Raw genomic sequence first — 72,089 nt, 5'->3', positions numbered from 1 at the left:
AATGCCTCTTTGTCAATTTGAGCATAGTTACGCTCAGCAGAAGACAGTGTCCTTGAATAAAATGCAATGGGGGCTTGGGTTCCATCTTTCTCTAAGTGACTCAAGACTGCACACGAAATTAAATATGTCCAGAGAAATAATGGAGACAGCGGAGCCTGTGTCCAGCTCCATCTTACAGGGAATCCCTTGCAGCTCCACCTGGAGACTACATTTGGGTTTAAGGGGGCGTCGGGCCCCAGTATGGCAGACACTTCTACGGCTTGAGCCATGCTGAACGGCCCTGGGGCCCTGGTACCTCTCCTGGTCGGATCTTCCGACTGGCAATTCCATGGCTGGTCCCTCTGGCGACCTCTGCAAATGGATGCAATGTGGCCGGTTTTTCCACAGGCCCGGCACGTGGCTGTCCAGAACCTGCAGTCCGAGCATTGGTGGTGGCTGCCACAACCTGGACATCTAGGCAAGAGATCTGCCTTGTAAGAAGTCTCTTGCCGCTTGCTGCAGGGCTGTTGTTTGGGTTGTCTGTGCAACTTGTTGACTTTGGTGTCTTCTTTGGAGTCCTCGGTGAGTTCTGCATCCTCGTGGTGGACGGATTCTTCGTGTAGCGTCATTCTGGCAGGCCGGATCATTCGGATGGCTCCACCGGCAGCTTCGTCCTCCATGACTTCATTCTGGGCATCAGCGAATGACAGGACTTCTCTTGCAAAAAGTTTTTGTTGCAGCTCTATGTTGCGGAGGCTGCAGATGAGCTGGTCTCAAAGTCACTCTTTGACGTCTGAAAATCGACACAGGCGTGCAGCCTGCCTCAAGGCCACAATGTACTCGGATGTGGTCTCTCCCGGCTGCTGTATTCGTTGTTCGAAGGTTTAGTGCCATGCAATTACCGACATCTTTGGTTGGAAGTGTTCCCTGAGCTTCTTCTTTAGTTTGGTGTAGGAGACAAATTCCAACGGCGTGGGCGCAAACAGGTTTTTGGCCAGATTGAACATTACTGGGCCACACACACAAAGCAGCATGGTGGCCTTCAGTCCGTCCTCTGCGATCTGGTTTGCCCGAAGGTAGTTCTCTACCTGGGACAGGTACGAGGGCCATCCTTCTGGTTGCTTGATGTCGAATTCTCGCAGCCTTCCGACCTTGGGCATTCTGCTGGTCTTCGTGGCTGGATCTCAGCATCTTTGACTCCTGCCTCTCCGTTGCCCAGGGACTGGTCCTCTGAGCGTGTGGCCGCTAGCGTGGCTTAGCTAGCCGACTGTAGGGGGGGGGGAGAAATTTGCTTTTCCCACCAGGTGTGTGCTGCCTCTCCCCTAGTGACTTTCAGCTTCGACAGAGAAGCAGGATCCCACCTTCGTCACCAGTGTTGTGTACTGGGTTCATTGCGCAGGAATGAAGACGAGGCGAGTGAATTCAGCAAAGAGCATGGTTTATTGCTTGCAGAAACTGAACTAGAGAACAGGGCTGCAGCTGCAGCAATTTATACCTTGGCCCCTAGGCGGCAGCCAATAGGTTTGAAGCAACCTTTTGCCACCTAGGGGCAACCAATAGCAGCACTGGAGATGGGTTGTCTGAGATGCTGGGAGCCGTTAGCTAGCTCCCTGCTCTAGCAACCTACCAGCTGTTACCACGTGGTGTTAACAAGCTAGCCCAATACATTACATCAACAGTTATAAATTTACTGCAAAATATTTTCTGTAGAATTTTGCATCTCCAACTTCCAATAATCACTAGCTAGGATGAGAGGTTGTAATGACTGATGGGAGTTATATTCCAAAAGGTAACATTTGGAGAAACCCACAATAGTATACATTTGTCTTCTCCTAAAATAAAAATGAAACACACAATGCAATTTATTATTCCTCACAGTTTCTAGAGTATGCCCAATTGCAACCATTCTTTCTATTTATATTTGTTAGCCCAACCCATCTCACAGGGTTATTGTTTTGGGGAAACAGGAAGAGGAATTTGTGTTGCATGTGTTTGTTACTTTGAATTATTTGTAAAAACAATGTAGATAGATAGATAGATGAAAGAAAGAAAGAAAAGAAAGAAAAAGAAAGAAAGAAAGTTTGTAGGCTCCTTGCATCTCATTCCTTCTACCATTGCCTTCCTGTGGCATATCTTTTCCTTGTATGTTCTATTTATCTTTCTTTAACCCAAATTCATTGTACTTATAAACTATGTTAGGGATCCAATTCCTCCCATTCCTTTCATTTTGCCACACAAACCTTTTCCTAACCTGAAAAGTTATCCATGCCTTGTGCATTTCACCTAGCTTATGTGGTCGCCATCAGATGAAGTACCTCAAGCAGTCAGTCTGCGGCTGATGTGAAAACAGGCGAGTCTCAACAACAAGCTTAGAGAAAGGTGTCAGGTATAAATCAAGTCTTCAAACAAGCAGGGTGCATTCCAAACTTCAGAGAGATTTCTTTGTACAAAGTGATCTCTCTCTCTCTCTCTCTCTCTCTCTCTCTCTCTCTCTCTCTCTCTCTCTCTCTCTCTCTCTCTCTCTCTCTCTCTCTCTCTCTCTCTCTCTCTCTCTCTCTCTCTCTCTCTCTCTCTCTGCTTTTCCTTGTGCCTGGAAGAGGATGAAAGCACAAGGGTGGGGGGTATTCATTTAGTCTAATAATGAGGGTGAAGCTCACAGGCATAGTAATTTGGCAGCTGTTCTGCTTCCTGTAACAGTTCAACTTAGTCTCTCTCACACACACTCTTTTTAATCCAGGGACTTCTCAAGAAAAACATCTTTTGTTGTTACCGGCTGGTGGTTCATTTTATGTAGGAACCATGCAATTAATCTTGTTTGTATTTAAAAAGACCGGGTTGCCTCAGTAAGCTTTCTTGACCTATAATTAAGGAATATTAAAACTGTTACAAAGATGTAATGTTGAATATTGTAGGAAAGGTGAGCTACCTTTTTACCATGGGAAAAATTTCCCACTTCTGTTTCACTTGAGAAAATGCCTTATATTCTTTGCTATATTGTTCTCTTTGTTTAAAGGATAGAAATGCCTAAAGCTTTAGTCCTTGTTACAGAAGGGTAGAGTTTCTATATGTTCAAAATACCTTCTGGTATTTTATATTAAAGCCAGTTTTTAATTATAATGTTTCTTAATTTCTTCTCAATTTACCCATGTTTGCTTGAGAAAGCTTCATCACACACTGACACATTTGAGTTGTATGTGAATGTTGAGTAATTAAATGGAAAAATTAAGCATATCCCAGTTTTGAATATGGCAAAGACAAGTAGCATGTACATCCAAAACTCAATATGTGGGTTTTAAAGCTGAGTTACACAATGATATAAGCACAATCCAAATTATTCAGGAGATGAAGAAAGTAATCGTATCATATTTCTTACAAGTCTTTGAACATAAAAAGACTTGGACAGATATTTCTGCATGGTTTTGCCTTAATTCAGCAGCATGAAAACATTTAAAAACAGCCCCTTATTATTAGTTCTTTTCATATTCCTTGAGAAGTTATTCTAATACATTTACATATTTGGTAAGAAAATATTCAGAGAAGTAAATATCAATACTAAAAATGTGAACCTGCAAATCAGGGCAAAGAGAAATTTAAGATTAAAATTTATTTTAGCAGGAATTATTCTTTACACCAGACATGTCAAACTCGCAACATCACGTGACATCACGCAACGTATTGGGAAGGTTTTGCCATTGCCGGCAATGGGGTGGGCACAGCTACCGGATGATGCATCCGACCCGTGGGCTAGCAGTTTGACACTCCTGCTTTACACCAAGGTCTAGTCACAACAATTTCCTTTGGTGCAGGCAGTCCTTGACTTACAACCACAATTGAGCCCAAAATTTCTGTTAACTTTGACCATTGTAACTTTGACCAGTCACTAAATGAACTGTTATAAGTTGAGGACTCCCTGTAGTCTGGCCATAACATTTGAAGGACCAGAATGGAGAAGTTACTTTGCTACCTCAAAGTTTCCTTCTAAATAGAAAAGAGTGAAGTGCTGTTATAGGTAGTTCTTGAGTTACGGCCACAATTGAGCCCAAAATTTCTGCTGCTGAGATCGTTGTTAAGTGAGTTTTGCTCATTTTACGATCTTTCTTGCCACAGTTGTTAAGCGAATCACTGCAGTTCTTAAGTTAGTAACATGATCATTAAGCAAATCTGGCTTCCCTATTGACTCTGCTTGTCGCAAAAGATGATCACATGAACCTGGGACATAGCAACGGTCGTAAACGTGTGTCTGTTGCCAAGCATCTGAATTTTGATCCTGAGACCATGGGGATTCTGCAAAGGTCATAAGTGTGAAAAACAGTCATAAGTCCCTTTTTTCAGTGTTGTTGTAACTTTGAATGGTCACTAAATGAACTGTTATAAGTTGAGAATTAGCTGTATTTCTCTTTCCAATAGTTTTCACAGTCCTAACTCCTTTCGCTTTAAGTAGTCTCTCTTAGTTCTCTATACTTCAAAATCCAAAGCTTTACCTAAACAGGACTTTTGTAGGAAAACTTCAGTTATTTTATTTCCATTTAAACGACCCATTTCACTATTGTAGTTTTAAAAAGTTAGTATTTGCTTTGCTGTATGGTAACTGATCTCTTAATACACAAACTGAAAACACTCATCATTTTGCAGGTTTGGACCCATAAAAAGGTTTTATACTAATGTAACCATCATTCTAAACTAAGCATCAAATAATTTCATGAGTTTATGTACATATCATTTTTAAACCTGAATGCTTTTGCCACTTAATAGAGTACATTCCCTTTTGCTTTGCTGCTTCATGAAGTTATTAAGTTGGTATTATTAATATGATACTTGATTATATATAACAGTAGATGAAAAATGATTTTGTAACTACTAAACCAAAACACAGCTTTTTTTGGTAGTATGTATCAATCCAAGTTCTCCCATTAAAAAAAAATAACAAAAACATTAGTAACCTCTTGGTGGGTGTGAAATGAATAATCTGAGGTGATTTGATTGATAATATCTGTCAGCTCAAAGAACTGCAGAAATATGTTGATTCTTTTGAAAATCGTTGTAGTCACTGAATTAAGTGCTTCTGAATTTAGAACATAAGAACTTTGCAAATGTAAGAGATCCATTTTTTTCATTCCTTTCTATCATGGGCCAAAGTTGGAAGCATAAAATGATTTCTTTTAACCTTTAATTTTTACATTAATGGTACAAGTTAAAAAAGTCATTCTCATGTATTTCCATAGATTTCAATGAGATTATTCAGATGTTATTGATTCCATGAATTTGCTTTGGTTTCATTTGGTCAAATCTTTTCTTGTTTTGCCATTTTTAAGCAACATTTTGTATTTTTCTTATTGTCTATGAAAGAGCTCATTGATATTGAATTTTGGGACTAAGGATATACTGAGGTTCTTCTTACTATGTCACTGTCAAATTGTAGAGCTGAAAATAGTCTCAGAGCTGGTGTTGCAGTCCTCCCAGTAACATGGCATAAGACCTGGTTCTTCCTCAGGACTTGGGCTAGAAAGGGTGACACATTTTTGTTGGGTGATTTATTTATCTCCCCCCATCCTTTAATATTGTTTGCATTATATTGCATCATTTTTGTATTTGTTTATATTGCACCCTGCCGAGAATCATGGTGGACTCATGATGGATTCAGTAAATAAATAAATATTTGGGGCTGGGCAACTTCAAAATCCAATTTGAGGCAGCCTTCTTTGGTGTAGCTCAGGGGTTTATCCCACCCAGAAGAACTATAGGCATGTCCCAATTGGTTTCCATGCCAACAAATGATGTGGATTATATACTCAGTTTGATCTACTTTGATCAACTGTTCTGTGGTAAGGATGTCCCAGGCTTTCTCACTGTCATGGAATGACTACAGTTAATCAATATAGTGGCCACATCTCACTTTAGTGGTATTTGAATGAGCTTCACAGCTTCATATAAAATATTTATATCCAAGTCAACAGTCTTCTTAAAGTGGCTTACAAGCAATAGAATTTAAACAAACACAGTAAATATAACTTCAAAACAACCATGTTCTGTTTTAAAGGCAGTTGATGGTAATCACCAACAGTATAAGGAGAGAAGAGAATTCAGTGAAACAGATATTTGTGATGGTTGTAACATAACATCATGAAATCAATGCAGGCAAATGCAAAATGTTTCAGCACAGAGTTTCTTCACTCTTTTTTTCCTGCACAAAGCACCTAAACGAAGGGAAGTGCTCAGCTGCCTATGATTATGATCACCTCTTGACTTTTTACATTTTAGAGAGATTGTAGACAAATCTAAGACAGATGCAAAGGAAGCCAATGAGACTAAGCAAAGAATTGGAAAATACTGTATATCCTATGAGGAGAGATTGAAGGAAGTGGCTTCCCCATAGAAAAAAAGACCCTGATTTTTTTTAATCATCTCAAAATGCAAGGTAGTAATTAAATTACGTTCATGAATATTCTATTTAAATGTTAGGAAAGAAACCATCATAAATGAAATCAGTTTCTTAGTTCCCTTTTACTCAGCTACAGTATCTGTTGAGGATGCTTTAATATGGATACCTACAATGAACAGGATGTTGGACTTCATGAACTAAATGGTCAAACTTTAAGATTTTATGACTTTTTGTATTATCCCTAATTTAGCAACTCTCCTGGTATTGTGGGAAGTTGAAACAGAGGAAGGAACGCTACATTTTATAGTATTTCATCAAGTGTTCCTTTCAGTCTGAAGCCAACCTTGGCATTAATGTTGTGTTGAATCAAGTTATACAGTATAAGCAATTAAAATCAGCATCAAACTCATGTAACTGGAAGCAAGGAAACGAATGCTACTATGTTACCTAAATTAAAGTTTAATTAAACTTCAATTAAAACAGACAAACACTGCTGTCAGCATTTTTCCTAAAGATGTTACATATGGAAAAAAAAATGTTGGAATCTATAGAATGTGAACTCATAACGTTTATGAACTCATATTTATTTTGAAAAGGAAAAGGAAAGGAATACATCAGCCTTTGCCATTCCACACAGTTTTACGTATTTCCATTACTTTGAACTTGTGTTAGAATGATTACTTCCAATAAAATATCAAATCAGCAGGCAAACAGCATGTTCCTTACTAATGCACTTTTCAAATGATGTGCAGTACTTATCTCAGTTTTTTGTTTAAAGAAGAAGGCATTCATAGCTGAAAAGTTGGGAAATTGTTGGCAAACTTTGTTCAGCAAAGACATAGTGATTATGACAGAATGCAAATGTTATTATTTTAACAGTGTGGTAGGCTCTGTTTTTCTGAAATGCTAGAATTCTAGCCGAAGTCTCAGACCTAAATGACAGGTAAAATTGCACTTAGGGCAAATTCATTGTGTGACTTCTTATAGCTTACATATAATAAGGCAATCATCTGAGAAAGTTTTACATCTTGTTTTGCTGCATGGTGAATAAAGATGTATATTTTGAACTGGCACAAGGTGTTTTTCCCCCCAAGTGTTGCTTCCTACAGATATTGTTTCATAAAAAAATGAAAGTATGATTTACAGGTATTTCTCATTTAGTGACCACAGTTGGCAATTCAGTTGTTAAACAAAGCGCTCACTAAGTGAAACTATGTCTGTGCTTATGATCTTAAGGTCATAAATGTGGGGATTGGTCTCAATGTTATTTATTTGTTTGTTTGAATCCTGGCCTTTATTATTTTTATAAACAATACAACATGGCAGACTTATTCAACACTTATTTCCTCCTCCTGTTTTCCCCACAACAAAAGTCCTGTGAGGTGAGCTGAGCTGAGAGAGACTGATTGGCCCAAAGTCACCCAACCAGCTTCCAGGGCTAAGGCGGGACTTGAACTCCAGGTCTCCTGCTTTCTAGCCTGGTGCCTTAACCACTAAAACAAACAGGCACATTGACTGTGTAACTGTGAACAGTCACTAAATAAAGCAGTAGCAAATGAGGACTGCCTATATTTATATTTCCTATGATAGATTCATGAATAGAAACTAAGCCATTGTTTCTTGATCAAGTCAGAGTTAGTTGGGTTTACATAATATATTAACTGCAGCTCATAACTTACAAAAAGTTGTTTATTCTTGTGTGACCATAAATTTTGAGTAGAATAGATAGAAAGTACAATAGCTTTGCTCACACCACATGTTAAACCAAAATCAATACGTGAGAATGCAGCTCTGAATAATGAAACCATTGATCAAGGTAGCACCATTCCAATTGGAATTTGTACCATACACTGAACTGGCCTGCTTTGTGACTTAGTTGATTGTGTGAACCCGCAAGTGTTGTTTACAAGCATGATATGTAAAATTCTTTCAATAAGGTATCTTTTTCTGAGCTTAAATATAGGTAGCTTGCTTGCAAGTGGGGAAATGAAACCCTTTTTGCTATATGGTGAGCAAACTAATTGCCAAGATCTTAACAGAAATAAATAATAGCTTTTCAATAAAGCCCCTAAAGAATGATATACAGTTAAATTCTCAGCCCATATATACATAGATTATAAAATAAATGTCCAATGATATATTTGAAATTCTGGTAAATTAATATATCTTTTGTTAAAAGATAACCTTATTTTAGCTAATGAAATTCTTGGTGGTCTATCTTCCTATTTACAATTCCTCAGTAATGTATTGATCTGAATAAAATATCTGTTTGGAACTAACAGTAGGATGCATTTTAACATATAAATCAATTGAGAGTAATATTCATGTTAATAACAATTCCACAATGGAATTATAATCCATCTATGAACATGCATTGCAATCTTATTTGAAAGATAATAATTTCCACATTTTTGAGATGCTTTTGTTTTATATAATTGTAAGTATTCGATATGTTCTGTACAGATGCCTACATCTTACATTTACCTATTTGATTGATTAGATCTAAAGGAAGTAAATTAGATTTTTCCCAATGAATCTTATAAAGTAAAAAATTACCAAATTGTTAAATTGCCCATTTTAAGTTAAACAGGAAAACAGAATAATTATTCAACATTGCCAAAATATCACCCATCCATAATTTATATTCAGAATCCATGAGAATAATAGAGGTAATACCATAAGATTGCCTAATGCTAAAAGTCATCTACCACAGATGACCAACTGGATCCAAACATTTGGGTTAAGTATCTGGGAAAGACCTTGGAAGATGAGAGGAAGAAAATATCTACACAAAATAACTACAGACCTCTCACATCCTGGACATAAACTGTTTCAACTCCTCCCCTCAGGATGCCACTATAGGGCACTGTATGCCAAAACATCTAGACACAGAGACAGTTCCCCCCCCCATGCCATCTAAACCGCTAATTCCCATTACATCATCTTATGCCTAAGGATATTTACCTGTGTTGTGTGGCTGTAGTATTATTATTATCCTTCTTATTTTGCCTATTACCTTTTCCTATTGATATCTTATGATTATATTACTTTCTTGTTTGTATGTACACTGAGAGCTTGTGCACCGGAGACAAATTCCTTCTGAATGAATGAACCTTTATTGTCAAAGTACAACCATGTATACATTGAGATTGGCTGAGCCTCCCTTCATGCCCCCTCCCAACTCACAGTTACAACAAACCAACCAAATTGTTACACCATGTGAGCTAATTGCACAATACACCGGCCTCGCAAGTCAAACATACATAAAGTTATTTCCCATTCAAGAGCCTGACAGCCCATGGATAGAAGCTGTTCTTCAGCCTGTTGGTACGGTTGGCTATACTCCTGTATCTCCTACCCAATGGTAGGAGAGTAAAGAGGTACAAACCAGGGTGTCAGTTGTCCCTGAGAATTTTCCTCACTCTTCCAAGGCAGCGAGCCCTGGCAATGTCATCCATTGGTGTCAGGGGACAGCCCATGATGTTTTGTACTGTGCTCACCACCCTCTGTAATACTTTCCTATCGGTGGCTGTCAGGTCAGCGTACTAAACCACAATACAGTGCAAGAGGATGCTCTCTATAGTAGACCAGTAAAAGAAGGTCATTAGCCATTGTTCTACCCTGTTCTTCCACAAGACCCGGAGGAATTGGAGTCTCTGGTGGGCCTTTCTGGCCACCTGGGTTGTATTGACTTTCCAGGTAAGATCTTCACAGAGGTAGACTCCCAGGAATTTAAAGGAAGAAACTCTCTTCAAACAGCCCCCCCCCCCCGATGTAAAGTGGGGGAGGTTCCTCTCTTTTCCTCCAGACATCTAGCACCATCTCCTTTGTTTTGCCAATGTTTAGTTGCAAGTTGTTCTCTAAATACCATATAGATAGTTTTTGTACCTCCCCCCTGAACACTGTTTCATCTCCACCTGTAATAAGACCCACTATGGTGGCATCATCTGTGAATTTAATTATTGCAGTAGATAGGTTGGATGATACACAATCGAATGTGTACAATGCGTACAGGTAGGGGCTAAGCACGCAGCCCTGTGGCGAGCCCATGCAAAGCTTCAGGGGGGTGGATAAAACAGACCCGACCCTCACTGTTTGTAGCCAGTCCCTTAGAAAGTCTTTAATTCAATCGCAGATGGAGGGGGGAAAATTCAAGCCAGTCAGCTTTTCAATAAGGATGCTCGGCAGAATGCTGTTGAAAGCCGAGCTATAATCAATGAAAAGCATCCTGACATAGCTTCCAGGTTTCTCTAGATGGCTGCTACAGAGTGTAGAGCAGTAGCTATGGCATTGTCTGTTGACCTGTTCCCCCTGTAGGCAAATTGATGTTTGTTGAAGTCCAGTGGGAGGCATGTCCTAAGATGTTGGAGAACCAGTCTTTCGAAGCATTTCATCACTACAGACGTTAATGCAACAGGTCTGTAGTCATTCAGGCACTCAACTGCTGATTTCTTCAGAACTGGGACAATGGTAGCTGCTTTCAAGCATGATGGTTCACAGCCATTTGCAAGGAGATGTTAAAGATCTTTGTCAGGACCCCTGCTAATTGATTACTACAGTTCTTAACCACTAATGCCTAAGGATATTTACCCATGTTGTATGGCTGTAGTATTATTATTATCTTTCTTATTTTTCCTATTACCTTTTCCTATTGGTATCTTATGATTATATTACTTTCTTGTTTGAATGTACACTGACAGCTTGTGCACCAGAGACAAATTCCTTGTGGGTGTCCAATCACACTTGGCCAATAAAGAATATTCTGTTCTATATTCTATTCTATATTCTATTCTAAAGAGATGTTGCCTAGGAAATGGTTAGATAAGAGACAGTGTAGCCTTCAGCTGGACAGTGGGCAGGGCAAGAATTTCAGAAGTGACCTTCCCTAGTTTCACAGGCTATAAAGGAGATGGCATGAAAATTATATTTTCAGATTTTCAATATTCAGGAAGCTTTTATAATCTGGAGTAGAGATGGCCCTCCTGTGAGTGGTGCTTGCTCTGTGTGAGATTGTTTTTGTAGTGCATCAAGCTGTTCATTATTAATATTTATTGTGTATTGTTTTAACCTTTGCTATAAGCAGTGTTTGCTGCTTAGATTCAGCAGTGATTGAGGAGGACCATGAGTTAAATAAATAAATAAATATTTGTAAGATAATGATAATGATAATAAAATTGGAAGGGACCTTGGAGTTCATCTAGTCCAACCCCCTGCTCAGGCAGGAAAGCCTATACCATTTCATACAAATGGCTGTCCAGTCTCTTCATAAAAACTTCCAGTGTTGGAGCATTCACAGCTTCTGAAGGCAGATTTTGCTTTCTTTTTCCATAAGAGTGTTTGGGATGTTTCAGTTATAGACATTTGATATATATATATATGTTTGTACAAGATATAAGATTGTGGCCAGAGCAACTGTTTACATTGCATGGCTTTGCACTGGTTCACCTCAGGGCTGAGTGCTCAGTCCCTGCCTTATTCACTATACACATATGATTGTGTATTGTCTGACCCATCCACTGCGATCATTAAGTTCGCAGATAATATCACCGCATTGGGTCTTATTACAGGTGGAGATGAAACAGCGTACAGGGGGGAGGTTCAAAAACTATCCTCATGGTGCCTAGAAAACAACCTGCACCTGAACATCGGCAAGACAAAGGAGATGGTGTTAGACTTCCAGAAGAAAAGAGAGGAACCTGCCCCACTTTACATTGAGGGGGGCTGTGTGGAGAGAGTTTCCTCCTTTAAATTCCTGGGAGTCTACCTCAGCAAAGATCTCACCTGGAAAACTCTTCTACCATTAGGTAGGAGATATAGAAGCATAGCCAGCTGCACCAACAGGCTGAAGAACAGTTTCTACCCATGGGCTGTCAGACTCCTGAATGGAAAATAATTCCATGTCAACACAGTATGATAGACTTGCGGGGCTGGCGCGCTGTGCAATAAGCTCACATGGTGCAATAAGATTGTGTGTTTGTTAGTAGGATTCACTGGATGCTTTTTTATTTTGTCTTCACTGTGAATTTTGTTGGGAGGGGGTGCACGAAGAGAGGCTCAGCCGACCTCATTGTACACATGTTGTACTTTGACAATAAAGGTTGATTTAATTTGATGGGTGAATATATTTATTTGTGGGTAATTTGCGCATTTCAAGTTTTCCACATAAAACATCAGTTGAAGACCCACTGAGGTACATATTAAAAAAGTAAACATGCTACAACTCTGTCAGAGTCCTTGGGAACCAAATTCAAAACTGATTCTGATGATGGGATGTTTGTTAGATCATCTCTTATACCAGCCAAACTGGCCTTTAAGGTTAAGGAATAAAATCTAAGACAGAACCAGGTGATAGAAGCTCCTGTTCTATGTTTCCTAAAGCTACTCAAAAGCATATGATTTCAATGGGAACTGGTTAATGTGGAACATGTGGGTAATAAATCCTAAAAGAGCCAAACATTTGTAAAGATGATAAAAAGGATAAAGGTTCAAAATTGAAAATCTAAGGATCCAAAAAAACTCAGAAAAATTGTCCCTTTTCCATCATTCATTCAATTGCTCTAAGAAACAACAACTATGTCTAAGATTGGACACATGAAATTGGTGGTTTCCCATGTAAATCAACTCCAAAATAAGCCCTATTGAAACCATTGGGACCTACATCTTGGTAAGCATGCATAGTATTACAACTTTGACAATTCTACGTTGGAGTTTTGAAAGCATTCAATTTTTGTTATATTTTAGTAAAAAAAAAGAAAATAATTCACTTTGATTTTGACTCTCTCTTATGTCAATAGAAGCATTTTTGTTCTTTTATCACACCTTTGCATTATTCAACACAGCAGTGGAAGAAAATTTGTATTATCAGAGTAAACGGGCCATTGTTAAGAAAGGAGTTATTCCTGCTTTCTGTGTTTGATTTCTCTGTGATTTCATTGATTGTAATTATCCTTCCAATGTGAATGTATTCTGAAAATCCAGGAAAACATTACTGATTATTGACCACAATCAACAAAAAATAATGGAGGAAAAAATGTATTTGCTGTAGCATGTAGCAAGAAGACAATGTAGATAGTGTTTAAATGAGCTGTATGCCTTATGAACATCTTAAAGTCTTTAAAAGGTCCTGGCAATACCTATAAACAATGTTAATATAATGATGATGATGATAACTTTATTGTCACTTTGAATGTACACCAATCGGCATACAGCAAAATGAAATTTCGTTGCATACAGCTCTCAAAGGGTCACCACCTCCGATATATACTCCTTGTTCGGGGCCCGCTCAAATTTCACATTGTCCATTTTAATAAACCAAAAGGAAGAAAAATCATACAAGATGGTAATCTCACCATACAGGATTATAGCATCAACAACTTTTAAAAGATTTATTCAACAGTTCTCAACAACAGTTTTATTCTAGAACTGAGCCTGCTATGATTTAATGGGAAGTAACCTGTGTAGAATTGCAATAGGATCCTCTACAGAAGTATAAATAATAACACACTTTCCTTTTTGTCCAAATGTAGGCTATATGCCCCACCAGGGCATACAAACAATGGTTTTAAGACTTTTCCTATATGCTATAACATTATTGTATGCTAATTATAGATCCTGCAGACTTAAAAAAATATCATTTTGTCTGATACTATATGGCCATAATACTCAATATGTTTGTAAAAACTCTGTAGCAGAACAAACTTCTCATTCATTGTGTATACTTAGGCTTTTTTTTGGTATTGCATTGCCTAAAGTGAGCAGAACAGGCAACCCTCAACTTATAACCATTTGTTTAGGACTGTTCAAAATTACAATGGCACTGAAAAGACTTACAACCAGTTCTCACATTTGCAACTGTCACAGTCAGTCATGTGATCAAAATTCAGTTGTTTGGCAACCAGCATGCACTTACGATGGTTGCAGCGTGTGATCACCATTTGCAACCTTCCCAGCTGGCTTGTGACAAGCAAAGTCAGTGGGGGAAACTGGATTTGCTTAACGACTGCATGATTCACTTAACAGCTGCAATGATTTGTTTAACAACTATGGCCAAAAAGATTACAAAAATGGGTGCAACTTGCTTAATAACCACCTTGCATATCAAGGGATATTCCGGTTCCAGTTTTGGTCATAAATTGAAGACTAGCTGTAGGGTAAGTCCCTAAGTTCATGAGATGCATGTTAATAACCCTGCTTTGGAGTAATGCTGAAAGTTATTCCCATAGCCACTGTCAAACCATTTCGTATATAGAGGAATCATACTACAAAAAAGATGTTGAGACCCTGGAAAAAGTTCAGAGAAGAGGAACTAAAATGATCAAAGGCCTGGAGACTAAAACATATGAAGAACAGCTGCAGGACTTGGGTTTGGCTAGTCTAAAGAAAAGAAGAAACAGGGGTGAGTATTCCAGTATTTGAGGGGCTGCCACAAAGAAGAGGGGTTCAAACAATTCTCCAAAGCAGGAGAGGGCATGATAAGAAAATGAGGGCATGGTTGGAAACTGATCAAAGAGAGAAACAACCTGGAATTAACAGTGAGGATAGTTAACCAGTGGAATAGCTTGCCTTCAGAAATCGTGGGTGCTCCATCACTGGAGGTTTTTAAGAAGAGACTGGACAGTCACTTGTCTGAAATGGTGTAGGTTCTCCTGCTCGAGCAGGGGGCTGGACTAGAAGACCTCCAAGATCCCTTCCAGCTCTATTCTATTCTAAGCATTCCTACATTTTTAGTCATGTAAAAAGAAGCATCCCACACTTTCAAAGACTCAAGTTTGAGCCAGGAAAGGAAGAATACAGAAATGGGGGGTGGGGTTTAAGTTACCTGGATTTTAGTTGTTTGAGGTCTTCTAAGTTGTTATGAGGAATGGAACAGTCCACAAAGAGCAGGATGAGTGACAGACTGAGACCTAAAGTAGATTTTGCAGAGATTTTGGATCATAAATTCCAGTTTATGTTAATTATGCAAAATAAGGGTAACTGTCTTTAAAAAAGTACTGTAAAGAAAGCATTTGGGTTCTGAAATCTTCCTTCAAACACACAATACACTTTGACAGTTGTCCTTCCCCATTCCATGAGTGGATTAGATTTAAAAAGCAAGCTCCATTGAGATCAGTTGATGGACAGATGTGCTGAAATGGAGAAAGTGGCTATGCTGAGGCTATATATTACTTGGAGGTAAACAAGCATCTTTCATTGTTAGCATGGAATTGGACTCTGACTCTGAAAAGAGATTCTGAGAACAAAAAGGGACATGAGGGAAAGTAATTACCAGGAAGAAAATGTGGAGAACTGAAGTAGCAATAGCAAGATTTTTCTCAGCCCAATGAACTGCAACATGTGCTTCATGTCCACTCTTTTGGTTTACAAACGCATTTTCCCCTCTGCAAGTTATTGTTTTATTTCATCTACTCATTTTCTTGATTAAAGATCCCATTGTTTGAAAGTGTTCATCTTACACATTTTATTCTTAAAATTCAATGAAACAATGTTTATTTGCATGCTACTCGCTGTCTTAATGCCTCAGGACAGCTGAGCTATTAAAGGAAGAACCATTAAAACTAGAGAAATACAATTAAAAGGAACCATAAAACATTATTGAAACAACCCATTTAAAGCAATGAAAACAGTAAAAATTATTAACAGAAAGTCTAGATAAATAAGTATGCTATGAGCCTTCTACTAAGGTAATCAGAGGTGATGTCGCTTGACCAGTGGCATTTTCTTCCACATCACGGTACTTGCAGAATTACTTGTAGATGTCAAATATATTTGGGGTGGGACCCAAAAACGTTATTTCATTAGACATCTAAGAATGTAGAGCAGAGTGAACAAGAGTACATAACGTGCTTCCTTCGTATCCTCCTTTAGCTGAAATGCATACAAATTATTGGCCAGCTAATTATTAGCCCATGGAATTCCTATCAGGGAGGAAATATCTCTACAATATTCCAATAATTGTAATTTTATCTGTATTTATAGGAATGAATGGTGATTATTCCATTATGTGGGAGCAAAATAGTTAAACAAAAACATGTTCAGTGTTCAATTTCAGGGATGTCCACACAGAATGATTTTTTAAAAAGGCAAGTTGATGACTATGACAGTACAATTAAAACTTTGCCTGTTGTTTATTCATGTGAATTCCCACCATTTTGGCCACCATCTTGATCTTGTTACAATCTGAGGTTACCACAGATTAATTTTAAGTTCTCAGATAAGCAGCTTTCCAAATTTCCAAATGTGGTTCTATCCACAGGTGTTGAACTCAGTTCCTGAAATTCTTATCCATTATGGATCCCAAATGGCAGTCATGAAATTTGTAATCTCTAATTGGCATTGCATTGGAAAAGCTACATTATATGCACAGCTGCACTCCATGATGGAGTAAGTCCATGCATCTGATGGAGTGAATTGTAGCTCATGAAAGCAAACTCCTTTTAATAAAATTTAGTAGATCCATAAGTGCTACCAGACTTCTTCTGTCTTCTAATAATGTATTGTTTTCTCAGTTAACAATTGTTCCATATTTCTGCCTCATTTGTAAATGTTTGGATTGAATCCATATAAAGCACTGCATTTGTGATGATACAAAAATTCCATATGCTGGATATATGATTGCTTCTTACCCACTTGTTCAAGCTACCACTTGATCCTGCAACCATATTGAACCTGCATGTGAAAACCAACCCTATCATTATTTCTTCCTGCTTTGTAAGTAGATTATTTTTAAAGTTGCTAAGAAATCTCTCTCCTTACATAGTGAAGAACTGTGGTGTTTAACAGTTAAACACCTGATGACAAACATTATTTTGTTCTACCAATTCTTCCAGAGTTCTTTATATTAATGCTGTCATGAAACCTGCTTACTTTAAAATGTTGCTCATTACTTTAAAAATACCCATATCATGGCCTTTAGCTCCATTTGTAATGCTCAGGGTAACTTGGAACAGTTTAAAAATCAATATAATCAGTAAAATAAAATCAACAGCAATAAGTGAACATGAGGAAAGTGAAAGACAGCTGCAGCAGACGAGAGAAGTCTAAAAACAAAGGGCCAAAGAGAGGCATGTTCACGAACATTACAAGACAGTGTTTCAATGAGAGAAAGATATTTTCTACTGGTTTGATATTATCTCTTTGGAGCTTAAAGGTTTTTAAAATAATAGTAATTATAATAATAGGCAAAAGAAAGCAAAGTAGTAATAGGAGCCTTGGATGCAATCCCAAAACAACTGGAGTACCACTTGTACATCACTGGCATTCACAAAGTCACTATCAATCAGTTGCAAAAGGCAGCTTTACTTGGAACAGCTTACATTCTTCACGATATCTTAAACACTATCATACAATAATATCTACCTATCTCTTGTCCTTGGAAAGAACTCGATAGATGGACCAACATGCCAAATGCAGTCTAAACATTTGGCTGACCATAATAATAATTTGTCCAATCAATCCTACTTCAATTATCCATGTTATGATAATATTTCTGAATGAAGGCAAAGCCTTTACTGCTATGGCTGATACCCTATGTAACACTTGCTTTATAGAATGGAGCAACATCATCATATTTGAGAGTTTTAGCTTATCATGAATGGCCATGCACATATGCATCCTGATTGATCCAATTTAATTTTTGCCAGTAGGAGAGGTAACCAAAGCAGGTTATTCAGTTTATGGTTTGTTGCAAGTTATGCGCAAAATGCATTTCCTATCTTGTTTCATTTCTAACAAACCAGAATCATAAGCCAAGAACAAGAGAAAAGCACGCCAAAGCTTCTTTGATGCATCAGAGTTCTAAATCATTGTGTTTATCTCAATGAGATGAATGTCAGCTTAGCAATTGCTTTTAGTCAGTTTTATTTTTTCTTGTTCCTGTGAGGCTTTAAAATGATATTGTACAGAGCAGTATATAAATCCTTTTTCAGGATTTAAATAGAATATTTTTTTGTTTCCAGTGCTCAGGGCCTCTGTGTTTTTGTACCTCCTATACACTAGAAGAGTACAACCCACTAAATTTTGAATCTCCAAATTAATATACAAACTGCATGAAATTATCTTTTTATATTTGCACTTCATGGACTACAATTCCCTGATCTAAAAAATGCAGATATTTCTGTGATTTGCATACAAAATAAATACATTGCATATAATGATACCTATATTTTAGAAGAAATTGCTGGTAAAAAAGGTTACAAAAATATATATTATAAGGAAAAGTTATGGATATCAAAATAGGCAGATTCATCCATTTTAATAGTTTAATAGAACTTGATGGGGAAGAGTTGGTGTGGTCCTGGACAATACACAAGACTAATTTCGTGTTGTTCCACTGGCCCAGTAACATTGCAAAGCAAGCTCTATGCTAAGAAGAATGGTGTTGTGAAATATTGATAGCAAGTTGAATAAGACATGGTGCCTTTGCTGTTGTGTGAGAATGGTGTGCACCTGAGTAGCAGTAGAACTGGCCATGTCCTCACTATCTAAAGATGGACCAATTCTTCCATTCTTCAGTGACCCAAGGCAGAATTTTTACAGTGCCATAGTTGCATCAGAATTGATAGGATGGGACACTGCAGAACATCTGCAGGTCTTAGCTACTGTATATGGTTGATTGAGCAGAAGAGACCTTACTTGGAGAGCTTATTGGAAGCAAACAGAATGTACACCATAGGGTGATTTTATCCACATTTTCTAACAGCTCTAGCAAAATACGAAAGAATGGATCCAAGGGGTCAAAATTTATCTTGTACAGCTCCTTTTTACATTAGTAGAAATAGAAAGGTAAGAACAGAATGCTGTTTTTAGGGAGTGATATTAAGACCACAAACACCAGAAATATTCCTCCAGTGCAATTTAATGCATAGGCTTTTAATTCTTGTTTAACTAGACATCTTGGCAGCATCTTTCCAAAATTCCTGAAATATTATTCTGAAAGTACTTTGAATCAATTAATACCTTTCTGTCTCTTCACAGACTTAGACAGTCTGATGGCTGTAAAAAAATTGACAACACATTTCTTTCTTAAATTTCAATAGCAGTACTTTTGAAATTAAGACATTAATAAAAGGATTAACTCTGAATCCCAATAATTCCTATGTGTTTCCTAGCTCCTGTTCTTCTGTAAACACGAAATGAAAGAGCTGGCAACCTATATTAATTACACAATAAAAGTTTCTACTCTTAATTGTGCTGCAAAAACCCCACATGTATTTTTATATTTTCCAGGGGGTTGGTGCAGGAAATAATTGATAACACAATTCCCTCTAGCTGCCTGCCACCATCCCAGAACCAGTTGCACAAGAAATCACATTTGACAGAAAAAATATATATCCAGATTTATGCCTTTCTTCATTCAAGCTGGACTGGGATTTTTAGTGCAGTTTCTTTAAGGAAGGCCACCACATGGTTATGTATAACTTCTGAACATCTCAGTCACCTCTGTGATCAAATAACATCTGTGACTAAGTCAGTTTAATGGTGTCTGTTTATGCAGAAAAGAGAAGTTTCCTTAATCCTCTGGGATGGAAAAGACAGCTTCAAAATTAATTTATGAACTGGATTTATAGCTTCCTTCTTCTTCAAAAGAATAAAAATCCCTCAAATTCTCATGTCTGTTTTAAATACAGAGGAGACCAATACCTATTGTCCATCAGCACAATAATTCCATTATTATTTATCATCCAAGCTTTCAATTTGCCTGGATTAATTATTCTATTGATCTTCACAGTAATATAGTCCAATGAATTTCTTCCCTCTCTTTTCCTCCAGTTATCAATTATTTTAGAATCTAATATTTAGACACTCAGTGATGTACTCTAACACAATTTCCCTTGGCACACCCTTACTTGGTTTCTTTCTGTCTTTTGAACTTTTTCTATCAGACAGCACAAAATTAAAACTATATATAAGCTCTTTTATACTTAAGAACCAAGTGTTAATTTTAAGACCAGGCCTGGTATCTTTACTGGAATAACAGTCTAAGTAGAAAATAAGTGCAGAGGATTTGGAATCAGCACAAGAAGCTAATCCTTCTTTTTAAAGTACATTTTAAAATCTGGGCACCGTGGCCAATAGCAAATATTCTGGGTGCTGGAAGGTGGTTCAGATGAAGCACCATTTGAGCAAAGTGGCATCCAGCAGTGTCTGCATCCTGCATCCTGCCATCACGACAAAAGTCTCACACATATAAATGGTTGCAGGAGGAGAGCCATGTTAGTGTATGGTGGCAAAAATACCAGAAGCAATCTGATTTAGCAGTCTGATATTTTTAGCACTTTTTCCATATAAATTTTTATTAAAAGGCATCAGCTTCTCTGAGCTGCAGCTCACTTCATCAGGTGCCATTAGCTTTTGCTTTTCAATAAAATTTGTTAGAAATGGTGCTATCAGACTCCTGTTTGTGTTTGTGTTTTTTGTTTTTTGCATAGAAAAGGTATGGACTTTGGGGTGCAATTTCATATGGCTGCTTTCCTTGTGATGACAAAAATGGTGGATCCTATACATGGCCAGGACCAAAAAACCTCCTTAACTGGTGACTGCAAACACAACAGTTTGCACAACTTTGTCACTTGGAGTAGTAGCATTTACAGCCTGCACTTGGTAGGTCTGGTGCATAAACATGGTCTTCTGAGCTTGAAACAGCAACCCAGCTTGCTCCAGTGAGATTCAGAAGCCCTATTCAGAACTGTAAAACTGAATTGAGAGAAGAAAATTATATGTAATGGCTCATAAATAGACTGGCATCATAAATGATGCAGTTGTGGTTTAAAACATTTTCATGGGTGTGTCTCAGATTTAAGATTAATAAATTTAGGGTCCTGGAACAGTAGTTTCCTTGTTAAGATACCCACCAAACTGGATGCATGTAAGCAGAACAGATGGGACTCTTCTTGCCTGATCATCCTCCATCAGATACTCTGGTCGTTTTGAGTCAACATGTACCTGGCCAGCTCCAAAATTAAACCACAAAGAAATCCTTTACAGGTAGTCCTTGTTTAGCAATTACTTGTTCAAAGTTAGCATGGTGCTGAACAAGGAGAGTTATGACCATCACTTGTAGGGGCTATTGTGTAGTGGGTCCGACGCAAGGAAGAGACGCCAGCCGGTGTGTGAGTTCAGCTCTTTATTGGAGGAGGGTAGCGAACTGGGGAATGAGGGTTACCTGGCCTCCTTAAATACCTAGCCAGGTAAGCGAACAGCCAATGGGGTTGGCCCTAGGTTTCCCGCCGAAACTGGGTTTCCCACCAAAACCGTTCAGGCCAACGCCCCCTGGTGGCTGTTGCTATGCAGGTGCCTGCATACATAACACCCCTCCCCCCTTAGAGAAGAACCACTTAACAATGAACAACTTGCAACTAACTATAACTATATACACTGTGTGTCAATGATAAAAAAAACAATGCAACTGTGTAAGGGTCATTTGCACACGTAGTCCGACAGGTAGGCAGGTGTCCTGTGGGGCCAGGTGGACCGTCTGGGTGTGGCCTGGCCCTGGGCTTGGACGGCTGGTTCCTGGGGCCTCTGTGCTGGGTTGAACAGAACTGGGTTCAGGAGGCCCTCCTCCTCTGGCTCCTGCCCTGTGTTGTTTCCGGTTGGGCTGGCCTCTCCTGGGGTGTGGCTCTCCGGTTGGGCTCAGGGACTCTTCCTCTGAGCTGGTCGATGTGTCGCCTTATGTGTCTGTCCCCCTCCACCCCCACAATGTAGGAGAGGGGTCCAGTTATTTCAACCACTGTTCCTGGAACCCATGGGTGCCCTGCCCCGTAGTTCCTTGCCCAGACCAGGTCCCCCACGTTGAGAACTCTGTGTGCTGGTGATGATGATGATGAAGAGGGTGATGCTGATGATGCTGATGGTGGTGGTGACCTAACCGTCTCGGCTGCTACCCGGTCTGGGTGTAAACGGTCCAGCTTGGTGATGAGGTGCCGTCCCCATCGCAGCTCTGCTGGGCTCTTCCCGGTAGCAACGCATGGTGTAGTGTGCTGGGCAAGTAGGAATTTGGCCAGTCTGTGGTGCCAGTCCCCGCTAATGATGCGCCAGAGTGCGTCTTTGGTCGTCCTTACCATCTGTTCGGCTTGCCCATTGGTCAATGGATGGAAAGGCGCGGAGGTGGCGTGCCTAATCCAGTTCGTCTTCAAGAACGCCTGGAAATCAGTAGCGGTAAACTGAGGCCCATTGTCAGACACAATTATGTCAGGGAGGCTGTGTGTGGCAAAGAGAGCTCTGAGCACCTGGATTGTCCTCCCCGAGGTCATGTTGGGCACTGGGACTACCTCCAACCACTTGGAGTGGCTGTCCACCACTACTAAGAATAGCTGGCCCTGGAATGGCCCTGCATAGTCAATGTGGATGCGGGACCAGGGTGTGTGTGTGGCCTCCCACCTGTGCACGGGTGCGTGTGGCATTTCCGGTCTGGATCTCTGGCACGTGTAACAGGCCTTGACCCGTTCCTCAATGTCCTTGTCCAGCCCTGGCCACCAGAGGTAGCTTCTGGCCAGGGCCTTCATCCTAACCACCCCCGGGTGTCCCTCGTGTAAGGAGTCCAATACCCTGCCCCGTACTGCGGTGGGAATGATGACTCTGCTTCCCCAGAGGAGGCAGCCCCTATGTGTGGAGATCTCATTGCGCCTGGTGAAATAGGCCTGGAACTCAGGTCCCGGGGACTTGTCCTGCCACCCTGTGCAAACCCAGGAATGTACCCTGCTCATGATGTTGTCTGTGGTTGTGTGGCTGGCAATGTCCTTGGCATGAACTGGGCACTCTGGCAGCTCCTTCAGTGCTAGGATCTGTGTGGCTGGGGCCGGGTCTGGATCAGGGGTGTCTATGGGTAGCCTACTTAGACCGTCTGCATGGCCCATCTCCTTCCCTGGCTTATGCACCAGCTTGCAATTGTAGGCTGCAAGGAAGATGGACCACCAGAGCATTCTGGGGGACAGGATTTGTGGGGTCTGCCTGTCTGTTGTGAACAGGCCCAGGAGTGGTTTGTGGTCCGTGTAGACAGTGAACTCCCTGCCATACAGATAATTGTGGAATTTTTTGATACCTGCCACGATTGCCAGGGCTTCTCTGTCGATTTGGGCATAGTTTCTTTCTGCTCCAGACAGCGTCCTGGAATAATAGGCTATGGGGATTTGTGCCCCATTGGGCTCAAGGTGGCTGAGTACTGCGCCCACACCATAAGGGGATGCATCGCATGCGATGCAAATGGGCTTGGACTCGATAAAATGGGTTATTGTGGACTTATCCGACAGTAGTGCTTTCAAGGCCTTGAAGCTATGGTCGTGGGCGGCAGTCCAGACCCATGCTGCCTGCTTGTCTAGTAGCCTGTGGAGTGGCTCTGCAATGGCTGCCTTGTGTGGGAGGAATGCATGGTAGAAATTCAACAGGCCCAGGAATGCCTATAGCTCTGTCTTGTTCTTGGGTGTGGGTGCTAGCTTGATGGCCCTCACCTTGGATTCTGTGGGGTGAATTCCCCTGGCATCTACTCTGAACCCCAGGAATTCAGTGGAGGGCACCCCTATGCTGCATTTCTCCCTTTTGAGTTTAAGTCCAGCTGTGTGTAGCCTGGACAGTACCTCCCTGAGCCTACCTGCTAGTTCTTCTGCTGACGCTCCTGCAATCAGGATGTCATCAAAATAGGGGCAGACTCCTGGGATGCCCTTGAGTGTCTTCTCCATGACTTCCTGCAAAATGCCAGGAGCCACGCTAACTCCGAACTGCAGCCTGTTCACCCGGAACGCCCCCCTGTGTGTTACTATAGTTTGAATGTCAGCTGTAGCCCGCGTGACCGTGAGTTGCTGGTACGCCTGCGCAAGATCGAGCCTTGCAAAGATGGCGCCGCCTTGGAGGGAAGTGAGAACGTGGCTGACCGTGGGGACCGGGTAAGCATGCGTGTTTAGGGCACGGTTCACCGAACACTTGTAGTCGGCGCAGATCCTAATTTCCCCGTTGGATTTGAGGGGGGTGACGATTGGGGTTTCCCACTCCCTCCCATCGACGGGCTCTAAGATTCCCTGGGCCACTAGCTTATCTAATTCCCGCTCTATTTTTTGTTTGAGCGCGAAGGTTATGGTCTTTAAGTCCTTACATGGCATGGGTCCGGAGTACCTCGGGGACCACCTGCTGCCGGCGTCAACTTCCCTCCACCCTGCGTGTTCCCACAGAGAGGGCCTCCTCAGGGTGCCTCCGGTCAGAGAATGCCGGCTGGTGGCCCCCAGGGGGAGGGCCTTCTCTGTGGGCGCTCTAGCTTTAAGGAACCAGCTGCCGGTTGAGCTCCGGATGGCACCGGACCTTCGCTCCTTCTGGCGCGGTCTGAAGACCCATTTATTTGAACAAGCTGGCCTGACCTGATTGGGGAATGTTAGGGTTTTTAATGGGTTTTATACTGTTACTGTTTTATCTGGGCAATTATTTAATTCTCTTTTAATTTTTGTATTTTCTATTTATATATGCCCTGTTCACCACCCTGAGTCCTTCGGGAGAAGGGCGGTATATAAATTTAATAAATGAAATGAAATGAAAATGAAGGGGACTCGCCGCGGCCGGACCCTAATTGGGGGAACGTTCGAGTTAAGCTTGAACGATATGGGGGGCCCTGTGTACCTGCCCAGTGTCCCATCGAAGACGTCTGCGAACTCCTTGCAGACGGTCTCGATGGGGTCCCCCTGGATCCGGTGGATCCCAGTGACCGCGATTCCCAGGGCCTCGAACTAGTCTAGGCCGACTAGGCTGGCTCTCCAGTCCTCCACTACTACAACCCCCAGGTGCTCTTTGCGACCCTTAAACCCCACCGAGATGGTGGCCTCCCCTCTTACCTTGACCGGAGAGTTCTGGAAATCAGTCAGGGTTAAATTTGTAGGCCGTAATTTAATCCGCTGCTTGCTCCGGCTATTTATGTAGTTAAGGGTCTCGTACGAAATGATCGAGACCGCTGATCCGGAGTCAAGCTCCATGCTGCAAGGGATGCCTTGCAAGCGAATTGTTAATCTAATTTTAGGCTTGAGTAGCCGGCGGCTACCCGTGTGATTAATGGCCAGCCGGCTCTCAACATAGCCAATTCGCGTTTTGGTCGGGGCCCCAGTACCTTCGAATGGCGATTCCTCCAGCTGCAGCTCGTGGATCTCCTCTCGGGGGCGGCGGCTACGGCAGACCATGGCTATGTGGCCTGTTTTCTTGCAGGCCCGGCACGTGGCTGACTGGAACTTGCAGAGGCTGTGCACATGGTTCCCACCACACCCTGTGCACTTCTGAGGGTTAGCGGCGTTGCTGGGAGTCCTGGGCTTGTCTGGCCATCTGGCTCGCTGGTCTGGGGTCGACTTCCGCTGGAGGAGGTCGATGCTCTGGTCGTCCTCCTCCAAGGCAAATTGCTGGTGAACGCTGGTCGCCTGGTTGCCGGACCAGGTTTCCTATCAGGCTTGGACGGCCCCGCAGGCTGCTTCGTGGGCGAGGATGGCGTCCTCAGCTTCCTGGAGCGAAACCTCCTCTCTCTCGAACAGGCGCTCTTGCAGCCGCCTGTCACGTAGGCCACAGATCAGCCGGTCCCGTAGCCGCTCCTCCAAGTTTGAGAACCTGCAGGTGACGGCGGCTTCTCGTAGGGCGGCGAGGAAATCGGCACCGGTCTCGTCGGGGCGCTGGTCCCTTTTTTTGAATTGTGACCGCGCGGCCACCTTGGAGCGCCGGGACTTGAAATGGGCATTGAGTCTGGCCACAAGGTCCTGGTACGCGGTGGTGTTGATGGCCTCCTGGGGGAACAGGTTCGTGGCGATCTCCAACAGCGCTGGCCCCCCGAGGCAAAGCAGTGCTGCCGCCTTCGCACCGTCCTCTGATATCTGGTTGAACCGCATGTACAGTTCAACGTGAGCCAGGTAACGGGCCCAGGTCTCGGGGTGGCGGGTGTCGAACTTGCGGGGTTGTCCGGCTCTTGCCATGGCGGTGCAGTTGCAGTCTCGGGTTCGGATGCGGTGAATGGCGTGGTCCGGTTGGCTGGTCGGCTGGCGGTCGTGGGGGAGAAGGAAGGAAAATGCCTTTCCCTTCAGCTCGCGGAGCGTTTCCCCAGTGACTTCAGCTCTTGTTCGGCAGCAATCCCACCTTCGTCGCCACTATTGTGTAGTGGGTCCGACGCAAGGAAGAGACGCCAGCTGGTGTGTGAGTTCAGCTCTTTATTGGAGGGGGGTAGCGAACTGGGGAATGAGGGTTACCTGGCCTCCTTAAATACCTAGCCAGGTAAGCGAACAGCCAATGGGGTTGGCCCTAGGTTTCCCGCCAAAACTGGGTTTCCCGCCAAAACCGTTCAGGCCTACGTCCCCTGGTGGCTGTTGCTATGCAGGTGCCTGCATACATAGCAGGGGTGATCATAGGACATCCAGAATGATCATGATTCAGGGTGATTGATAAGAATGGTTGCAGCGTCCTTGTGACATGATTGCCATTTGCAACCATCAGTGACAGCTTCCAGGAAGCAAAATGAATGGGAAACCCGGCAGGAGGTTGCAAATGGGGATCATGTGACAGCAGGATACTATGACCATGCGGGATTCATCTTAACAATGGCAACTGGGACTACTGCGGCTACTGTCCTAAATTGGCATGGTTATATGAGGTTGCACTTTATAACAGATTTGCTGAGCAGCAAAGTTGCTGGTCCCAATTACCATTTTTTAAGGAGGACTATATATCCTTCAAAGGAGACTAAGAATCCAATGCCATGTAAGTCAGTGGTACTTTTATTGTAACAGCAACAGAAACTTTGTAGTCTGAATCTGTTCCCCTTTTCAGGTGAACTAGGACTGGCCTGAGACATTTTCTCAAATTATCTTCTTGGCCTAATCTCAAACCTCTTCATCTGTCTGTGGCCTTGATAGTGACACCTGTCCTTCAAGGCCATTTCCCCAGCTCTGTACAATATCTATTCGGAAAGAAGCCATGCTGGGTTCAGCAATCAGTATGTATTTTATAGTTGAGAGAAAAGCCATATGAACTTGAGAAAGAAAACCAGAGCTAAATTGTACATTTGATCTGTTCTCTTTGCTTTGATGTACTTGGCTGTGCATCATCATTGCATATGTAACCATTGGTTCAATGGTGCAAGATCAATCTATTTATTTTTATTTACTATTGGATTTGTTAAGGCCACCCAACTCCAAGAAAACTCTGGTAGCACACAGTAGGTCCAAAAGTTATAATATAAATATATGATTGTATAAATAAAAGCCAGCTTCCTTTGATCCTATTTAAGGTGATCTGGCTAATTTACTAAAATGTTTCCAAAGGGAAGCATCTCAGGAGAGGTCATGGTTCTTTTTATGGCATTTGGATTCTATTTGTGCTTAAAAAAATACTTGCAAAACTAGTGCGATTTTTTAAAATATACTGGTTGTATATCAAACTGTAGATCAAATACATGAACATTGCTTTTTCTGGGAATACAAAATCTAGGTAATAAAAATCCAGAATTCAAAGTTATATCTATCTATTTAGAAATAACTCTCTTTAAATTCTGTGGGGCTTCCTTCCATATCAATAGGTACTTTAAGACTATGATCTTAAAATTTACACCCAGTGGATCTCCAAGAACAGGGGTCTTCAAACTCGGCAACTTTAAGACTTGTTGACTTCAGATCCCAGAATTCCCCAGCCATCATAGCATAGCTGGCTGAGTAATTCTGGGAGTTGAAGTCCACAAGTTGTAAAGTTGCCAAGTTTTGAGACCCCTGTCCAAGTCTTTAGATCAGTCTAACTACAGGTAGTCCTCAACTTACAACAGTTCATTTAGTGACCATTCAAAGTTACTTTGAAAAAAGTGACTTATGACCATTTTTCACACTTACAACTGCTGTAGCATTCCCATGGTCATGTAATCAAAATTCAGATGCTTGGCAGCTGACTCATATTTATGACGGTTGCAGTGTTCCAGGGTCATGTGATCACCTTTTGCAACCTTCTGAGAAGCAAAGTCAATGGGGAAGCCAGATTCACTTAACAACTGTGTTACTATCTTAACAACTGCAATGATTCACTTAACAACAGTGGGGAAAAAGGTCGTAAAAAAGGGGCAGAATTCACTTAACAAATGTTTCACTTAACAACATACATTTTGGGCTCAATTGTGATCATAAGTCAAGGACTACCTGTAATGAAGAAAAATCCTGTTAGAGACCAAAGTTCAAGCAGAAAAATGTGGATTCTGCTTCATCTCTCTCCCACCTGTATTACAGACAAGTCTGTGGCCTCCATGTTTCTTTTCAGCTAAAGAATGGCCAAAAGCTGGATAGGCAGACATCCTTCTGGCACCTTTGAATCTTCTCTATCATGTCCTTGTAGAATAAGCACAGCATTCTCATTAAAAAGCCCAGTTCTTGCCATTTACATTGCCCTAAATTAATTCGTCTGCAGTAGATTAACTACGATTAACCACAGCATGTAATCCATTTTAATATCCAGCAAGGGGATTGTGTTGAATTTTTAAAATGTATACCTGATATTTCAGCAATATTTTATGTTTCCCACTTTTTGTCTGGTTCTACATAGATTTGATTGATATACACTCTTAGTTATAGACCCCAAACCCCAAATTGCCACACTGGAATACCTCCAAGCAACAACCACCCATGTTGGCAGTCATTAAACTGCTGTAAAAATCTTGACAACTCTCCAGAGGAACATCAAACTTTTCCAGAGTTCCTCCAGGGCTGGGGAGAGATTAACCCCCTCAAACTTAATATTAAGGGGGGGGGGGGAAACCACCCCGAATACCTCATTACTCCCTGCAGCTTTTGCAACTAATTTGGAATCTCTACAACCTTGTGCCAATAGATCAGCTCTACTTAGCAGGGATGTTTTTGCTTTCAAATTAACATCTTTGACTATGAACATTGGCCTGGGGGATTGTTTTGTGTATATTTAGAAGTCTGTCTTACATGAAACTAAAAATGTCCTTCAAGATCAGTGGGGAAGGGGAAGGTTGGACTAGAAGGAGTATTATGATGTCTTTGTTGATTTACAGGCCGCAGTAGAAACAAGCTAGTAGAACAATTTTCCTCTAGAGAGGTTGAAAGGCAGGTGGTCTTCTGTAACACTGTCCCTGTGCTTAATGGTCCGCCCCTCCTCCCAAAGGCTGAAATTTTAATCATCTGGGAAGAATGAATTAAGTAGCTTTTGAGTTCATATTGAAGAATAATATCCATAAAGTTGCCATTGTAGAACCCAGATGATGTGTGGCTAATGTGTCAAAGAGTATTTAATGCTCTGCAAGGGTCCAGGTGCGCTTGCTCCCTACATTTCTTCTTTACTAAATCAGATTGATTTCCCCCACACACACACTTCCTGGTCTGTATCTCCAGCATTTGCCAGCCCTGATTTACAATCTCCTTGACAGCCAGCTTGCATGAAGTGATTTTTGCAATTAGCTGGGCACGTGATCAAGCTCAGTGCAGGGAACTGCCTCCAAAGCTCCCCACATATATGAATTCTGCCTGCAGCTTGTGTGGCTTCAGATTCCTGGAGAATCCTGCTCAGGCCTGCATGTTGGCACAGGAGCAGGATCACATGCTACAGTCCTTCCAAAGGCTGCTGCTTCTTCCCTTAACAGTGCACACCCAGCTTTTTTGCTGAGTTTGCAACATAACAAAAAAGCAAACCCCACTTATCATCCTTGTCCTCTCCCCTTTTGGACTGCCAGGTGGTGCAGGTTCAATGCATGGCATGGAATGGCACCATGACTGGGTGCCAAAGAACACTAGAAAAGCTTCACAGAGAAATGAATAGTATGAATCAGTACCAACTGTAGTTGCAATTTATTAAACACGTGAAGCATTCAGAATGACACTGAAATACCAGCCTAAAGTATTTTAAGGGTCATCATTCCCTATAATCACTGTGATGGCGCAGAACAGCCTTTACTTTGAAGAACATGGCATATTTGCAAGGGTACCACTGAGTCTCCTTACATAGCAGCGTATAGAAAGAATGAAAGTGGACCATATGTGCATAAAAAAGTCAAAATGACAGCAAGAATCAAGTGATCAAGGTTCTGCCTCTGTCAGATGCACACAACCATAGCCACATTTTGTTCTGCCATCAGTTTTTCATTCAGGAGGAAGAGGGATAGAAAAAATCAAATATAAATAATAATGCACAAGAAATTATTCAAGTAATGGGACATTTTCTGGCAGTCCCTTTGCATCAATAGTACATTTGTTGTGAAGGAAGTATCTTCAAGTCTGCAAATTTTATGCTGGGGAACACAAATGGGAGAGAGACTCTAGTGGATTTTTGAAGGCCATCTATTTGCAAAACTAGATACAAATGTTGTGATACAGCTATTTTTTTTCCTTTACAATCTAAATACAAAAGGCATTCCTGGATCAGAAAGTGGTATGTTTCAGCAAAGCCAGCATGCATCCTACACCGGGGCTTTGCAGGGAATTCAAATTACTGTCGTGTCAACATGTTTCTAATGTACAGCAAGCTTAGATCTCCAAAATAGACAGCATGGCTAAATGTAATGCTATGTGGGAATGACCTTAGGAGGGAGGAGAAAGAGCCACAATCTTGAAAAATGAAATTTCAGTCTAAAGGAGAAAAGTAACCAAAAATGCCTCAGAATGAACCTTTCCTAGTTTTCAGCAGAGTACAAGTGAAGGAAGGGACAGATTCCTGTAAGATTGATGTCGGTCTTGCAAGGTAGTCCAGACAAGAAACACACCCAGAATTATTTGGTCTAACTTTATTGTAAGGTTACATTAACAGTATTCAAACCATTTTTATCAGTCATAATTTTCTCAAAATTAATTACCTTTAAATATCCAAACTTTTCATTCACATACACCATCCCAATATTTTTATATCTCATATATTATAAAAAGTACTTTACTACTTATAGATTTTATCCCTCTTCCTGTAGAGCCCCTTTATATCCAAACTTTATCTATTCTTTTAACCATGTTCAAACAAGTGTTTAATCATGAAGTACTTCATCTGGTAAGTTGAATCAAATCTCTTGAACCTGACTCTAGCCTTTTTCTTTTGCCATGTAGCTTTCCATGTCAGTATGTTCTGTTTGCCAGGAGATTCTTCCTGCATTTTTAGGAGTATTGTTGGGAATAGAAAAGACAAGTTAAGTAGGATGTATGTGTTTTGTTTTCCAAATTCTAATGATTCTCCTGGCCGCTTTATAATCCATTTTTTTAGATCTTCTTTCTTATCCTTAAGTTTGTTTTGAAGTCCTGAAAGATAAAATATCTTTTCCATTTTCATTGTTGTGGCAAAATCTTGCAGATTTTCTTTTGTTTGTATTAAGCTGTGGTTCTCTTCATTTGTAGCTTCCCTATCTGAGTCATTTTCCTCTGGTTTATGTTCTGTTGTCTGATTTGTTTGTTCATTCTTTATTGTCATTTTCTGAGAGTTTTTTGATTGTAGGCCTAGGTTGAAGATATGCTCATTTATGTCATCAAAATTGTTTTTAATCTCCTCATGGTTTGAAACAATTGTCATCTGAATCTGTCACAGCATTGCATACATTTCCTCTTGTAAAGTATTTGCCTTGTCTTGGAGTGTTGCTCCTTCAGATTTTTGATGTTCCAGGCTGGGGTCTTCAGAAAGGAATATTAGGTGTGGTTTCCTGTCACTTTTAGATAGGTATGCAGCATCCATTTTGTCTCCCCCCTCTAGATAGACTTTCCCCAGAAACATAGTCTCTGTGATTAGCCTTGTCAAACCAGCCAATCTGAAAATCCAAACAACCAAATCTTGTATAGTTCTTACCTTTATATATGGCTTTTGTAATCTAATGTGTTTCCAATTGTCAAAGCACCATTGAAAGCTGTATTTAATAACAGTTCTTCTGTTCAGGGATCTTACAATTATCAAACAGCCATAATTGCCAATCCAGAATGTTTAGCCACCTAAGAGCTTTCCAGTAAATTCCCCCCTAGAAGATTAGCCAAAAGTCAAGGTTTTTCTTTCTCTGCAAACAGTTCTTGAGCTTAGAAATCACAGCTCAATAATTATTTATAATCCCAGGTCAGCAGTTTTTAAAACAAATATAATTCTCACTCTGTAGTAGATAGCCCAGTGTATTTTCTTTCCTCTGTTCCCATCTGTTCTTTATTTGGCTAAAAGTCACTGAGGTTCAAAGGAACAATTTTTTCTGTTTCTGGGCTTCTTGCCAATTTCCGAGTCAATGCAGCTGTAGTTTTATATCTAATCCACTAGATGTCAGTAGTTATTCATTTTCCAAATTTTAAGACAAAGAATTATTTTCTTATAATTTCATCAATATTCTTTCAGATGTGAGATCTTAACAGTTTTCATAATTTTCAGATTTATTCAGACTGTAGTATTATTAACTTCATTTCAATATATTTCTGTTCCCATAAACATTAATTTGCCACTTCCGACTATGGAAGGGTGGGGGTATGGTCCCCTCCCTTCTCATTTTTGGAGGATTTTTTGCTTCTTGGGGATCTTTTCCAGGAAATCAGTTACAAAATAGGAGAGAGAAGATTGATATTCTCACCCAGTTCCAAGCTCACTGTTCACAGTTGTTCTAGTTGGTGCTTTTGGACTTCAGCTGCTGGTAGCTTGGGCTAATCAACGAGGTGTGGCTAGCCTTTCTCCTGTCAGGTTGGAGGACTTCCCCAAGTTCAAATGGATTGACAGCTGTCATTCTGCGATCAGCGGTGTGTGTGTGTGTGTTCCTCCTTCGTTGTCTCTCTGGACTAACTTTAGACGCAATTTAGGGTCCCCTGGCAGGGTGAAACCAGCCATGGGGTGTGGAGCCCTGCAATCCTTTGGCTGTGTTGCTACAACGCAAGACTGGAAGTCTCCTAAATCATAAAGTTTCAAAAGACACTGAGTTTACATAATATACTGTTGAAATAAAAATCTTCAGGTCCAGTCCAAGCCGGGAATAAACAAGATGGAGACTGCTTTAGGAAAGAAGGTCCAGTTTATTGAGTTGCCAGAAACTTCAGTGACACAGCATGTGTTTCTGGGGTGGCTGACAAAATGGAGCTGGGAGTAGTGGATTTTTATACCTTATTGGGCTTTTTTGTTTGGAGTTGTTTCTGTTCCTGTGGCATTGTATTTGAGGCTCTTCCTGTTCCTGTGCAATGGACTTTGACCTGGGGTTCAGTGTGCCCTTTTGGTATTCTAATGGTGGTGGGTTATGTTAAGGTCATGTTCATTGGAGTCTTTGTTTTTCTAATCCCATCAACTCAAACCTTCTCTGGGGCTATGGTTGAAGGAATTTTGCTTATGAATAGGTGGCCCAGTATTTCTGAATAGGATTATCAAATCTGCATTTCTACAGAGCTGGCCTGCTGAGCTTCTGCCTGGGGGAGAGGGAGAAGTTTCTGCCCTTTAAGATTTTCTCCTATTATTGGCAAGGTTGTGTTTCAACAGGATCTTATTAAGGAAGCCTTTGTGGACTTTTATTCCAAATTATATGTTAAGGATAAGATTAATGAAACAGACATTGACGTATATTTGAAGAATGCTAACATCCCGGCTCTTATACAAGAACAAAAGGAAGAGATTAGTCAGTTGATAACAGAAGAAGAAATCCTCTTAGCAATTAAGCAACTGAAGCTGGACAAAGCGCCAGGTACGGATGGACTGACTGCGGTCTATTACAAAAACCTACAATTGGAGCTGATAAAGCCATTAAGGGAATTGTTTCAGACAATTCAAAGGGGAGGAAGGGTGCCTCCGTCTTGGAGAACTGCTTTTATTTCCTTGATTCCGAAGGAGGATCAGGATACTACTCAAGTAAGAAACTACAGGCCAATATCACTTTTAAATACGGACTACAAGATATTTGCCAAGGTTTTAGCTAATAGATTGATGAGGGTTTTGCAACAGATGATTCATGGGGATCAAACTGGGTTTATTAGTGGCAGACAAATGAAAAATAATGTGAGGCATATAGTTGACGTGGTGGAGTTTTTGGAAAGGAACAACCAGATCCCTGCGGCGTTAATCTTTTTAGATGCTGAAAAAGCTTTTGATCAACTGGATTGGCAATTTTTGATGAAAGTTCTAGATAAAATGAATTTTGGGGATAAATTTTTACAACCAATTAGGGCATTATATCAAAAGCAAACTGCCCGAATAATAGTAAATAATAGCTTGACTGAAGTATGCAATATTGAAAAGGGCACAAGACAAGGGTGTCCGTTATCACCTCTATTTTGTGTTAACATTGGAGATATTATTGATAAAAATACGGAATTCGGGAAAAATTAAGGGTATTCAAATTAGAGATCAGGATTATAGATTGAGGGCGTTTACAGACGATCTGGTTGTTACGGTGACCCAGCCAGAAAATTCTGTTGTGGACCTGATGGAGATAATAATGCAATATGGGAAGGTTTCTGGATTTAAGGTTAATGTACAAAAAACTAAAATACTAGCCAAAAATATGACAGTATCGCAAAAGGCCCTTTTAGAAGGACTAACTGGATTTGAGATTGTTAAAAGGGTCAAATATTTGGGGGTGGAAAGAAGACCAGAAAATTGGTTTCTCAATGACTGATGAAAATTTGGTAAAGCAAATTAGAAACCAGGGTCCAGCACATATCAAACGGATTTATCTTGCATTGATAGATATTGACTCAGAAACAGAACTTGTTAAAGACTGTATGATAAAATGGGCTCAGAATATTCAAGAAGTTATTACAATGGACACGTGGGAAAAGATCTGGGTGAGGAACGTAAAATTTACGCAAGCCCAAAACCTAAGAGAGAACTTTTATAAAATGTTTTATAGATGGCATTTAGATCCTAAAAAGCTCGCAAGTATGTATCCGAACTATCAACCTAAATGTTGGAGATGTGGTGGTGAAGATGCAATGTATTTTCATATATGGTGGACCTGCAAAAAGGTTAAGGCTTTTTGGATAAAAATTTGGTGGAATATGCAGAAGATCTTCAAGCAAAGGATAAAGTTTTGTCCGCAATTGTTTTTATTGGGTATAATTACAGATGCTACTGTTGTGGACATTAAGTTGATGTTGAATTTAATCACAGCAGCAAGACTCTTAATAGGTCAATATTGGAAGAAGGAGGAACTGCCGACTATAGAAGAATGGACTCTAAAAGTTTCTGATCTGGCGGAAATGGCAAAGATTTCGGCTTATTTGAAAGATCATTCGCAAGAACGTTATATTATGGAGTGGAAAAAGTGGATTGATTATATCCAGAACAAATATGGGACTAAAAAGTTTCACCTAGCATTTGAATAAGTTTTCTTTTCTTTTTTTCCCTTTTTTATGTAATATTAGTATTGCTTGTAGTCATTTCATATGAGCTAGAGTGCGATAGACTTAATAGCTTATTGTTGTTAGCATATGGTTGTTTATGATTGTTCTTTGTTTTTATACCTTGTACTTAGCTCTGGGAAGTCAGGGGGGGAGGGGGGAATGGGGGGGAGGGATAGGGAGTGTTAGGTAGGGGAGGGTGGAGGGAGGGGGGGATTGTTAAAGATAAAATGTATTGTAAAACTTTTCAATAAAAAAAAGATTTTCTCCTATTATTCTTTTGGGAAATATAATATTCTTCCTTTTTAATATCCCCCAAAATATTTCATTCTTTGGGGGAGGGTGACTTCCTACAATACTAAGCCAGAAAAAAATAATTAAGGATAACACAAAACTACCTTCAGGCAGCTGCTGGGTCTTTCTTGACTTATTTATTCAGATTTTGTGGATATGGCTAGAAAGATGTGGTGAAGGTATTCAAGAAAATGTATATACCTTGACTGCTTAGATCGTATTAGTGGTAAATATGATGAACACAAGAGTCCCTGCTTCTTTTTTATTGATAATATAGGAGGATGGTGGAAGGATTAGAGCTGAGTTGTTACTCTAGCTATATCTTGCTGCTAGAAGCAGGTTTGCTTCAGAACAATCTATCTTTGGTTATAATTAACACTGTGGTACAGTCTTCATCAAGTCTTACTTATTTCTAAGATAAATTAATGATATTTAAGGTAATAAAAGTTAATTTGCTTGCTTTCAGTCAGATAACTACAGTACATTTTTAATGAATGAGTCCAATGGTCTGCAGAGATAGAATCTAGAATCAAAATAGAGCTGGCAGGGACCTTGGAGGTCTTCTAGTCGAACCCCTGTTCAAGCAGGAGACCTTATACTATTTCAGACAGGTGGCTGTCTAGTCTTTTCTTAAAAGCCTCCAGTGATGAAGCACCTGTAACATCTGAAGGCAAGCTATTCCACTGGTTAACTGTTCTCACTGTTAGGAAGTTTCGCTTTAATTCCAGGTTACTTTTCTCCTTGATTAGTTTTCATCCATTGTTTCTTGTCTTGCCTTCTGGTGTTTTGGAAAATAAGCTGACACCCTCTTCTTTTATAAAGATAATGTATATCTAGTGTACTTTATATATTGTAGAATTAATCTTCATTACAATGTTTATGCACCAGCCAACATACCTGGGCTACAGCTAAGGAACAGATAAATATATCCTTGTTGGGAGTGGTCTCTCAGAATATGTCTGGTGGAATAATACATGGTTGTTAGAATATTAGCAAACTTCAACAAGGAGCAAGCTATATAAGACATGCAGGAGACTTTTTTCCTTCCACAGTTATGAAGACATGATTCTACTCTCAAGAGCATAAGAATACAAGGGAATAAGAAAAGATGTGATTGTGAAATGGTATTGCTAATACCTATATTTAGACTAAGTTTTTCTGCCTGCCTTTTGATAAAGCAATTTTTAGAGGCAACATCTAATCAAAGTTGTGAAGTTTTAACTGCATGGGGTTCAAATAAAAATGTAAAATGTATTTCATTCATTTCCGGAGAACTCAATAAGACTTTTTAAAAGGCTGACGGTTGTTTTGTGTTCTAAAGAAATTATGTATAGATAGATCAGGTTCTTTTCCTTCCTCTCCCCATCTATACAGTAACTTGTCTGAGCTAGTCTACTTTGCTAGAAGGAACATATGCGGGGAGTTTACTACTTAGTAGTTCAGTAGTATACTTATGACATCAGCAGTATTGATTTTAAAAATAACATCTGTATGTGTAAGAGAGAGTGCCATTATTTAACTGGACACTGTAATGTAAACCAAATCTACTGTACACTACCTTGAGTTTCAGAAAATAACTTAAAAGATATGTGTTCAAAATAGATCCATAGAAAAAGAGTTAATGCTTTCTGAAAAGACCACACTGTTACAGCCACACCTCAAATATCAGAGATATTTAATTTGTTAAAACCCTGCAGCATATACCTTTTATAGCAAAAGCTTGTTCTTTTTTTCCTCATCTGCTGAAGGGCAGGATTTTTACTCCCTTTTCCCCAACAATTTCACTGGAGAAAAAAAACAATTAATGAATCCAATCAGTTGCCTGTCATGCTTTTGGTAAAAAGAGCGTTTGTTTTTGTATTTTAAATCTGGGAGTTCTTTTTGTTTAATTTGGCAGTACTTTCAACCTAGAGTCTGCCTGTCTGTCTGTCATGTTATTTATTTAGCAATTCATACTTTGATTGATCAGCCCATGATCTCTCCAGAAAACTCCCCAAGACCCTCTGAAAATCCAAGAGATGCTTGGGACAGGCCCCTCTAACAGAACCTCCCCTCTGGAGAAAAGCATGCCACTTCAGTCAAGCATGGTCTATCCATAACAAGGGGAGAAGTTCAGTCTCCTCCATTTGCCCCAAACCCAAAATCAGATCTCATGTGTGCCCTCAGTAAACTGGATCAGATCCATGTTGCCATTGTTCCCACGAATTCCCGAGCTATTCCATACCTTTCACCAAGGAAGGCAAGTTGAGCACTATCAGATTGTGGAAATTTACTACCACCCCAGCATTAATGTTATACATCTCTGGCAAGGACAACACAATGTAACAAGAAGACTAATCCACAAAACACAATCCACAAGCAACCCATATGATCCTTCAAACCAGGAAGCATGAGCAACATCATGCTCTCGATGCCTGCAGAGTTTCATGGATGCAAACAGCCAGTGGCACATCCAAAATTTGGGTGGGCAGAACTTTTCTCTTCCACTCAGATTTTAATAATATAAACCAGGTCTGCCATCTCATTCTATGGTGGATTGTATGGATGACCTTTGGGATAAGAGAAAAGAGATGCTACCTAGAAAACAATCAGATAAGGCAGGGAAGAGCCTTCAGCAGCTTAATGGTCAGAGAAATAAACTTAGGAAGGACTTACCTTTGTGGATCAAGCAGTTAAAAGTGGTTGCTGGAAGTTTGTACCTTCAGACTTGCAAGATTCTGTTAATGTATCCTTACAATAAAGTAGGATTAGCACATCTAGTTGTGTTTCATGTCTGGTTTACCTGAGAGGGCTAACACATCCACAGTTAAATTGGGACCATGCCTCTTGGGATAAGGAGAGACACTTCCCAATCTATTGTGCTTTTAATTAAAAATGTCATCCTCTGGAAATAATAACTTCTTTTGTCTCTTAAGCTTCTTGTTCAGAACAACTTGGCTTTAACTGATGAATTGCTTTAACCATTCTTTTCATATAAAAGTAAGATATTTTTATAGCAGTTTCTTATTATGCAGTGACAATGATTTCCAAGTAATATGCATAAGAAAGCATTTTAAATATGATCTTTTTCCTGCAATAACAGTTAATCTTTCTTTTCTTTTCAGATAAATTATCAAGATAATATGGTGTATCTGGGAGAATGCAGATGGACTCATATTTTCCCTTTTCTCATAGTAGGTATTTTGAATGCATAAGCTGTAGATCCATCCATTAGCTGTAGCAAATTGACAGTAAAGAACCATTCATTAGTGCTTTATTAACCAGAACCAAAATTTTCCATGTAGCTACTTCAGAATATTTCATTTTAAAAATACCTGTTTATGTCTTTTAAAAAATCAAACCCATAAATGTCATTAATATTGTTGAATCTCAATAGGTTATGTTGATCTGATTGACAAAGCATATGTAATGTTTATTATTTTCACAAGTTCCAGGGTTTATGTTGGATAGAGATGGAGAGAGAAGAGAGCAGAATTTCCTAGCAGCTCCTATAGTTTTCATTCTTCCAGTCTGTGAAGTAGGAATGGAAGAGATTTGGTTTCTGGGACCATAGTTTGTATTACTGGGTGATAGACTTCTGTGACAAGATGATCTGCCTCTCACAAAGACTACTGAAAAAAAAACAGGTTTTAGAAGAACTAAGTCCAATATAGGGACTTACTAAGCTGGTCAATTAAAAATGAAGAACATGGATTCATAAAGTTCATGGCCTTCACTGTTCAGATAAATCAAGGATCACAGCATGGAAAATAAACAAGGGGGAGGCTGAACTCATTACAGGAAAGCAACCGTAAATTGATAGACAAGATTCTCACAATTACAATAGAGTGCTTAAAAAGCAATGAAAATGAAGGAGATGTTCTATGTTAACAATACGCATGTTTGCTCAGAAATTCAGATAGATGACCTTGGCTTACTATAGAAAACATCTGGATTGCATTAAGCTGGGGGGGGGGAAGCAAAAGTAATAGTGTTATTGGTTTACCTCACTGACTACTCAACCAAGGAGAATATCTTTCAAAGGACCAGAAGGTAATAGTAATGACAGACATATTGGACATGAATTCTGTCAAGTTTAGGAAGAAACCTACTGGAAATTTGTAATATGATCAGAAGTTTCCATTACTTCACCACGTGGTAAAAGAAACAAGACCGCAAGCAATAGAGAGCATATAGCAGATAAATATAGCAGATCAATCTTACACACTGCTAGAGAATGTAGTGATATGCAAACCTTTGTCTGTAAGAAAGCATAAACTTTGAATAAACTTGGGGCAATTTTAAGAGCAATTCTGTACTTCTATGATCCTCTGAACCTGGAGTAAGCTTAAAATCTCCAGCTTATAAACTTCAACTAACAGAAGGAAAAAGGTTTTGGGAATTATCATTCAGTGCTTCAGCTTCTTCACACTTACTTTGGGGATAACTGAAGTTTCTAAAAAAAAGAAACAAATGAAAATATGTTCTCAAAAGAAAATAATCTGTTTAATTTTGAAATGCTGAAATTGCTATATAGTCCAAACTATCTTATGTTCAATGTAATATTTGCTTCAGAAAAATTCTGAAAATAAGTGGAAATGGACTCCTTTGTTCTTGAGAACAATAGCTATAGATAGCTAATTTTAGAAAGCGTTACTAAGAAGGCATAGAATATTCAGTACTTTTATGTTAATAAAAGCATTTTTACTTCATTTTGCTTTTGGGACTAGCTTGGCAAATTTGAAATGCTGGGAGCATGAAATGGGTGATCTCTCAGAATGCAATGAGGCTTTGCCTCTACGCAGAATGACTGTCATACTATCTGACCATACTCTCATGGAGGATGTCCACAATGAAGCTGAAAATACTAATAACTCAATAAGAATAAAGCAAACTTAGATCTCATTAAAAGAACTGAGTGTGAAAAACAACAACAAAGTCCATGGTATTGACCCTAAGCTCTGACCTGAAAGGATAGAGGACTTATAAAAAACCTGCCTAAGGTTGCATGGGGAATTTGGAACTGGACATTGTAAAAAGTGTTATAAAACTGTTACAAATCCTTCGTAAACCACATAAAATAATTCTGCAATTTAAACATTACATCTATATCCTTTTCACCTCCTTTATTATGTCAAACAGATAATTTAACAAAATGGCATTTGTGAAAGGAGTTTCCTATTCTGCAGAAAAGGTGTTGGTCATTTTTGCACCTGTGTATTATGGTATTTTCATAGCATTAACCAGCCATTGTTGAAGTGATATGATAATGATGATGATGATGATGGCACAGTGATAAATGAATGACACTTATAAGATACTATAAGCCATTAATGTGGAAGTGACCTTAGGCATCTTCTTCAAACAATATTGCCCTTTATATCGCATTTACAGACAAATGAAATACAATATTTCTTTGTTAGATATTTTAGGCATAATTTATTCAAACAAACAGCAGTTTCTTATTTCAGATCCACAATTAGCTTACAATAAATATAAACTTATATGTCTTTGATTAATTCTATTTAAAAGGATGTAATTTTATAAATTCTATGCTTTTTCTTTTTGAAAAAGGGACTCAATTTTTATATTTTATATTTAATTTATTCTAATTAGCTATCTTTTCCATTGTTCTCAGCATATGCCTTCACATATGCCTTCAAGTGTAATGTCTCATATTTTAACAAAATAAGATGTGGACAATTTTTCGTGTCTGGAAAAAGTATTATTCTAAGTTAAATTATAAAATACCAATCTGGGGGATTCCTGGACACGTGATAGAGGGTGTATCTATGGGTGTGAATTTGGATAGGATTTCTTATAAGGAATTACTTAGATTGGTAGGGAATGATTGGCAATTAAAATTGTTAGCTGAGTTAAAGCAAGAAAATATTGTACAGTCTTGGTTTCAGTATACTCAATTGTTAGCTAGGTGGAAGTTAGATCAAAACGTTGGTATTACATTAATGGATGAGAATTTGGTAAAACAGATTAAAGATCAAAATCGAGCGCATATAAAGAGAATTTATAATGCTTTAATAGAATTGGATTCGGAAATGGAATTAGTTAAAGATTGCATGGTAAAGTGGGCCCAAAATATTCAAGAACCGATTGCATTGGATACATGGGAGGTAATTTGGGTTAGAAATGTAAAATTTACCCAGGCCCAAAATTTAAGAGAAAATTTTTACAAAATGTTTTATAGATGGCATCTGGATCCTAAAAAGTTGTCTTGTATGTATCCTAATTTACAGCCCAAATGTTGGAGATGTGGCAGTTTGGATGCTACTTATTTTCATATCTGGTGGACTTGTAGAAATATAAAAGCTTTTTGGATTAAGATTTGGTGGAACATTCAAAAGATTTTCAAGAGAAAGATAAAGTTTACTCCACAATTATTTTTATTGGGTGTTATTACAGATTGTGATACTAAAGAAACTAACTTGATGTTGAATTTGATAACAGCTGCAAGGTTATTGGTAGGGCAATATTGGAAGAAGGAGAGCTTGTCTACTATAGAAGACTGGATGCTTAAAGTGTCAAATTTAGCAGAAATGGCTAAGATTTCTGCTTATTTGAAGGATCATTCACAAGAAAGATACATTTCGGTCTGGAGAAGATGGATAGATTATATTCAGAATAAATATGGGACTAAAAAGTTCCATTTAGCTTATGAGTAAATTTTAGAGTATTATTATTATTAATAGTTTAGTATAGTGGAATTTTTATTAGTTTTAATTATATGATATTATTTTTAGTATTAGTATTGTTTAACAACTTGGATATTGTATTGTTTAATAATTAGGATATTAATTTGTTTATGTTTTTATTATTATTATGTTTACTTTTAATCTGTTTATATTTATGTTAAAGGGGAGTTAAAGCGCATTATGGACTTGCTTATTTATATAGTTGGTTATTGTTAGTTAGATTATGATTATTATATTTGTAACCCTGTACTCAGCTCTGGGAAGTGGGGGAGGGAGAGGGGGGGTTAGGGTGGGTTGGTTTTGGGGTTTATATTGTAACTTTTATAAAACTTTTCAATAAAAAAAAAGATGTGGACAATTTTTAATATTTAACTACTTATCCAAATATTACATTCTTCATATTTCTGCCTGCTTGTCAGATACAGAGTAGACACAAAGTTGTTTGTCTATTCCAAGAAAAAGGAATTCAAGGCAGTCTGGTTCAGCCCATAAAGACTAGAAGATCCATGATGGGAGCTTTGATAGTATATTCAATGTGCAGTAGCCCATAGTATTGGGAGGTGTGGGTTTGTATGTTTTAAGCTCAGTGATTCAGCCATCCATCATTTCTCCTTTTAAGTAATTATGACAACCTGGCAGTAGAAGTGACCAAGCTTTACTTTTTGATACAGGCATCACTTGTGTATTGTGCTAATGCTGAATATTCTAATTGTGGTGAAAATGAGTATTACAATCAGACAACTGGAATGTGCCACGAGTGTCCACAGTGTGAGCCAGGAGAAGAACCTTATATGGTAAGTTTTCCTTGTCATTGTCATGTTCTCGAGATCACTTCTTTTAAAGGTGCCAATCTGAAAAATGCATCACATAAGATAACAATGTTATTAAGAAATGTGTTTAAAATACTATAAAATATATTTTTAAAAGCATTGCTCCTTCTGTCCTCATACAGCTATAGTGAATGTGTCTTTCATGCAAAAGCTGAAAAGAGAAATGTTCCATAAGGAGAAAAACAGAAATGTATGCACATGTGCGTGCACACGCGCGCGCGCGCACACACACACACACACACAGGATGAGGAATCCTGCCTCCTAGCCAAAGCAGTAAACAATATCAGACTAGATATGTTTGGCCTTCTATAAGGCAATTTCTGATGTTCTTATTTGTCCAAATAAAAATAGAAATCTGTAGTGAATTAAATCCATAGGCCAACAAAAGTACACTTTTTTTAGTCTTGTTCGACAGTGGCAATGAACAATGTCATTTTCCCTGTGGTGCAGGGTATCATTATTCTAAATTTCCTCACTGTCAGGAAAATAGCCTTCACAGGACTGCTATGAAGTAAGAAAATAGCTGTTGTGCTCCAAATAGGATTTCAGACAAGGTTGGTGAGTCCAGCAAAGCAGGAACAGTTTCTCTCCAGTGCAATTTCCCATAATTACTTTGCCTTAGAAATTTAATTATCCTTGGCAGCAATTTTTTTTAATGGGCACCATATTTTGACTAAGAGAGAATAAAACTCTGTCTTACATAAAGCTAGCGGTACGTAAGAGATTCTTAGAACCCCTCCTTCAGAGAAACAGCAGTAACAGAGGCTTTGCCCTGATATTTCATTCTTTTTCATCCTTTGTACATCACCACCTTTCAGTTCTTGAATGCAAATAAGCAGGACAGATGCACAGTGAAAGGGCTTTGCTAGAGTCTCTTCATTTTCACATTGAAGACTATGTGGTTTCAAATGCACTTTGCCTGAGCCTGGGTAGCTGTGGTTCTGAGTAATTAGTGAACTCCTGAGCCAGTGTTGATAAAAACCCAAAGAGTTAAAAATATTTTTAAAAGCAAAGGACAATCAACATTATGATTAAAATGAGATTAACTGTGTGTCATATAAGCTTAGTGAAAACAAGCAAATGTTACTGTCGACCAGAAACAAGAAACCAGTGACAAACATCTGGGGGAGGGGTCAGAGAGGACTTGCAAAGGCTAGATGCCACCCCAAAGAAGGGCTGCCCTCAGATACTCTTCTTATTAGACTAGTCAATGATAAGAAAGGCATGCCAGGTCTTTCTTCACTGAACTGAAGACATGCCTTCATATTTCCTTCAAAACTGAATTTGGAGAACAGTGCAGTAAAAAGATCTCGGCATCTCTACTCTGTTCCAGATTGGAATTCTTATTTAATCCAATCAGGAAGTCAAAGTGGACACTACCAAATTAATCTTCAGGCAATCTACCAAGGAGGGTGGTGGGGGAAAGGGGGAAGGACCATCAATTCCCTCTGTTTGTAAAAGTCATTGAAAAATTGGATTCTTTGAAGTGCTTTTGCTCTCACAGACATGTGGGTATGGCACTAGAGATGAAGACTATGGCTGCATCCCATGCCCATCAGAAAAATTTTCTAAAGGTGGATATCATATTTGCCGGAGACACAAAGATTGTGAAGGGTTCTTTCGGGCGACAGTGATGACACCTGGAGATAAAGAAAATGATGCTGAATGTGGACCTTGTCTCCCTGGGTAAGGATTTAATTACAATCTTACAATCTTCATTCTGTGCATGGTCCATTGTTCTGCATCAGTTAAATGCATGATAGTTATCTGTACATAAATAATAAAGGTGGTCCCAAAGATTTGTGTTTAAAAAAGAAACAAGACTATTAAAGCAAATATCAACTCAAATGCACACCTGCTGTTTTCTTAAAACTAGAAATTACTACTGATTTTTGGATCTGAAACTTTTACTTTCACATAGCAAGCAACGTAAAAAGGTAGTCATGGCTTAAATACTGATGATTTAAAACCTAATTTACAGAGCGAAGTGAAATAAGAAGTGAAACAAGGATGGTCTGTGCTTCCAAAACCAGGCACATTTTTTTGAAGGTACAAGGGTGGTCTTTGCATGACCCACTCCTGCCAATAAAGCTCTTTTCCACCCAATAGAAATAGACCTGACTAAATCCAGATGACCACTGGATGACATAGGAATTAGTTTTCTGTATAGCTTTGCTGCCATCTCATGGCTATCCAGAGTTTTGCAGCCCTAAGCACTTTCCCAATTCCTAATTGACCTTCTCTAATTCTGGATCCTACCCAAAGCAAATAGTAGGGTAGCAATATTTATATCTTCCTAATTACAAATAAACGACTTTTTGCTTAGCATTCATCATAATGCTTGTTATGTACTGGGCTCATAGTAATAACATGTGGGTTGCTGGAGCAGCTAACGGCTCTCCAGCAACCCAGACTACAAGTCTCCAGCGCTACAATTGGCTATCCCTAGGCGGCAATGGTTGTTACAAACCTATTGGCTGCCGCCTAGGGGATAGACTATATATTGCAGCTAGTTGCAGCCATTTGCTCAGTACAGATTCTGCACGAAATAAAATATGAGTTTCCCTGTACTCAGTTACCTCGTCTTCATTCCTGCGCCAAAGAACTTGCTATCTAACAATGTTATTTCAGGTTTTGTTTCCTAAAAGTAACAGAGGAACAGTTGAGGCTAGAGAGAAAGCATCATAAAGGCACATGAAACCTGTTCCCTAATCCACATGAATGCATTGATGTCTTGCCTTGATATAATTATCATTAGCAAAATGGGAATGGATATATGGGATAAATCTTAAGTTCCTTCCCAGCTAATTTTTTTTTATAAAATCCAAACTGAGGATTGGCAAATACATTTGTGCATGCCCAGCTGAACACAGGATATTGCCAAAGCACCTATAAACTCATCGGGTGTTTATTTTAACTATCGTGTTTATCCTAACCAGGTTACACCTTTGATTTTTCTGTACCTAAGGATATTATTGTTGTGTCAGTAAAGGCTAGGTTCTGTCTGGAAGATTACCACTGCAAGAGATTTCTAGTGCAGAAAATTTAATTTTAGAAACATGTGTTGAACTTTACCGCAAATTTTATGCACAAATGTATGTCGGATTAGACCGATATCAGTCATGCCACGGACCTTTCAAGCTTGATTTCACTAATCTTATGAGGCAGTGGAGAAGGGACCTTTTCTAGTCAAGCAAGGGAAATAGATAACACTGAAGCATTTAAAGTAGGGCGTTTATATAGTAATTAATTACTTCGACCATAGTTACTATCAGTAAACCTAGTTTTATTAGTTTTTTTTTGTCTTGCTCTTTTTTCCAGCTATTATATGTTAGAAAACAGGCCTCGGAATATTTATGGGATGGTTTGTTACTCGTGTTCACTGGCACCTCCAAACACTAAAGAATGTAAGTTGGATTCCATTTTAATTTTACTTTACTTTTAATTTAACCTATATTTTAGACCTTTTTAAGTATTGTGATGTTGTACATAGAATCTGTTGACTAGGTAGCTTTTTGGTTTTTCACACTTCTTTTTCAAAAGAATGCAGTTTTACATTTTCTATTACAAAAATCAAAAGTTCCAATGCAGAAAACATCAGATATAATGCTTAAATGCCCATACATCACATTCACAAATTTAAACCATATTTCTTTTCCCAAAAAAGAACAAACAAACAAACATATGGATATTAAATCCAAAATCATATGTCAAGGTCCCCTCCATCATTTTACAATTCCTGCAAAACTCCTGAACTGAATAGCCATCCTTTCAGGGGTGAGTGCATATATAAATCTCAGTTTAAGAAAAAAGAAATTATACCATTTTTAAGCAAACGTTAACCATTGTTTTATTAAAGTAAGATAGTCCAATGGTTCATTTGGAAGTTCTTGCATATAGTAATATTGACTTTAATAATACCCTTTAATAGTCTATGCAATGCTGTTAATTTGGAATGCCCCAAACCTATTTCAATACTGATATTAATTCAGGAAAATTTAATCTACTCTTCCTTCCTGCAGCTGCATGATTCAAGTCCATTGGCAATCAATTACAGTCCCAATATCTTTATTTACTAGACTATTGTCCTATGCATTTGCTGCTCTAACATTTTATGCGTACATTGGTTATTTTGACTGTAAATTTGGTCAAATTGCTAAGGGATGTGATCTGGCTTGCCAGGAGTATGGAGGTAAAAATAAAAGCAATGTGTAATCAAATAAACAGATTGAAGACATCAAACTTGCCATGGAATGTACTAAACTGTTTATTCTATGGATCTCTATTAATTCAACTTTTGATGCAGAAAACCTGAATTCAAATTAGTCCAAACCATTTTTTACATCATTTATATCGGGGTGTCCAACCTTGGCAACTTTAAGACTTGTGCACTTCAACTCCCAGAATTCCAAAGCCAGTATGGGTAGCTGGGGAATTCTGGGGGTTGAAATCCACAAGTCTTAAAGTTGCCAAGATTGGACAGCCCTGATTTATATAAATATTTCTGTAATTTATGCTACAATTATGTACATTATGTAAAACAAGGTAGCAAGTGATTGAAAATTTACAGACAGTATGTGCACTTGGTTATAATGGGATCTGGTTTTATGGCAGAGGTAGGGAACTATGGCCCATTTATGACTTCTGGACTTCAACTCCCAGAATTCTTGAGCCAGCATGACTGACTTAGGAATTCTGGGAGTTGAAGTTTACAAAAGCCATAGTTCCCCACTCTTGTTTTATGGTGTCTATAAATGATTGCAAGCAGTGTATCAGTTAACTGTCCTCACCAGACAGGGAGGATAAGGATATAATAACTGAGAAGGAAGGAGTATTAAATACGTTCCACACCATGAGTTATTTATAAAAATAATGAAGGTGAAATAAAAGTATAAATAAATATTTTTAAAATGTCTTAAAAGAGCATGGAACAAAAGAAAAAAAATAGGGAACAGGGGGAGAAATATATCTACTCTGCCAGGGAGAGACTAAGTAAAAAATGTCAGGGAACTAGCTCCAGATTCACTGAATCATCAGTTTCATTCACAGCAATAAATGTCAGCAGAAAGTCACATTATAGATAGTGAATGCAGGCACTGCTGAAACAGGCCAGCTAAATAAAACTGGTTTATTAACATTGCATGAACACTATTTGGATTTCAAATGAACATCCTTAAAAATTAAAGGTGCACTGTATTTCACAGCTAGTATTGCTTGGAAAATGCTTCTCACTGTTCTAGGAAAGAGTTATTCAAAATCATTGGTACTTTGTTGGGCAAATTAAAATGGATGTCATTTTCTAAAATATTTTACATAATATAGTGTATAAAATTGTATTTAATGCTACACTTTATTTAAGCCACATGCATTACTTTGCCTCTTAAGCTGAGACATATTTATTTCATTCTATTAAAGAACCGAATTTCCTGTTCAATTTGTCTGGTATATCTAAGCTAAGATTCATATTCCAGAACTATAGAATAGTAATAATTTTTTCACTGCAGAATAATTTAATCCAAATATGGATATAAATTTAATAAACAAATAAAATATTAATTCTATCCTTAGGCCCCTAGGCTAACTTTTTCTTTCATAAGAGATGGAAGCTCAATTAAAAATAATACATAATTTACCTACTATATACAACGATAAACTTTTTTCTTTTTTGCTTCACTGAGATGCAATTCAACTATTTCCATATTTGCTTATCAGTATCTAGGATATATGAAAAGCTGCACTTCATCATGACATACATTTCCTCTAAGGTACTATATATATATATATATATATATATATATATATATATATATATATATATATATATATATATATATATATACCTCCTCACACTTCACCTCAAACTCAGCAACAAGATCCACCCCACACTTTGGGACAAATTCAAACAAATCGCTGTCTGGAGAGCTGAAACAGAGACTGCCTACAAAACAGACACACACACCAATAAACTCCGAAGACTAAAGGAACGCCAGAAACAAACCTCTCCTCTCTCACAGCAACACATGAAACAAACTGTGCACAACATCTCAGATAGGATTCTCACCAAAGCCGAAACCAACGTCCTGTCTAAAGGATTTAATTTTGCAGTCGCTCCCAAACACATTCCCACGGAAACCATTATATGCGGAGTCGAATCCAGCCTGACCAAAATTAACCCTGACGATGCCAACAAAATCAGACTCGAAGTTACCAACATCCTCTGCACCAGCAAACCACCCAAAAGCAACTTACCCAAAGAGGAACAGACAGCACTACTTAACCTAAAAAAAGACACCAGCATAATCATTCTGCCAGCAGACAAAGGCAACGCCACGGTGGTAATGAACTCATCTGACTACCATACCAAATTATCCAACCTGCTCTGAGACTCCAGATACAAACTCCTCAAGACAGATCCCACCACCTACCTGGAAAAAACCACAAAATCCAAAATAAAAGCCACCCCCATCAGTGAAGAGATCCAGCAAACAATCATTCCCAGAGAAAAATCATCCAGATGTCCTAAGCTCTATGGTCTGCCCAAGATACACAAAGAAGGAACCCCACTCAGACCCATAGTCAGCTCCATAGGCACACCTCTACAAAATCTAGCCAAATTTCTTGCCAAACAACTACAGCCTTACGCAAATTCCATCACCTCACACGTACAAAACTCATTCCAATTCATAGAGATCATAAGTAAACTAAACTTACAGCCCTGTGACCTACTTGTGAGCTTCGATGTCGTATCCCTCTTCACCCAAGTGCCAATCAAAGAAGCCTTGACAGCTATCCTAAATAAATACAACCCCCCAAAACACATCCTAGATCTGACCAACCACTGCCTATCAAACACATACTTCATCTACAATGGACAAAGATACAAACAAATGGAAGGAGCACCCATGGGATCACCCCTTTCACCTGTCATCGCAAACCTCTACATGGAACACTTTGAAACCCTCGCTCTAGAAAAATCCAACCACAAACCCAAACTCTGGCTCAGATACGTAGATGACACCTTCGTAATCTGGCCACATGGCAAAGAAAAACTGGATGACTTCCTCACACACCTCAAAAGCCTACACCCCAAAATACAATTCACCATGGAAACAGAAGCTAACAATCAACTTCCCTTCCTTGATGTCTTAGTCTACAAGAAATCCAACGGCTCCCTAGGACACACTATCTACCATAAAAAAACACACACAAACCGCTATCTGAACGCACTCTCACACCACCACCCAGCACAGATCAACTCCGTAGCCAAGACACTCATCTCCAGAACAAAACACCTAGCTGACGAACAACACCTAAAAACCGAACTACACACTCTCACTAATGTATTAACAGCCAATGGATTCCAAAGAAACATGATTACCAACTTAATCCGAAGAGAGACACCCACAAAAACCCAAGACAGAGAACAAGAAAATGGCAAAGCCCTCCTCCCATACTTAAAAGGGACCACAGACAGAATCAGCAAGATCCTCCAAAAACACAACATCAAAACAGCATTCTACACAGACAGAAAAATATCCACCATCCTAAAAACCCCCAAAGACATAATTGGGTTAGAAAACCAAGGAGTATACGAAATCCCATGCACCACCTGCCCCACCACATACATCGGACAGACCAACAGAAGAATAAGTGCACGCATTGAAGAGCACAGAAACTCACTCAGAAAGGGAGAACAAACTTCATCCCTGTTCCAACACTTTGAAGCCACGGGACATGAAATTGATTTAAAAAAAACCAAAACTATCGCCAAAATTAAACATTTTAACAACAGAATAATCAGAGAAGCCATTGAGATAGAAAAACGCCCCCACAGCATGAACAAACCAGATGATGCCTCTCGCCTACCAGCCATTTGGAAACCCGCCTTGATTGACAGACGAGTCCCAACCACCAAGAATGATACCAGACCCAAACTCATGATAACATCACATGACATCACCACCACACAAGCATTCAAAAAGCAAATCCGAACCCACAATGATAACGACGCACAACCACAAAACAGAAACCTAACCACAGCTGCAACATCAGCCACTTTAAACCCCTCCAAACCACACAATAAGCAAACTGACACCCACTATAAAAACATGGCACCACCACAAACACGAAGCCGAACAAAAGCAGCACAACTCACCAGCTCAGTTCTAAGGCTGGCAGCTGAGACCAGCCCATCCACTCAAAACACACACCCAACCAATCAGAACACACACCCCATTCAAAACACACTCCCACCCAATCAGAACACACCTAATCCCCCACCCAATCAAAGCACACCTCCACCGACAGAACACACCCCCTCTGGCAGTTTAAAAAAGAGGAACAAACAGCCACTACCACATGCTTCTCCCAGAAGAAGGAAGCTGAAGCCACCAGCCTGAGGATGACGGATGGGATTTCATCGAAACATTGCTCTTACGCCTGCAATTCTACGTGGGAAAAAACCCGAATGACCAAAGATCCACATACAAACACCCACGAAAACCTCAGAAAACATATATATATATATTGCTTAGACTGAGTGGGAGATCCTGAGCGGAAACACCTTGCACAGGCCAGTGGACAGGTCCCCTTTTCTGGCCTTTTGCCATTGCAGCCAACCTGCTCTGGAATGGGCCCAGCCAGAGTCAGACTGGGTGCAACCCCAAAGCTTCTTGTGGATGAAAAAGTGCCTCCCTCCAAACAAGGTTCAATTAATACCTGTTGAGTTTCAGGCTGCACAATCTCCTTGATTTTAATTTCTTCAATTAATTAAAATTTAATTTTAAGTAAGTTCAGAAAACATTCGGAGAAGAAGGAAAAAGTGGTGGTGGTGGGAATGAAAGGGAGGGGGCTATATGAATGCTTTTTGCATAATGCTTTCCTTCCCCGACCCCAGAATTTTTATTTCATTCAATCACAAATTCCATCAAAAAAGAAAAACAATTTTAAATGTTTACAAAATGTTGGAGTTATCAGTTATTGGTGACTAGTGAGTTGACATAATTTGTAATGATGTAGAAATAAAACCAATTTGCTGTAGTGATTAAGATATCAGGCCAGAATCCAGGAGAGTGTGGGACGTAGTTATTGTTTAGAGGAAGCAAACTGCATCATTTGTGCAGTTGAGGTCTCTTTCTCTTGGATCTCCCCCTTGCACCTTTTCCCAGAGACACCTCTGCCTGTTTTGTCATTTATAGAAATATCACTCTAAAAAGATAATTAAATTGGAGGTTTAATAACATTTGTATTTCTCTTTAGGATTGCAGAGTATTCATATTCCAAAGTTTCAGTTCTTTGTTATTGTACTTACCTTTGTTTTTTTCCTTAGTTAATTTTTAATAATCTTTGTTTCTGTTCTTATTTTAGTTCTCCAGTAGCCATTTAGTATTACAAAAATTTTAAAAAAAAACTTTTATTACAACAAAACGTTTTGTAAACTCGATTCTACCTCATACAATGCATAGAGGATAATACTGAAATTCTCCCCTTTCAGCATAAAATAACATATTGCTGATGTAAAAGATCATAATCTAAGAAAATGTGTATTATATTTTTTTGGCCCTGTAGCATGTCTTCTTTAAATCAATCAATAACTAATTTCTGGGGAAAAAAGTTTGGGATCATAAATTGCTTCTCTGCCTCAGATAAAAATAGGTAGATATCTCCATTCAGACACAAAAATGTGCCAAGTCTCTATTTCACATCTCAGCAGGAAAAATTGAATCATATAAAGTCATCTTTTAAATGGATAGAAATCTCAAATAATTGGTCTCTGTTCATGATAAAAAGGAAGCAGTTCAAAGGTGAGATTTTGCAAGTAACCAGCAAAATGTGTTTCTTATTACAGGCACAGGCGTTACTTCTGGTGTGTCAGCCAGTTTCCCAAGTACTTCTGGCACAAGTACTCACCCTCCTTTTCAACATGTGCACAAAGGTAAGAGAAGCAGCTCCCAATTTAATTTTTCTTTGTAGTTAATAACAGGCTTCAGGGCTTCAGGGCCACAGCAGCCTTTGTAATTTGAGATTGAAGGAAATTTGGCAAATGCAATGACACAATAGGAAAGACCAAGTGAATGTTTAGGCCAGAGGTCTTCAAACTCGGCCCTTTTATGACTCATGGACTTCAACTCCCAGAATTTCTCAGCCAGGCATGCTGGCTGAGGAATTCTGGGAGTTGAAGTCCATGAGTCATAAAAGGGCCGAGTTTGAAGACCCCTGGTTTAGGCCTTGCTACCCACCAGGCTCTAATACACACACACACACACACACACACACACACACACACACACACACACACACACATATATACATATATATATATATTCATACATTCCATTTCTAGAACCGCCCATCTTGAGTTTATAATTCTAAAACAATAAACCATTAAAACAATTGACAACAATAAAAACATTCAAAAAATAAATACATGCCGCAGCCCAGATGGTTAAACAACTAACAGAAAAAGCCAAGACACGGGGCCCTTAACGCACTCTGAGCTTCAGACCCAGGTGCACAGCCAAGTTTTTAAAGCCTTACAAAAAGCTAACAGGATTGGGGCCGTTCTAACCTCCAAGGGGAGAAAATCCCACAAAGTTACAGCAGAGTGTTAAAAGGTTGTAAAAGTGTAAAAGAACAGGCTGTAAAAGGACTGCAGTTGACAGACAATCCTTCACAATGCCTGATTTTCTCAGATATAAGGAATCCACAAAATTATTCTTCAGCAATCAATCTACTTCAGTAAAGATGAATTGTATGGGTTTCATTTGCCAGTGGATGCACCTATTCAGGGAAATTAATTTAGTTGCTTTATCTCCTTGGGTGTAACTGACTTGGAAAGCAGAAATTTAATGGAGTGTAGTCAAATGAACAAGCTTTTGGCTGCTAATCCACTGGATCTTTGCTTAGGAAACATATATGTGGAAATGATATGCAGCCTTGTAATTGGGGTATGTGGTTTAAGAAATCAGCTTTTTGTTCTGATCCCAAGAGTAACCATCACTATAATGTGTGAAGAATGCCCAGCAATTTCATTAGTTAATTGCAAAGAGAGGGAACATGCTGCACTTGCATGGAAGTAATTTATCAGGCATTTAGTGAGACTTCTACACTAGGACCTTTTATGCATGAATGGGGAATACCTGTATACAATAAGTCTCAGTTTACAAATGTAAAAATGGAGGATCTTCCTGAACTGGAGCAACTTTACCTTCTTTGTCAGTTGCATGTTTCAAACTGGCACAAAACGAAAAGCTGAAGAAAAATATATTGAAATGCCTGCATGGCACAACAGGGTTATTTATTTATTATTTGTTTGTTTGTATAAATTTATATGGATGAACAATTCATTCTCAGTGACTCCATGGGGCTTACAAGGTTATTCAAAGGGTAATTTGCTAAAGTTCAAATAAAAATACTTAATTTATAATAATGCCAAATCCCAGGTGGAACTTCTGGCTGACTGTGTGATGAACCATATAATACTAATCAATCAATCAATTAAATATTCTACCTACCTACTGTGGTAGCCCCATAGTGAGATAAGCAGCAAATAAATTTAACAAAATAAAATAACCAAAAGAATCCATTCAGAATAATAAAGGAACCAAATGGCAGATCCATTTCTATTGAACATGCAAGTCCTACCTTTAGGTGACAATTATAAATAAAAATAGATGCTAGCTGCAGAAGGATTTCCACTCCAGCTTTGATCTTTTCATGGCTAATATTAAAAAAACTGAATAGGCAAAGCTGAATAGTCAATGAGCCATTATAAAATGTCCACAATTTACAATGAATGTCATGTTCTGAGATGGATATTGACTAGTGAGGATAGAGCATCCAAGACTAGATTTTTTCTTATTGTTAAGAGGTTAGTTTCTGAATGAGCTCTGTGAACAATGCTCCAGGGTGAATGGATGGTGAAAAAATGATTGAGACAGTGAAGGGTAGATTGCAATCTGAAACACAGAGGTTTAGAAAGTCCACCCATTTATTCTGCTGCAAGCAAAGAACAATTCAGTTGAATTAAAATACTGTACAGTATGGCAACACAATTCTAGGTGTAGTTACTATAAAAATGACATTAGTTCTACATGCTAGACATGGAATGTAAATGCCTGACTGCTTAGAAGGGAAAGGTTTGACCATTCCACTTTTTATGCTTCCATTTTCAGCACATAACAAATTTAAGACTTTTTATATAAATCTAAAGAAAGTAATCCCCCAATATCTCATATCCTCCCACTAGGATAGTATCACTATGCTACTGATGTGTTCATTACAGTCCTTAATTAAATGAATAATAATATTTTTAAAGCGCTAATAAAAATTAGGTTAATAATTACAAACTTAGTAGATTAAAACTAACCTCCAATGAACTGGCTAGATGATTTTTTTTAAAAAAATGTTATTGTTGCTTATTAAGTAACTGCAGCAAGCAAAGCACCATCAGAAACAAACTGTTGTTTTCTTCAAGCATACAGAATGGCACCCTGATTTAAGATGGTGCTGCTACTACCTGTGAATGAACTTTTATTCTCAAAGTACAACCATGTATACATTGAGATTGGCTGAGCCTCCCTTCGTGCCCCCACCCCAACTTAAAGTGACACAAACCCTCCATCTTATTACACCATGTGAGCTAATTGCACAAGACACCGGCCTCGCAAGTCAATCATGCATAAAGTTTATAAAATTATTTCCCGTTCAAAAGCCTAACAGCCCATGGATAAAAGCTGTTCTTCATCCTGTTGTTATGGCTGGCTATACTCCTATATCTCCTACCTGATGGTAGGAGAGTAAAGAGATACTGTCCAGGGTGTGAGTCATCCCTGAGAATTTTCCTCACTCTTCCAAGGCAGCGAGCCCTGACGATGTCATCCAGTTGTGTCAGGGGACAGCCCATAATGTCTTGTGCTGTGCTCACCACCCTCTGTAATGCTTTCCTATCTGCTGCTGTCAGACCAGCATACCAAACCACAATACAGTACAAGAGGATGCTCTCTATAGTAGACCGGTAAAAGAGAGTTATTAGCTGTTGTTCTACCCTGTTCTTCTGCAAGACCCTGAGAAAGTGAAGTCTCTGTTGGGCCTTTCTGGCCACCTGGGTTGTATTGACTTTCCAGGTAAGATCTTCGCAGAGGTAGATAATAAGATAATAACCGAACATTGGAAAGATTTTATCTGCTTTAGAAATATTGGGTTTATCTTAGAAGCATTTAATCAGTAATTAAATGAAGTAATTAATGGTTAATCCTGAAAATGTTTTTAAATAGATTTTCCTCTCTCTCCCTGTTTGTCGTTCTAGATCTTTCTGGACAGGGGCATCTGGCTACCGCTCTTATCATTGCCATGTCCACCATTTTCATAATGGCTATTGCTATTGTGCTGATCATCATGTTTTACATTATGAAAACTAAAACTTCAGCTCAAGGTAACTGCCAAGTGATAGCAAGGATTCAGGTTTTGAAATAAGGGAGGGGGGTTTGCAGGAGAATAAAAAAAAAGGTAAGCTGGCAGTTGCAGTGACATGACTGGAGCATCGTTCCTTTTGTTCATGGGATGCAATGAAGTATGAAAAGGATGGAGCTTTGATCATGCTGCTGGGTCTGCCATCTTGCCTTTGTTTGACCTCAGCTGCTGAAACCACTGTTCAGAATGCTTGGTGTAAGTGACTCTCAGGACTTTATCTTAACAAGGTGTGTATTTTGATCTTACAGCATGTTGCACCAGCCAGTCAGTGAAGACGGTAGAAGCCCAGCCCAATGTGCAGGAAGAAAAAACAGAAGCCCCAGGTTGGGACTGTTTTGTAATTTCTGCTGTTTAGACATCAGTGCCCACACAGATTATATTGCTTCAATGTAACTCCATAAGCTCCAATTATTAGTAGAAGAGTAATTGGAAAGGCATTGAAAACTAATGAAAATTCAGCTCTGCAATTGGTTATTGATGTAGTCTTACATCATAGGAGAAGCTCCAAGGCAATTGTATTCACAACTCAAATGCCAGGTGGTTGTATGTGTCTGTTTTGTGTTTTTTACTACTTCATTCTTTTCGCATTCTTTTTCCATTGCAGAAAATGGAAAAATTTTCTCTGAGAAAGATGAATTTGGAAAATTGACAGCAACTCCAGCTAAGGTTGTCAAGAGGTATGTGATATCTAAATAGCATGTTGGTAGTGAAAAAGCCAGCATAGTCATACTCCACTTTGTATCAAGGTTGCAACTGTGGAGGTGGTCAATAGTATTAAGTATCTGGAGGTGCAGATAACTAACAATCTGACTTGGTCTCTTCATATGTTATCTTCAGTGAAGCATGCAAACCAGCATTTACATTTCTTGCATCGGATGAGGAGAGCACATCTTTCTCCTTCCATCATGGCCACTTTTTACACAGGCACCATTCAGAGAGTTTTAACAAACTGCATCACTGTTTTGGTTTGGTGGTAGCAGTGCCTCAGATAGAAGGTCCATACAGAGAGTGGTAAGGACAGCTCAGAAGATTATAGGAAGCTCACTTCCTGTTATTCAGGATACTGCTTACATATAAGCGCTATGTGCTTAGAGCTCAAAGCATTGTTAGAGACCCCACATACCTAGTTCACAGTTTGCTTCTGTTGCTCCCCTCTGAGAGGAGGTCTCAAAGTATTTATAGCAGAACTACTAGATTCTGTAACAGCTTTGTTCCTTATGCCATCCATCTTGTAAATTCACAGGATTTTTTGTTTCACAACGTATACATTCGAACTAGACTGATGTTTCTGTGTGTCATATATGTATGTGGGTATATGCATAATGGTATTTTTTGAGAGAATGCAACAAAATTTCATTTTAATGTATGCTGATTAGTGTACATTTAAAGTGACAAAAATATTTTTATTCTATTTTATTCTATTCTAGCCAGTTGGTAGTGGGGGCATAACATGACGACAATTGCAAACTATTGGAAAAAATGTTTGTTCCTAAACTAAGCCTCATTGAATCCAATGGGTGAATTGTTAAGCAGTTTTACAGTGGCAACAACATGGCTGATATAATGAGAAAATAACATCAAATAAATTAGTAGGCACAATAATGAAGGCTCAAGCATTGTTTAAGAAGGAACAGCTTCCATTACTTAAACTCTTCAAAATTAAAACTATTAATAAGTAATGGTGCTCACATGCATATGTGGATCAGTCCCCAATAAATTAAATGTGAGTAGTGGATCTATATGTATAGATAATTCATTCATGAATATTCAGTAGAATATTTACTAGGGCTAGACTTGGGCATGTGGTTGTTGTAAGTCCTCTTGGAAGTGGAATGCACAGAACACCAAGTCCTACATTGCTGAAGAAAGCCAGGATTACTTTTGAATACATATACTGTTAGACATTAATTTGCAGATACAAATGTTAATATTTTGCCCATTTTTTGCAGTATTTACTTAAACGCAATGTAATATTCATCATCTATATTAAATAAACATTTAACAAGTATGCAATTTAAATCCAAAAGGGCATTTCTGGAATTGTGCATGTTGCTGTTTTACAAAAGCAATATTGGTTAGCATATTTATTGTTTGTCTGTTGCTTTTCAGTGAAAATGATGCTTCTTCAGAGAATGAGAGGCTTCTAAGTCGCAGCATGGACAGTGATGAAGAAGCTGCTATTGACAAGCAAGAGACTCCAGAATTGTGTTTGTTGTCTCTGGTACATTTGGCTCGAGATAAATCTTCAACAAACAACAAATCAACTGGAGTAAGTTAATGAGAAATCTTGTTGAATCAGTGATCTTTTTGATGATGTGTTTCAGTGATTAGTTGCACTTTTAATGGACGGTATCCAAAAGAAGAATGTATGAAGGAGTCTTTGTGATGAGCTGATGAGAAAAAGGCTGAAAATGGGGTGGAATTATATTATTTCTATCAAACTGGTAAAGCAGTATTTCTCAACCTTGGCAACTTTAAGATTGATGGACTTCAACTCCCAGAATCCCATAGCCAGCATGAAATTCACCAATCTTATTGAAGTTGCAAAGTTTGAGAAACACTGTGTTAAAAGCTACTTGGAAGCCAAAGAGGCACAGTTTTCACTAATCCCTGTGCTTTTTCCTGCTTTCCCAAATGTTTGCACACCTGGGTGCCTTCACCCTCTCTGCCTCTTTCCTAGATGATCTCCTTTGGCACTAAGACAGATATTAGTTTTATTTTATTTTATTCTCACAATACTATTGTAGTTCTAAGGCCACAATTAACATAGCAATATGGAACAGGTTCTTTCACTCCTACTTTCCTCTGTGGGTCCATGAAAATTTTACAAAGAAAAATTGAGAGTTCAGAAGCAAAGGAGTCATGTTGCTATATTGCAACTTAATGATGTTTAAAAAAACAGGGGGAAAGGAAGTTTAGCAGTAATGGGTAGGAAAGGGAGCTTGCTTGATTTAACCTGAGCAGATATTGAATGGGTACCCACTGGATGGGATGGGATAGGATAGGAGGGGAGGGGAGGGGAGGGGAGAGGAGAGCAATATGAAATGGCTACATGAGGCAGTGACTGGCTGCTAGAGGGGAGGGACATGCCTGGCAATGAACAGAAAAATATGCCAGTAACATTTATGGACTTGATACTACACAGTGCCTTACAGTTTGATATAGGTGCATTTTCATTAAATTTGTAGAAGTATATATCTGCTTTATAAGGCAGAGTTGTTAATGGCAAGGATATGACTGAGAAACAAAGTGCAGTTTTATTATTGTCGTTTTAGCTAACCCCATCTTCCTCTTAGAAGCATACAACTCTCGCACGAGGCATTACTGTGTGTTTGTAGGAGGAAAGCTGCTGGCCCCTCAGAGAAATCTGTGATGCATATAAGTCTGGATGAATGGATGTAGGTCCAGAGCCTCTGAGAAGACTGCAGTATGTTGCAGCATCATTATTCCCTTTGCAACTCCTTAGGGAAAGGATGTGATAACATGGAACAAAGGCCTCCACTGACATTCCCAGTTTGTTGGAGGGCAATATTCAGCTGCTCACTCCATAAGACAGAGAGAAAGAAGGAATGGAGGGTGGGCTGGGGTGACTGTCTGCAGCTTCCCAAATTGCAAACATAAACACAGATTACAATGCCAGGTAAGGTATCCCCAAGTCACTCATTCAAAGGACAAGAAGGGGGAAGGTGTGAATCCCCAAAGGGCTCTGGAGAGAAAAGGTCTGAGACCTCCAGCCTCCACCTCTGTGGGTTTAACCATTCTAGTGCAGACGACTTCAAAAACATGTCTTCTATGTCCATTGTGACATAGTGCACAAAAAGGAATAAAAGGGATCTCTCTTATTTCTTTTTGAATGAGAATAATAAACAGGGTTGCATACTGAGAAGAGACGCAGTAATGTCAAGGAAGCCACATGGAAGAATCTTGCCTAAAGCTGCTTCGGTCTTGTCAGTGTCAAGAATAATGATTCAGAATTAAGAGTTGGATAGTTTCTCCAATCCAAATATATCTCCTGAGAAATAAAATCCTGAAGGCCAAATTACAGGAATCCAAGTTACAACAGTGTGTGATTCAAACTAAAATAAAAATAGTAAATTTCCTCTAAAACACAAACAATTTGACACAATTCCTTCTTTCCAGCTAGGTATGCACATGTGTGTGTGTGTGTGTGTGTGTATAACATTACAGCCAAGATTCATAGGCAATTTATGTTCAAATCAAAACTACTCTATATATCATACCAAATACTATACATAATAATAATAATAATAATAATAATAATAATAATAATAATAATAATAATAATAATAATAATAATAATAAGAAGAAGAAGAAGAAGAAGAAGAAGAAGAAGAAGAAGAAGAAGAAGAAGAAGAAGAAGAAGAAGAAGAAGAAGAAGAAGAAGAAGAAGTTGGAAGGGACCTTGGAGGTCATCTAGTCCAACCCCCTGCTAAGGCAGGAAACCCTATACCATTTCAGACAAATGGCTGTCCAGTCTCTTCTTAAAAACTTCCAGTGTTGGAGCATTCACCACTTCTGGAGGCAGGTCATCTTTGTCTCTGATTCTTCACAATCCAGAACAACTTATATAAGTTAAGTCTTGAAAGATAAATGTTTTTTGTCTTTTATTTTCTTTAGATACAAAGCCGGAGAAAAAAGATACTCGACTTATACACTAATGTATGCAGTGTGGCAGAAGGTGAGTGAAAAGAAATAAAATATAGAAACTGGAAACATGCATGAACTGCTTTCTTTTTTTTTTATTGAAAAGTTTTAAAGTACAATTTTCCTTTAAAAATCCCCCCTTCCCCCTCCCTCCTCCCCCCCCTACCTCCCCCCCTCCCCCCCTCCCCCCCCCGACTTCCCAAAGCTAAATACAAGGTATATATATAAAAAGCAATCATAAACAATCATATACTAACAACCATAAACTCTAAAATCCAACACTCTCTAGCTTATATAGGATAAGACAAACCTTAATAATATCAAATATGTATAAAAAGAAACTAAAGTAAGAAAAGGAAAAAAACAAAACAAAAAAAAACGAAAGAAGACTCATTCAAATGCTACATAAAACTTCTTAACCCTATACTTGATCTGGATAAACTCAATCCATTTTCTCCATTCCATAATATAGCGTTCTTGCGAGTGATCTTTCAAATAGGCCGAGATCTTCGCCATCTCTGCCAGGTCGGAAACCTTTAAAGTCCACTCTTCTATGGTCGGCAGTTCCTCTTTCTTCCAATATTGGCCTATCAAAAGTCTTGCTGCCGTAATTAAATTCAACATCAACTTAGTGTCCACAACTGTAGCGTCTGCAATTATTCCCAACAAAAAAAATTGCGGACAAAACTTTATCCTCTGTTTAAAAATCTTCTGCATATTCCACCAGACTTTTATCCAAAAAGCCTTAACCTTCTTACATGTCCACCATATGTGAAAATATGTTGCATCTTCATCTCCGCACCTCCAACATTTAGGCTGATAATTCGGATACATACTTGCAAGCTTTTTAGGATCTAAATGCCATCTATAAAACATTTTGTAAAAGTTCTCCCTTAGATTTTGAGCTTGAGTAAATTTTACGTTCCTCACCCAAATCTTTTCCCAAGTGTCCATTGTGATAACTTCCTGGATATTTTGGGCCCATTTTATCATACAATCCTTAACAAGCTCTGTTTCTGAGTCAATCTCTATCAATGCAAGATATATCCGTTTGATATGTGCTGGTCCCTGATTTCTAATTTGCTTTATCAAATTTTCATCAGTCATTGTAAATCCATTTTTCTGATCTTCTTTCCACCTGGCCCGTAACTGAGTATATTGAAACCAATTTTGAACAACCTTCTCATCTCGCAAGAGGCTATATGATTTCAAACACCAAACATTTCTTTCCAAACTAAGGATCTCCTTATACGTAGTCACATCATGTTTGAAGCCAGCATGTATATTTTCTATTGCGTGTTTTGGAATTGCCCACAATGGTATCTTACAACTTAACTTATGTCTATACTTCTTCCAAACTCTCAGCAATGCCTGTCTTAAAATATGCACCCTAAACACGTTGTCTACCTTCTTATCATACAACAAATATGCATGCCAGCCAAACAACAAATCATGGTCCTCAAGATTTAATAACCTCCCTTGCGTCAAGTTAATCCAATCACTTATTCCTACTAATGCAGCAGCTTCGTAATATAATTTAAAATTAGGCAATTTAAGGCCACCTCTCTCACGAGTATCCTGCATAATCTTAAGTTTAACTCGTGGCTTTTTCCCTGCCCACACAAATTTATTGATACCTCGCTGCCATTCCTCCAAATTAGAATCTTTCTTAAGAATCGGTATCATTTGGAATAAAAATAAAAATTTAGGCAGGACATTCATTTTTACTGCTGCAATCCGTCCCAACAAAGACAATTGCAATTTTTCCCAACTCTCCAATTCTTTTTGAATTTTCCCCCATAGTTTTTCATAATTATTTTTATATAGCTTTGTATTAGAGGGCGACAAAATCACCCCCAAATATTTGACCCTTTTAACAATCTCAAATCCAGTTAATCCTTCTAAGAGAGCCTTTTGCGAAACTGTCATATTTCTGGCCAAAATTTTGGTTTTCTGTGTATTAACTTTAAATCCAGAAACCTTCCCATATTGTGTTATTATCTCCATCAGGTCCACAACAGAGTTCTCTGGCTGGGTCACTGTAACAACCAGATCGTCTGCGAATGCTCTCAATCTGTAGTCCTGATCTCCAATTTGTATCCCCTTAATTTTTCCTGAATTCCGAATTTTAACCAATAATATCTCTAATGTTAACACAAATAACAAGGGCGATAACGGACACCCTTGCCTTGTGCCCTTCTCAATATTACATGCTTCTGTCAAGCTATTATTAACTATAATTCGGGCAGTTTGTTTTTGATATAATGCCCTAATCGGTTGTAAAAAATTTTCCCCAAAATCCATTTTGTCTAAAACTTTCAGCAAAAATTTCCAATTCAATTGATCAAAAGCTTTTTCAGCATCTAAAAAAATTAGCACCGCAGTGATCTGGTTGTTCCTTTCCAAAAACTCTAACACATCAACTATATGCCTCACATTATTTTTCATTTGCCTACCACTAATAAACCCCGTTTGATCCCCATGGATCACCTGTTGCAGAACCCTCATCAGTCTATTAGCCAAAACCTTAGCAAATATCTTGTAATCTATATTTAAAAGCGATATTGGTCTATAGTTTTTAACTTGAGTAGCATCTTGGTCTTCCTTCGGAATCAAAGAAATAAAAGCTGTTCTCCAAGACGGTGGCACCTTTCCCCCCCTCTGAATTGTCTGGAACAGTTCCTTTAACGGTTTTATCATCTCTAATTGTAAATTTTTATAATAGGCCGCAGTCAAGCCATCCGTACCTGGTGCTTTATCCACCTTCAATTCCTTAATTGCTGTGAAAATTTCTTCTTCTGTAATCAGTTGATTAATCCCCTCTTTTTGTACTTGCGTAAGAACCGGGATGCTAGCATTCTCCAAATATATATCAATATCTTTTTCATTAATTTCCTCTTTAGCATATAGTTTCGAATAAAAATCCACAAAAGCGTCCTTAATAAGATCCTGTTGAAACACAACCCTTCCTTTATGCTCAATCTTGTCTATATTAGAAGCCCTTTGTTTTTTCCTCAATCTATAAGCTAACCATCTACCTGGTTTATTAGCGTTGCAAAAAGTATTATGCCTGGCAAACCGCAAATTGGTTGCCACTTGGTCAGCCATTAATTTATCAAATTGTCCTCTTAACAGTCTAATAGCCTCCTTGGTCTTCACATCCTCTGGGTTCAAAATCAAAGCCTTTTCTTTTTCTTTTATTTCATTCTCCAGTTCTTTCCTTCTAGTTTCCACTGCACGTCTATGTTTATTATTCATATATATCAACACCCCTCTCATATAGGCCTTGCTAGCATCCCAAACCATATCCATAGAGGTCCCCTTATTCATGTTAGTCTCAAAAAAAGGTGAGTGAAAAGAAATAAAATATAGAAACTGGAAACATGCATGAACTGCTTTCTTAAGTACACGTCTTTATGTAGCTTCAACACTGCCAAGGAGTCACAAATGCTAGATACAGATTAATCCCACTCTAAGGAAAAAAATTTCTTAAAGCTTATTTTGGAAGAAGTAAAGCTAAATATGCTAATGCTAGAATCAGGTTGGTATTTGGTACATTTGGAAATCCAACAGTCTTGAAAACTTCTTTTGTAAGCAATCTCCATGAAAAACTTTAGTAATAAGATTTGTAGTCCCATAAGCATCTTGCCTTTATCTGTGATGTTTAGGAATCAATTCAATAGTTATTCTAGAAGACAGATGACACAAGGTAGAAAGTGATAAAATATACTTCTATTGTAGGGTTCTTTAAGCTGATTAATTATATTTATACACAGTCAGACTCAGAAAATAACTGTCAGTGGTATACTGTAGATTATTTAAAACCTGTAAAAAAGACAATATATATATACCTTATATAAAGTAACTTACACATTTGTGGATATCAGATGTTCACATCTGTTTTCTTTGCTTTATCTCAGAAGGAGCTTTTGGAGAAAAAAACTTTCAGGGCTGGATTTATTCTTAACTGTAATAAGATGTGGGAAGTTAACTAATACAGAGTGTGCATTGCTCCCAAAATGAAGAGATTTTTTTAAAAGCACCCACACACAAATAAAAAATAAAATATTGCAGGAAAGCTCTTTTGAATTTCTCATAAAAGGGTGTTGAACATGAGTCCTTTCACATGATTAAATACTTCCACCATCCTTCATGAAGAGCTGTGTGGGCTGAAACAGTTCAGATATGTAGTTCAATGAAACCTAAATTCCCAGATCTAGTACAAATGGACCATTTCTCCTGCCTTTCTTGAGGCTGGAGACCCACACCTCTTTCCTTTAATTAAATTTTGTTGTCGCTTCATGTGAAGGTTGGCAGAAAGTTATGTTGGAAAGTATTTAAATCACAAGGGATAGAGTAGCACTGGATTAATATCCATCCCAGGAGAAGGTAAAAATAAAAATGCTTTGAAACATAAAGTAAAAGACTCAATAATCTTTGCTGCTGCTGCTTCTGTAAGATGAAATCAAAGCAACAAAATAGAATGAATATTATTAAAGAATTATTAGTACTGGGGGAAAGTACCATGAAGTAGAAATGGGGATGACCCAACCGGTAATGTCAATTCTGTAAATGCATAATATGAACATATCTTTTCATTTGGAATATACAATGTAATATTATCTTAAGGGACAGACATGTGAAATAGTAACAATTATAACAATAATGTGACTGTGAACTTCCTTCCAGGCCTCAGTCCCACAGAGCTGCCCTTTGATTGTCTGGAAAAGACCAGCAGGATGCTCAGCTCCACTTACAACACTGAGAAAGCCATTGTGAAGACTTGGCGCCATCTTGCTGAGAGTTTTGGACTGAAGCGGGATGAAATTGGTGGCATGACAGATGGCATGCAAGTTTTTGACCGCATCAGCACAGCTGGGTATAGTATTCCAGAACTGCTGACAAAACTGGTCCAGATTGAACGATTGGATGCTGTGGAGTCTCTCTGTGTAGATATCTTAGAGTGGGCCCAAGTGATGCCAAAGCCTGATCCAGATGTGACCTCCTGACTTGCATTTTTGTGTGACTGATGGGATGATTGAAATAACAAAGGGATTCAGAAGGAAATAGACTTTTGAAGCTTCCGTAGCTTTTGTTTCAGTATCGTTTTTGCTATTGAAACAATAAAAAAAACCAAAGTTTGTTCTTGGGTTTTGGAATCAAATACAAAATGCTCAAACTGAAGATGTTTTTCAACAAGACTTGTTTATGTCCCCCAAAAATATTACAGTTCATTTACAGTTCCATTTACAAGCATGAATACAGATCAATCTACTAGTATCATTACTTGTTTTGAAGAAATATGGGTTAATTTTGTTTCAGTCCTGGATAATGAATATGTCACATCAAAAATAGTGATTTATATGAAAATCTGTGCTGCTACAAGTTTTTTTTAATTATCATTTTTCTCCCATATATCATGGATTTTGGGGAGGAAAAAATCCATGCCTGTAGGTGAAGTTGGCTGGATTATCATTTTTACAAGATCTATAGCTTTATTCAAATTTATTCAAATTGTAGCAAATAAGAATTCATATATGTGGTCCACACAGAAATTTCAGCAATATTTTCATAGATACTAATGAAAACTTAAGCTACTTATAATATAAGCAGAATTTATTTATTAATGTAATATTGCATTTCATAAACATCTGATTGGGGCCATCTTTTATGCACTAGAACAAACAAATGGGAACATTTGTTAGTTCTCGAAAAGAGATCATTAATGTGAGGCAGAAGACTGTAATAAATCTATCAAATTGATCAACTTTAGATGCAAAGGAAATTAATGATTGTTGAAACACTTTTATGGAAAGCATTTAAAATATTACAGATTTCTTGACTAGAGTTGTTGCAATCACCAACAAAATGTATGTGGTATGTTTAGTTTTCCTGTGATGTTTTTACTTTACCCAAAACATTTGTTCTGGACAGCTGTAATAGGAACACTAAACAATAGTAGTTAATGAGGAAACAAAAATATCTATTTTTGAGATGAGCACAGCTCCCTCTTACATTTGAATGTAGTGAATTTAACAAATCTGGCTTATAATGTCTTAGCAAATGAGAACACTCCCAATTTCTCATAGTATGTGAATTTGCATGGAGTTTGGGCATTTTTGAGGATGTGTTTCATTTAATTTGCCTTTTCCCCACTGGTGGTCCATCTGTGAGGAGGATCTGTGTTCCATGTGAATTAAATATATCACAATCATCAGGGCTTCTGCTATGGATGCAAGTTTTTCAGAAGTGGAGACTTTCTTTCCTATCAGTAGGATGGGGGACTAAGTACCAATTGATAAAACTGTATTGCTCTAAATTATTTTATTTAATGTAAAGGTACTAATTTTTCCAATATTATTTAAAATAACTGTATAACATGTTTTAATATGAAATCCATGGAAGCATTGATTATAGGAATATCATAGGATCACCTAACTTCTGTTATGATGATCTACATTGCATACTTATTGTGTCCATTAGGGCCTTCGTCCTTTCTTACCCTCCATCAGCACTTGAGAAATTCGAATTTGGATCAGTTCCTGTGAGCCATCCTAGTGCTAACCCATTTTGTGCAAGAAAGAGATAATAGTAACAATTGAATTTTATTATGGTATCTCCCTAATGTAAACACTGTGCTCTTTTATAGATTGGCCTGTGGTCTTTATTTATAGATTTGAAAGGAATAGTCCCTCTTTTTATGCAGGAATCATAAGTACAGAGCCCAAGAGTTGGTAGAAATTTAATTAGCAAGTTTGTTAATTTACCAACAGCTATGTTGACAGATTTCAGTAAGTTATTATTATTAAAAGAAACAACATGCCTTTAAAACATTTTTAATTACAAGAAGCATGACTGAATGAAAATGCTATAAAACTATAATTCATGTTCAGGAAAATAATAACTAGGCCAACCCCCTAATGCCTTCATTCCAAACCAAAAAAATAATAATCAAATTCTAGTCTAATGGGGTCACTGAGATGAATATTTAATATTGGTATGTCTCCATGCAGCATCCAGTTTGTTAGCCTATTGGTTCTTGCATTAAAATATATTTACTATCTCAGATGTATCCTTTCCCGTCTGAATAATGATAGAATTATTTCCTGTAATTAATTTGCCAACGCAATATTTGTTACGGTTCCTTTTTCCAATGCAGATTGAAGCAACCTTTAAATCTATTTTTGTAGATACAAATAAATAGAAGTCTCATATTAGTACCTTGAAAAAGGGGAGGAAGTAACTTTGGCTTTTATCCTGAGCCTACATGGCCTATAATCTAGTGCACAGCATTCAGGTTGATGCTCAGAACAAACTCAAGCAATCCACATGGAATTAATGTTTGCAAATACCACACATTAACTATTGCATCATGAGATGTATGGCAGAAGACCACCCACTGTGGTTTGCTCAACATCTGCCCTATGACAATTATCCAGAGGTAGGAGGCAATTGTCATAGCACTTGGCAGGATCTGGCCAAGCTTTGCTGATCTTGAATAGGCTAAGCAGAGTTGGGCCTTCTAGATCATAAATAACGATAGGTGGATAAAAATGCCACAACTTTAACAAGCTACTTGTGAACTATTACTAAGAAAACGTATCAAGTATCCATGCATTAAACTGGACCCAAGGGAGACTTTATTTTTTTTTTATTTTTTAAGAGGGTGACATAAAAAGGAAACCCACAGGTTCATTGTTGAGAACTGGATTTGTTTATTAGTTCTGGTAGAATCCATAAGCACTTTAAAAAAAAGAAATGCCTTTGGGCCATAATTTTGGGATTATAACATGCAAGAATTTCAATTGCTTATTCTACAACTCCACATAAATGCAGCTCCAAGCTATAAATAATAATTCAGATCCCCACATCCTACTGACAAAGTTATCTTGGAGAACTAAAGAATTGCCATTAGGTTTGTTTGGTAATTGTTTAAAAATATATATTTTATGTCTGGGGAATATCAAGACTTTGAGATCAACAGTACCAATGTGAACAGAGAATATTTAATATTATTTTGTTTAAAATAGAAAGAAGCTTTTTACTGTAATTTAAAAAGCAGCAAAAGGCAAGATTAATCCTGCATTCTTGATAAATATTGAAACAATTTTGTGTAATTTTGTATATATAACTTATTGTTGTACATTATGATAAATAAATATGATAAAAACTTAAAGCAACATGTGTATTATAATAATTTTAGATTGCACCATTTTTTTATAAAACAGGCAAGTTTTGAAGAGTTCAGTCTTGTTTGCTAAAAGTTAACACAAGTCTGGTTACATTTTTAAAACATTATCTTAGTTGAATATAATATTGATATTTTAAGTAATGTTAAGTAATCTATCATTAACTAATGATAAAACATCAGTTTTAGCTGAAGTTCCCAAACATTTGTTTAAAATAATTAGGCTTCAGCAACAGAGGTAGCTCTCCTTCAATATCATCTCATGTCGTTTGCAGGGCATAATGTGTGAAACCTTCAGCCAAGGAATCTAACTATGTGATTAAGTTATGAACCACTTTTATTCTGAGTTAAATCATTGACCAGTCAATTTTATGCTGTTCATGCTTCAAACCAGAGTGGATTTTCTTGTACAAGCAGATATTTTTTTCCAGTTTAAAACTCCATGGACCCAATTTAAGATCTCCTAATGAGGCCATGTGCCATTTGTAAACTACACCTTCTCTAGAACAGGAAGTACCAAACTGGGCCACACAACTGGAGGTGAGTGGTGGGTGAGTGAGCAAACTGAAACCATTATCAACCTCTGGTCCCAGTCCATGGAAAAATTGTCTTCCATGAAACCGGTCCCTGGTGCCAAAAAGATTGGGGACCACTGCTCTAAGAACCTTGACTTTTTCCCCCCAATAATTTTACTGAAATAATTTTTAAATTACTTGACTCACTGCCTAGCTTCTTTCAGGAGTCCCCCATCTTCATGACAGCTATATTCCTTCAAATGGATCTAAATATAAGATAGAAAGTGAACCATATGTCACTCTTACTGGACTATTAAGGCAGAACATTTTAGAGAGAATTGAATATCACAGTTAAACTGGGCATTCCCAGTCATGCTCCATAAAAAGTGGATCTCAGATTTTTTTTTAAAAAAACAGTGAATATACGCATCAAACTGTATGCTACATTTTTCACCAAGTTCTATGGCTTAGCTTTAGTTGCTTATTACTGTTAAGATGCCCCTTGTTAATTTTTCATGCGTTCCAATCTGAGATGTCTCAGTTGTGTGTGTATGTGATTTTTTTAAAATAACTGCTGCTTACCTGTGCCACTAAATGTTGACAGAACTTCATGTGGAACCCATGAAAATAGAAAAGAAACAAACAATACTCAAATATGTTACTTGCTCCAGATGGTTTGGGGCAATATGCTGATTCTGTAAACCACTTAAAGAGGGCTATAAACACTTTGAAGTGGTATATAAGTGCTATAATGCTATTTATTTCACAAACAAATAACTCAGAATATAAAGTCTCAACATGAACATTAATACCCACCCAATTCAATAATTTAAATTAAAGGATTAACTATGGGCAATTATTTCTGTGCTGCATTAAACAATAATGGTCACTCATGCTTACAAAGTTTGGTTCCACTCATCCCAGTGAAGTTTATATAGGACAAAATTCTAGAAAGTTGACATGCCCACTCCATTTAAAAAAGGCATTAATACCTATCAGTCTGCAAAAGATTACAGCAAAATTTCTGGAGCTCTGGATGTCTCCAATTCAGTCAGATATGTACTCTTGAAATTGAGACAATTTGCAATAATACTGAGTTTTTCCAAGAGTGTTCATCTTATCAAAATCACTATAAGAACAGAGCATAAAATGGCCAAGGAAAATCTGTGGATCTGCAGGTCAATCTCATCTTGGTTAAAGTTCATGACTCACTTTCAGAAAAATGTTGAGTAGAAATGGGATTCGTGGAAGAGCAGCAAGGCAGATGACACATCAATGTTCACACAATTTGTGTGCATGAACCATAAACCAACACAAATGAACTCCTTGTTTTTCTTGTTTTTGTGTTCTTTCTTCCCAGAGATTGGTGAGCATCAACATTATTCATTCTTTTGCTGTTACTAAATAAGGAAGTGTATTTTTCCCCCCAAACAATACAGGTAGATTTTTCTGATTTATGCTGTCTGCCAGTGCTATGTTTCCTTGAATCTTTTCTTGATATTTCTGATTGCTTACTCTGTGTGCTTAATATTTCACTGTCTTTTTGGTGATGATATTCACATTGTCCAAACAGAGTATTTATTTGTCTTTGGAGGACCATCTCATTTTGTTTATATGCGCTCTATGATATTTTATGTAGTCTTCTATAAAATCCACATTTCAAAGATTTCTAGTCTCTTTGTTGTCACATGAGTCATTGTGTGCTTCTACTTTACATCTAAGAATTGCAAAAATGTAATGGCATACGCTGGCAATTGTTGCCTCAAAACTGTTTTAAAACATACATGTGTTGCAATTTGTCTTATATGTACAATATGTGCTACTATT

General features: G+C 38.5%; 1 protein-coding gene across 1 annotated transcript; it reads left to right on the top strand.

Moving 5' to 3' along the window:
* Positions 1-39,014: 39,014 nt before the first annotated feature.
* Positions 39,015-66,568, top strand: EDAR (ectodysplasin A receptor; the record flags this gene model as incomplete). The annotated part of the gene is made up of 11 exons (XM_081326878.1): positions 39,015-39,077; positions 43,265-43,387; positions 44,929-45,110; positions 46,746-46,831; positions 53,272-53,358; positions 56,731-56,856; positions 57,143-57,217; positions 57,499-57,571; positions 59,004-59,163; positions 61,533-61,593; positions 66,249-66,568. Exons 1-11 carry the CDS (start codon positions 39,027-39,029, stop codon positions 66,566-66,568), a joined length of 1,344 nt encoding a protein of 447 aa, XP_081183004.1. The 5' UTR covers positions 39,015-39,026.
* Between the last annotated feature and the right edge of the window lie 5,521 nt (positions 66,569-72,089).

The sequence above is a fragment of the Vipera berus genome (assembly GCF_964194415.1).
Source record: "Vipera berus genome assembly, chromosome: 4".
In the NCBI taxonomy this organism is placed as follows: Eukaryota; Metazoa; Chordata; class Lepidosauria; order Squamata; family Viperidae; genus Vipera; species Vipera berus.
Note: the sequence above shows the minus strand (reverse complement) of the source record. Positions and strands in the feature narration are given on the sequence as shown.